This window comes from Bufo bufo, chromosome 7 (genome assembly GCF_905171765.1).
Source record: "Bufo bufo chromosome 7, aBufBuf1.1, whole genome shotgun sequence".
Lineage (NCBI taxonomy): Eukaryota > Metazoa > Chordata > Amphibia > Anura > Bufonidae > Bufo > Bufo bufo.
Genome location: NC_053395.1, coordinates 28,712,536 through 28,784,624, shown reverse-complemented (window position 1 = coordinate 28,784,624; position 72,089 = coordinate 28,712,536). Strand labels below are relative to the sequence as shown.

General features: G+C 45.6%; 1 protein-coding gene across 2 annotated transcripts; it reads left to right on the top strand.

Annotated features, from left to right (window-relative positions):
* Positions 1–50,402: 50,402 nt before the first annotated feature.
* Positions 50,403–71,734, top strand: CCNF (cyclin F). Of its 2 annotated transcripts, none has more exons than XM_040439961.1 (17): positions 50,403–50,522; positions 56,182–56,336; positions 56,465–56,571; positions 57,510–57,577; positions 59,128–59,342; positions 59,838–59,891; positions 60,880–60,984; positions 61,126–61,203; positions 61,302–61,450; positions 62,130–62,294; positions 62,388–62,511; positions 63,954–64,134; positions 64,664–64,751; positions 64,956–65,055; positions 68,389–68,519; positions 69,987–70,159; positions 71,311–71,734. In XM_040439961.1, the coding sequence occupies exons 1-17, from the start codon at positions 50,510–50,512 to the stop codon at positions 71,676–71,678; spliced, it is 2,274 nt and encodes a 757-aa protein (XP_040295895.1). In that variant the 5' UTR covers positions 50,403–50,509; the 3' UTR covers positions 71,679–71,734. The 2 variants fall into 2 exon arrangements, with proteins under 2 accessions (XP_040295895.1, XP_040295894.1); XM_040439960.1 differs by having other exon boundaries at positions 68,386–68,519.
* Positions 71,735–72,089: the final 355 nt, after the last annotated feature.

Here is a 72,089-nt window from a genome sequence, read left to right as displayed (position 1 = left end):
TGAAGTTGCGCGCTCCTTCAGATGACATTTGGCCATCTTTTGCTAACTTGCCCCTGCTTTTAACAGGAGCAAGTTTGCCCAGGGAAAAAAGCTTGCAAGCTTCCAGCGCAAGATGCGCATCACACGCGCATGTTTCTGAATCATCGGCAGTACCTAATTTGCATATTCGCTGAGGGAATTCCATGAAGGCACAACTTACACCCCGCGCAAAATTGCACGAAAATTGCGCAGGAACAGCTAGGCTGCGTGCGCGGGAAAATGGCCGCATTTCAGGCTTAACTGGTTTACAGAATCAGCCGCAAATTTGCATAGGAGCAAATCAGTACTTGCGCGGCGCAAATCACACTTGTTCCCGCGCAAGTGCTTCTTGAATCTGGGCCATTGACTTCTATGGGAGAGTTTTCTAGACATGCTCTGTGACCTTTGCAGAGATCATTGTGCAGGGAAGAGGAGTAGATAAGCTGTGACATGACTTATGGTGAACGGTGGATCTTGTCTTACCTATACAGAGGTGATATCTGCCATTGAAATCCTGTCTGTGATGATAAGGAGATAGGCTGCTAAAATTTTACCTGTACAATTTTAGGATAAAAATAAAATAAAAAAATATATATATATATATACATGGAAAAGGTCAGGCAGCACTCCTTCAGATACAGCTGTAATTGTATGGGTGCCCGCGGTGGTCCCTCGATATAGGACGGAATCAGTAGACAAAGAGAATCCGCAGCACTCCTTCAAGTAAAAAATGTGCAATTTATTCACACATGTCAGCAAAGACAACGTTTCGGTCCTCTCACAGGACCTTTCTCACTTGACTTGAGAAAGGTCCTGTGAGAGGACCGAAACGTTGTCTTTGCTGACATGTGTGAATAAATTGCACATTTTTTACTTGAAGGAGTGCTGCGGATTTTCTTTGTCTATATATATATATATATATATATATATATATATATATTTATATATATATATATATATATATATATAGATAGTGTGGAGACTCGCTCTGGTAGTTAGGATTAGCGGGTGCAGCACATAGGCAAAGTACAAGTTCTTGGTTCAAAAAAATCTGTGTTTACTCACAAGTGAAAGCAAAACAAAAACGCAAGTTGCTTGGTGATTGTTCACACACATGAAAAGTTCATATACAAAACAGTCACCTTTTCTCCTGGGTGTTACTTCACACCCTGTTGGAAGTTCTGCTTTGTCAAGTCCACAGGCAGGCGTTAGGCGGCCTGTTCGCCCTCACAGGGGTCTGAGCCCTCCAGCCCGGCTCAAGCCGCGGATCCCAACACAGCCCTGAGATCACAGCACACAGACCTCCTGAGCTCCACTGTCAGACGGAGGTAATTCTCCCCACCTGGCAGTGCTGGCTGGTTTTTATGCCTGGCAAAACCCGGCCTGGAACATGGGGAGTAGTCACCCACCCAGCACTTTGACTACTCCCAGTAACAGCCGTCCTGGATAAGCTATTACAGCCATACTAAGTATCAAGGTGTCAAACAGCAACTGCTGCTGACACATAAAAACCGGCTCTTATTCCACCGAGGCCAGGAACCTCGGTGACACGTACCTATCATCCGCGATGATTCCTTGTACCTTCTTACAATAGTTATGTGAAAAATGTAAAAAAAAAAAAAATACTCATCAAAAAATTAACAATTTCAGATTTTTGCAATAGTTCATTTTCTATTGACACGTTCCCTTTAAGAGGAGCATGGGGCATATGGACAATGTTTTCTTATGATCTACGACTTTAAGCTAACCTGTAACATTTACACAACTGGCCGAGCACAGGATGAAAAGCGCTTACTCTCTCAACCATGCCTTAGGTTTTCATTTTTCATTCATGGTGTTAAACTCATCCAAGTCAGCAGGTCTGCAGAGCAGCAAAAGCATACCTTGCAAGGACGACTGCGGATGACTCACACATGTATACATGTTTATATATGTTTATTTATATGGCGTCACGCCGTCTATAAAGTGCTTTACCGTACTGAAAAAGAAAAACGAGGGAAAACAGTGGCCCCGTCCCTGAGCACTTATGAAACCTCAAGTAGCAAGCGCTAAGATTAGGAAATAAGATTTAATAGCTGGTAAGGAAATCCTGACATACAGTCAGGTCCATAAATATTGGGACATAAACACAATTTTAACATTTTTGTCTCTATACACCACCACAATGGATTTGAAATGAAACGAAGATGATGTGCTTTAACTGCAGATTGTCAGCTTTAATTTGAGGGAATTTACATCCAAATCAGGTGAACGGTGTAGGAATTACAACAGTTTGCATATGTGCCTCCCACTTGTTAAGGAACCAAAAGTAATGGGACAATTGGCTTCTCAGCTGTTCCATGGCCAGGTGTGTGTTATTCCCTCATTATCCCAATTACCATGAGCAGATAAAAGGTCCAGAGGTCATTTCCAGTCTGCTATTTGCATTTGGAATCTGTTGCTGTCAACTCTCAAGATGAGATCCAAAGAGCTGTCACTATCAGTGAAGCAAGCCATCATTAGGCTGAAAAAACACCACAAACCCATCAGAGAGATAGCAAAAACATTAGGCCTGGCCAAAACAACTGTTTGGAACATTCTTAAAAAGAAGGAACGCACCGGTGAGCTCAGCAACACCAAAAGACCCGGAAGCCCACGGAAAACAACTGTGGTGGATGACCGAAGAATTCTTTCCCTGGTGAAGAAAACACCCTTCACAACAGTTGGCCAGATCAAGAACACTCTCCAGGAGGTAGGTGTATGTGTGTCAAAGTCAACAATCAGGAGAAGACTTTACCAGAGTGAATACAGAGGGTTCACCACAAGATGTAAACCATTGGTGAGCCTCAAAAACAGGAAGGCCAGATTAGAGTTTGCCAAACGACATCTAAAAAAGCCTTCACAGTTCTGGAACAACATCCTATGGACAGATGAGACCAAGATCAACTTGTACCAGAGTGATGGGAAGAGAAGAGTATGGAGAAGGAAAGGATCTGCTCATGATCCTAAGCATACCACCTCATCAGTGAAGCATGGTGGTGGTAGTGTCATGGCGTGGGCATGTATGGCTGCCAATGGAACTGCTCCTCTTGTATTTACGATGATGTGACTGCTGACAAAAGCAGCAGGATGAATTCTGAAGTGTTTCGGGCAACATTATCTGCTCATATTCAGCCAAATGCTTCAGAACTCATTAGACGGCGCTTCACAGTGCAGCTGGACAATGACCCAAAGCATACTGCAAAAGCAACCAAAGAGTTTTTTAAGGGAAAGAAGTGGAATGTTATGCAATGTCCAAGTCAATCATCGGACCTGAATCCGATTGAGCATGCATTTCACTTGCTGAAGACAAAACTGAAGGGAAAATGCCCCAAGAACAAGCAGGAACTGAAGACAGTTGCAGTAGAGGCCTGGCAGAGCATCACCAGGGATGAAACCCAGCGTCTGGTGATGTCTATGCGTTCCAGACTTCAGGCTGTAATTGACTGCAAAGGATTTGTAACAAAGTATTAAAAAGTGAAAGTTTGATTTATGATTATTATTCTGTCCCATTACTTTTGGTCCCTTAACAAATGGGAGGCACATATGCAAACTGTTGTAATTCCTGCACCGTTCACCTGATTTGGATGTAAATACCCTCAAATTAAAGCTGACAGTCTGCAGTTAAAGCACATCTTGTTCGTTTAATTTTATATCCATTGTGGTGGTGTATAGAGCCAAAAATGTTAGAATTGTGTCAATGTCCCAATATGTATGGACCTGACAGTATTTAGCAATATGTGCACTTAAAGGGACAATCTACAGCGGAGTCCACTCTCAATAGTCCCCTTTTTGAGAAGGGTCTCCCCAAAAGAATCTGGGCACATGGTGTCATAGTGCGGGAACTTCAGCGATCAGTTGAAATTTGCAGGTGAACCTGGTAGTAAGTGATCAATTTCCCTACAGTGCCACCAGAGGAGAGATTAAGTATTACATGGTGCTCATTGAAACCAATGTGATTTATGGACGTGATGGGTCCTCCAGAGTGACAGATGTTCACATCTTCATTTAATGGGGAATATCTTTCTATTAGTATATTTTAAATTGGCTATCTACATCACAATACCAGAAAGATTTCTCTTAGCCACTGAGAGGGCTTCAAGGAATTTGAGCAGTAAGATATTGATGACGTACCTTCAGGACAGACATGTTCTGCCTGCCAGCTAGATACATCTGTATTGCCATCAACAGGATGGCAATACAATTGAATCTAATGCGGTGGAAGAGCTGAAGGACCTGTGGTGACATCACAGGTCATGTGACCAGTAAAACAGTCAGTGGTTGAGAAGGACCCGCGATGATGTCACCATCATGTGACCAGTGCAGGAGAGGGCGGCAGTGAAGAGGGGAAGAAGCTGAGGTGATGTCTGCTACATCGAGAGAGGTAAGTGAAGGGAGAGGCAGAGCAATGCTGGGAATTGTGGTTATTTAACTGGGACTGTATGTTAAGGCTGAAGGGAGGGATGTTATTTACATGGAACTTTGTGTTGGAGGTGGCTGGGGAGGGGGGGTCATGTTATTTACATGGGACTGTATGTTGATAGTGGCTGTAGGAGGGAGTGATGTTATTTACATAGGGCTGTATGTTGGAGAGGGCTGGGTGATGTTATATACATGGGACTGTATGTTAAGGCTGAAGAGAGGGATGTTATTTACAGGGTACTGTATGTTGGAGGGGGCTGGGGCTGGGGGATGTTATTTACATGGGACTGTATGTTGGAGGCGGCTGTGGGAGGGAGTGATGTAATTTAAATGGGACTGTATGTCGGAGGGGGCTGGGGGAGGCAGTGATGTTATTTACCTGGGACTGTATGTTGATGGCGGCTGTGGGATGGAGTGATGTTATTTACATGGGACTGAATGTTACAGGGGTCTGAGGGAATGATGTTATTAACATGGGACTGAATGTTCAGGGGGCAATGTTATTTAGGTGGGACTGTATGTTGAAGGTGGCCGGTGGGGGGAATTATGTTATTTACATGGGACTGAATGTTGAGGGGTTGATGTTTACATGGGAATGCATGTTGGAGGCGTCTGGGGAGAGGTTGATATTATTTACTTTGGACTGTATGTTGAAGGTGGATGGGGAGGAGGTGATGTTATTTACATGGGACTGTATTTTGGAGGGGGCTGTAGATAGAGCGGGATGTTATTTACATGGGATTGTATATTGGAGTCGACTGGAGAGATGGTGTGATGTTATTTACATGGGACTGTATGGCGGAGAGAGGGAAATAGTGTTATTTACATGGGACTGTGTGTTGGAGGGGTGAAGGGAGGGGAGTGATGTTATTTACATAGGACTGTATTTTGGAGGGGCAGGAGAGATGGTGTGATGTTATTTACATGGGACTGTATGGTGGAGGCGGGAATATAACAACAGGGGACATTATAGGTGTTCTTATTACTACTGAGGGCTCTATAGGAGGGACTTATAGATATGCCTTATTTCTACTAAGAGCACTGTGGGGGTCTTATTACTACTGAGGGATCTGGAGAGAGCTGTATTACCACTGGGGGAACAATAGGGGGCCTTATTTCTACTGGGGGCTCTGTGAGGGTATTATTAATACTGGAGGGCTCTTCTACTAATGGAGGCACTCTTGGGGAGCATTATCACGGTTGGGGGCACTGTAGGGGTCAGTATTACTATGGGGGCATTAATTTTTCTTCAGGATAGTATCTGGGGGGCACAGCGAGCAGCAGGATAAGGCCTCATGCACACGACAGTGTTTTTTCACTGTCAGTGATTTGGCTTCAGTGGTCCGTGTCCGATTTTGCTTCAGTTGTGTTTCCTTGTGTCTTCCTTTTTTTTTGTCTGACAGGGGGGAAAAAAAGGAAGGTTAATGAAAAACACGGACGCGGACACGGATGACATACCAGTTGTGCATCCATTTTTTTTGACGGACCCATTGACTTGAATGGGTCCGTCCTCCGTTTTCCACTGACAAGAATAGGACAGGTTATATTTTTTTGACGAACTGGAATCCCGGATCACGGACGCGGAGAAAAAACGGAGGACTATCAGTTTTTTTTCACAGGTCCATAGAAATGAATGGGACCTCCGCTAAACTGTGAAAAATGACGGAACGGATGCGGATGCACACAACGGTCGTGTGCATGAGGCCTAACACTGTTGGGACATCAGGTTGGGGGATGATGATAGAAATGTGAGGAAGCTAAGATGTCCGTGTGTCACACTCTGCAGAGACGAGGCGGCTGAGAGAAGTTGTACGGACCGAATGGAGAAGATGACAGAGAAGATCTACATCCGAGGAGACGTCACCTGGAAGCCCTGGATGTGAGAGGTATGTGCTGCTGTATAGCAAAATCCGGTGTGTGGGGAGACGACTTAGAGAACTGGGCCATATTCATTGGGGCTTGGGCCCGGGATCTTTTGAGACCCTAGCAACGCCCCTGAGGCCAGGTCATCAATATCTCCTCAGTAGGGGTTCGATCCAATATCAGTTATTTGTAGAGGATGTGGCGGTATGGTGAGCGCTGTGGCGCCTTTCTAGGCCTTTCATCGGTCACATGGCCCTCAGTCCCATTCATGTGAATAATTCTGGGCTGCAATACCAAGCACGGCCACTATACAATGGACGGCGCTGTGCTTGGTGAGCTGTGAGGAGGCTGCAGCACTCAAACATTTGATCGGCAGGGGTGTCAGAAGTTGGACTCAATCAATGTTATACTCCCGGAAAACCGCTGTTCCATGTGGTTGTCACAAAGACCCCCCCGGATGGGCAGCAGGTTAGCGTAAACACTCCCATGCTTTAAAGGGACCACTCCCAAAAATAACACTAGTACATTTATGCTATTTGAAGCTCATGAGGCTTAAAAGCATCAAGTATGAAGGGTTAAAAGCAATAGCGTATGCCTAAAAGTACCAATATAAATTGTTGAACTTGAAGGGCAGAACGCCGCATGTCTCTACAGGTCCTGTATGGTCGGATGGTTAAATAACAATCCAGGAGGCATATTAACACGGGAGGCCAATAAATCCTGTAACCTGGATGCTATTATATTTAAAAAAATTATAGTTTTATACGTATGATCTACCCAATGTGCGGGGGAAGAATAATGAACATCTCATGAATACTATTGCCGTTCGACTGGTGGCATATTTAAGAAGTATAATGCCAAGCAATGGTAATGGCAAGCCTGGCATTAGTTAAAGGGGTTGTCCATGATAACAAAAATAGAACTGCATTATTCCAAGAACAGCGCCACATGTGTCCATTGTGATATTGCGTAATAGAAGAACTTTACCCAGTGGCAAAGCTAAGCAGAGAAGCAGGGCATGTGGCTAAATAGCTTTCCCTGCTTGATATGATTATGTGATGACTACCTGCAGCCTCCACTAGAGGGAGCTCACTGCATACAGATTTATGTGTCACCTCTCCGGACATGCCTCCTTTACATTCTCCATGATATAAAAAAAATTCTAGAGCTTCTTTTCCTAGAGCATGGCATTGTGCCGATCCTCTGTTATTCCTCTTGAAAATGAAAAAAGCGACAATTGTGTGTTACAATTTCCCGCGTCAATAGCGTGTGCCCCTGCGCGGTCTGCCACTGTCGTCGTGATTGGAGATTGTGTTTAGGGAAACACAGAGGGAATGATAATGCCCAGCTGTTCATACATTTCCAGGAGGGATAAAAGAGGAATGCCACACAGTTTTAAGAGAAGATACTTGAAAAATGTTATTTTCTGAGGACTACATCCTGAGAGATATCATGAATGTCTGGGAGGGGGACTATCACCACTCCATGTCTGTTTTAGTAACTACTTCCATTCTCTATGTAATAACCATTCTAGATTCTATTCTTATCACTCTATGTTGTGCCATTCCTTTATTATTCCTGCTAGAAGTTTTGAATGTATTGCTAGCAGTTTGCCATGAAGGTCTGGAAGGGTGTTACTAGTGGGAGGCCTGTCCCTGCACAGTCTGACGCTATTCAATCAGTGCTGCCAGTGTCAGACACCTCCAACTGGTAACACCCAGCGGACAATTCTTTCATAAACTTCTTGCAGAAATAATAGAGGAATAACACAATATAGAATCATAAGAATTAATGATCCAGAATGGTTATTACATTATTATTACATGGGGAATATAAGTGATTACGATAGCATGCGTCACTTTAAATTTGAGACTAGCTTTATCACTCCGCCAGCAGAGAGCTCCCCCTAGTGGTAGTTGTGTGCTGAAAGAATTAGTCAGAAGAACAGAGCTCCAGTTCCCCATATGTAATATAACAACACACGGTTATGCAGCCCTTTGTTTTAGGCCTCTTGCACACGTCCGTGTGTCCCCCGTGGCCGTATTGAATGGGTCCGCAAATCCGGACATAACGGAAGCACTACGGAGTGCTTTCGTAGAGTTTCGTTCCGCAAAAAGATAGAACTTGTCCTATCTTTTTGCGGAATGGTCGGATCGCGGACCCCATTCAAGTGAATGGGTCCGCGATCCGCATGTGGATGGCCCACGGTCGGTGCCCATGCATTGCGGACCGCAGCACGGGCGCGCCTATCGCACGTTTGTGTCAAAGAGGCCTTACTCTAATTACTGTTAGTATTATGTAGGTTTTTTTTATACCTTTTTTTTTTTATTAGTGCCACTGACAACTATGAATGGCATCATTAGAAAACGTCATGCCGAAACCGTATATGACCTTCTCCTCATGAGGTGCCATGTGGTGGCCAGAGTTTAGTCCCTAAGCCGGTCCCTGATCCCCAGCAGGTGTAAAGGATAGATGGCTTTAGTAAAAGGTGATTGCCGGGAATAGTGTCATTGTGGAGTTTGTTGCTGGTTGCTTCCCAGCTAATCTGTACAGGTCAATGTAGATTTGGGAAACTTGATTACTCCCACAGAGAGATGTTGCTCGTAATTCACATGAGGATACAACCTGATGGCCGATAATGATCTTCAGGTTCTCAATATAACCGCCTTCCAGCCACACAAACAGGGGCAGACAATGGAGCAAACATAAGCCTTGTGTGGCCTCTGCTGTTCTGCTTACCTGCCTCCTGCTCAGCGCCGTCCATTGTATAGTGGTTGTGCTTGGTATTGCAGCTCAGCCCCATTCACTTCAAAGGGGTTGAACTGCGCCTAGGTCATGTGACCGATGAATGTGATGTCACTGGCCTAGGAAAAGCTGTGAGAAGGCCGCAGTGCTACTGAGAGCACTGGTGCCTTCTCAAACATCTGATCAGAGGGGGTCCTGGGTGTCAGACCCCCATCGATCAGATACTGATGACCTGTCCTGAGGTAGTAAATCATCAGTAGTAAAGTCTTTGAAAACATCTTTAAGGCACCTTTCCCTTTTGGAAGGTGCCTGAGCAATAGGTTCCTAGTCCGTTAGTAACTTGCTAGTTATTTTGTTCGTCTGCACGTGTACCGACTTCTGCCGGTTCTCTTGATAATGCCACTGCCTGACCCGACCTGTATTGATCCTATGCTGCCCACCCGGACTTTGGACTGCTTACTCTACAGCTCGTACTCTGCCTACCCTCCCCTCACCCTGTCTCTGACTACGGATTTGCCTGATCCCTCAGTACCCTGCAACAACGCCTGACCCCCATGGGTCAGCTATCAATCATAAAGAGACTACTCCAGGAGGTAGCAGCCTGGTGTTCTCCCTGCAGCAAAGTCCAGATCCCTGTACAGGGGTTAAAGGGTGAATAGCAGGGGACTGCCCAAAAAATTCCCTAAGGAGTGACTCCAAGTCAAATAAGTTGGCTGATACAGTGGTTCCAGACCCACTGTGTAAAAACTTGTATGACCAATAGTGAGGACTGATTTGCCACTTGGTGCTTAGCCCACCTGTGACCACTATATAGTGAATATCCCCCTTGAAAACAATTTTTTTTCTATCTAAATTGGTTTTTACTTCATACATTCCTGATGCACAGCTCCAAATCCCCTGCATAGTCAAGAAAGAAAGAAAAGCTGGCAGCCACCACTAGAGGGAGCACAGGAGCTTACTGCATACCATTTATACATTGAATTCAATAATAACACTGTCTACAGTACACTCCTGACCTCCCTCTAGTGGTGGCTGTATATATCTTAGGAACACAAAAGCAACTCACAGCACTTTTCACATTCACTTGTACTCTACAATCTATCCCACTACAGCTAAACGTTGCATCCATTCTCCCCAGTAGTGAGTTATACTGGATATCACGTCTCGCAATTCTTTAGAATTATGGCGGCACAAAAATCCCTGTGGCTCTGCATTACAGAGGTGTAGGTACCTCATACGGTATGGAGAATGCATGCCTCTGTAATATGGCATCCAGTTGATCATGCTACATATGAAATCGGATATTATACATTTCAATGGCTGCCCTTTTACAGATTTGCATAACATGATCTGTAATACAGAGCACTTAAAGGGGTTGTCCAGCCTTTACTATGTGAAGGCCTATTCATCAGTGGCGATCCAACACCCCGCACCCCTGCCGATCAGCTGTTGGGAAGGCGCATCAGATCCGTCTCTTCTCCAATATCTGTTGGAAGAGAGTTGGGTCCTTCCCATGCACATTATATCGTCAGATGGCCCCACCGAAAAACGGCGGGTTTGGCTGGCAATAGTCTAATGTGTATTGGTTCCTTTAGAGCCATAGATTGCTGCAAAGCTTGTCATGAACATTTCAGGCCTCACGGGTCACAGTAACCCCTCGACTAATCTGAGGAATGGCGCAGTGCCGGCTTAATTATCCCTGGTGCTAATGCAACCGCGCCACCGTGCCTAACCTTGTTAATGCACATCAGTAAGTGCCACGTGCGGTGATTTTTACGCCCGAGTCTGATGTTTGTGCAGTGAAGTAATCTTGAGAGGATAATTGAGAGAGGTACGGTATGTCAGAATAGATGGTGAGGCAACTAGCTAGCCCCTGGGCTCTCAAATTATTTGGCTGCTGGGGGCCGAATCCATTCGCAGTGTTACCAAGGGGACACGCAGAAAGGACACTGTGTTCCTCTCAGGGCCGACGAGGGGAACATTCAGGAAAAGCAGCCTTTGTGCACAGATAAAAGCTCTGTGAGGCCCGGCCAGGCAGAAGAAATAGAGAGCGAGGAGATTATGAGGGGGCTCGCCGGAGTGGGTGCACGGAGGATGAATAACAAGTACGGGCCTCACCTTGTCTTCCCACGGCAGAGGAAGGGGTTAAATCTGCCTGCATAGCCCATACAGGCAGGTGGGAAGCAAACACAGGGTATGCGGAGAGATTGGCTTTGGACCCTATTGTAAATATATTCATAGGTGACGTATTCAATCATCACCAGCTGTAGCAAAGCTACAACTCCCAGCCTGCTGGGAGTGGTAGTTTTGCAACAGTGGAGACCCACTGGTTGGAATTTACTGCAATATATATTCATTCAAGGGGTTCTGAATCATTGTCTACGTCCCGCTTCTGCTGTCCTGCATCCTGATCCCTGGCTTGTTTACCTCCAGTTGGGGTATGGACACGGCCACATGCAGCGCTGCAGCCAATGTCTGGCTTCAGTGGTGATGTATCTCTCCCAACCCATCCATAAAGCATGCATGTCTAGGCCAAGCATGCATGTCTCCTGAAGGGGGAGAGGGGATAAAACTTCTCCACCAGTAGCAGTACAACATGTTTGACCACTAACCTTGCACAGGGAGGAGAACCAGTCTGCATTTTTGATAACAGTGGAAATTGGTGCTGAGTTTCACTGGGATTCTCTATATAGTTCAATAGGTCATTGGACAGAAAACCCATAATATGTGGTGTGTGTGCATAACCTGGATATGATTAGATTACATTGTTTATACAATACATATCACAAAAGTGGCAAGGAACGATGGGCATTGTACTCCCACAACTATGAGAACCTCCTATCAACCCTACCAATCGAACATTTATGTCATACTGGTTTGATATGTCATAAATATTTATGTTTGGAATTATCCCTTTAAGGGAGCCTTAAAGGGTCTGTCCACATTCAGGGGCAAAGTTGTTGGGACCTGGCTCTTTCAGTCTCTTGTTGCCAGTGGCTCACTGCAGTCTCATGTGACAACATCCCGTTTGACAGGCGTCACGTCAATGACAGCCAATGATAGGCTGCAGTGGTGATGTACCCTCGATACATCGCGTCAATGGGTCACGTGACACATGGGGGAGCAGAGTCCTTCCATTAATTAGCCAGAGTGGTAAGCAGCTACAAATAGTATCTGGAAGACCAGCCACAACTCTGCATTACAAGGACAGGCCATTGATTTCAATGAGCGCTGTGCAATGCTTCATTTCTCCTGCGTTGGCGCTGCAGGGAAACTGAACGGTTGCTGCTAGGTTTTCTTGTACATTATAGTTTAAGGCAGGGATGCTCAACCTGCGGCCCTCCAGCTGTTGCAAAACTACAACTCCCAGCATGCCCAAATAGATGTAGGCTGTCCAGGCATGCTGGGAGTTGTAGTTTTGCAACAGCTGGAGGGCCGCAGGTTGGGCATCCTTGGTTTATAGGACTGTCCAAAAGAGATAACTTTAAAGGGCAGTTCCCATCGCTAGAATATGCCATCACTTGGTGACAGACTGACCCCTGGGACCCCCTCAGAATGAAGGGGCCACATTGTTGATTCAGCACCTTTATTATTTTTTTCTGCACAGCAGCGTCCAGCCCTCCACCTGCTGCAGCCGGCCCCACTGACTTGAATGGAGCAGCGCTGCAGTTTTCCCTGCGTTGTCATGATTAGTCGGAATCCCAGAGGTCAGACCCCCATGACCACTGATCCTAAAATAATGGACATCATGTTTAAACAGGTTATGCCAAGTTTTCACAGGATAGGGGATAACTAATTTATCGTTGGGGGTCTGTATGCAGGGACCCCCACTGTTCTCGAGAACGGGGGTGCTGTTTCGCAGTCTGGGGGAGCAGCCGGTCAAGCATGTGCCCTGCTACTCCATTCATTCTCTATGGCGCTGTCAGAGTATAGTGCTCAGCTGTCTCTGGAGGTGCCATAGAGAATGAATGGTAGGTCAAGTATGCTACCTGCCGCTCCATCAGACCGGGAAAACAGCACCCCCGTTCTCAGAGTCGGTGGAGGTCCCAGCGGTCAATTACCAAACGTTATCCCCTAACCTGTGGATAGGGGATAACCTGTAAACCCGGCAAGGAATGAGGATAAAAGCATTTGACACGTGTGATCATTCAGGAACCCCTTCTGGACCCATCCATTGCCAACATTTTTTAATACCTTTTTTTCTTTCACAATAAGAAAAGATCAGAATCAGAGCGGTCGCCTGGAGATTTCTCTACAGTGAAAAACAACCTCTGTTATTCCTCCTAGTATAAAGAATAGCTTCTATAGAAATTGTGTATACATTGGATTTACGTCCTGCAGCACTGCTTCTCTGTACAGCTGTGTTCATACAGAAGTGTCTTCGCTGTGTTATTCGCAGCACCATCATACTATACTGTAAATCAAGATGTAATTACATAAATGACCTGGCTTTACACAAGCTGTCTGACATTTAGGGGGTTATTTACTAACCAGAAATACTTTCTACCGCAATCTGCGACTTTTCCCCGCTCACGCCCAGTCTAAAAAAGTGGGAGTGACGTGGCGGGAAGGCCCATCTCATTTACCATTTTCTACACCTGGTCTTACATTTAGAAGTGGTGGTGGATCCGCCAAGGCCCCATTCTTGTGATCGGTAGGAACAGCTAGCAAAAGCCCCTGTTCTCATGATCGGTAGGGACATCGAGCACAGGCCCCTGTTCCGTGATCAGTAGGGACATCGAGCACAAGCCCCCGTTCCGTGATCAGTACGGACAGCTAGCAAAACCCCCTGTTCTCATGATCGGTAGGGCCATCAAGCACAAGCCCCCGTTCTGTGATCAGTAGGGACAGCTAGCACAAGCAAGGAAGCCGTCTTACATTTAGAAGTGGTGGTGGATCCGCCAAAGCCCCATTCTTGTGATCGGTAGGAACAGCTAGCACATGGTCCCATTCTCGTGATCAGTAGGGACAGCTAGCAAAACCCTCTGTTCTCATGATGGGTAGGGGCATTGAGCACAAGCCACCGTTCCGTGATCAGTAGGGACATCGAGCACAAGCCCCCGTTCTGTGATCAGTAGGGACATCAAGCACAAGCCCCCGTTCCGTGATCAGTAGGGACATCGAGCACAAGCCCCCGTTCTGTGATCAGTAGGGACATCGAGCACAAGGCCCCGTTCTGTGATCAGTAGGGACATCAAGCACAAGCCCCCGTTCCGTGATCAGTAGGGACAGCTAGCAAAACCCCCTGTTCTCATGATCGGTAGGGACATCAAGCAAAAGCCCCCGTTCTGTGATCAGTAGGGACAGCTAGCACAAGGCCCCATTCTCATGATCGGTAGGGATATCACACACAAGCCCCCATTCCGTGATCAGAAGGGACAGCTAGTACAAAAACCCATTGCGTGATCAATAGGGACAGCTAGCACAAGCCCCTGTTCTCGTGAGCAGTAGGGACAACGAGCACAAGCCCCCGTTCTGTGATCAGTAGGGACAGCTAGCACAAGCCCCCATTCTCGTGATCGGTAGGGACACCTAGCACAAGCCCCCATGCTCGTGATCAGTAGGGACAGATAGCAAAACCCCCTGTTCTCATGATCGGTAGGGACATCGAGCACAAGCCCCCGTTCTGTGATAAGTAGGGACAGCTAGCACAAGCCCCCGTTCTCATGATTTGTAGGGATATCGCACACAAGTCCCCGTTCCGTGATCAGAAGGGACAGCTAGCACAAACACCCATTCTGTGATCAGTAGGGACAGCTAGCACAAGCCCCTGTTCTCGTGAGCAGTAGGGACAACGAGCACAAGCCCCCGTTCTGTGATCAGTAGGGACAGCTAGCACAAGCCCCCATTCTCGTGATCGGTAGGGACAGCTAGCATAATCCCCTGTTCTCGTAAGCAGTAGGGATAGCTAGCACAAGCCCTCGCTCTCGTGATCAGTAGGGACACCTAGCACAAGCCCCCATGCTCGTGATCAGTAGGGACAGCTAGCACAAGCCCCTGTTCTCGTAAGCAGTAGGGATAGCTAGCACAATCACCTGTTCTCGTGTTCAGTAGGGACAACGAGCACAAGCCCCCGTTCTGTGATCAGTAGGGACAGCTAGCACAAGCTCCCATTCTCGTGATCGGTAGGGACAGCTAGCATAATCCCCTGTTCTCATGATCGGTAGGGACAGCTAGCACAAGCCCCCATTCTCGTGATCGGTAGGGACAGCTAGCATAATCCCCTGTTCTCATGATCGGTAGGGACAGCTAGCATAATCCACTGTTCTCGTGAGCAGTAGGGACAGCTAGCATAATCCACTGTTCTCGTGATCGGTAGGGACAGCTAGCACAAGCCCCTGTTCTCGTGAGCAGTAGGGATAGCTAGCACAATCACCTGTTCTCGTGTTCAGTAGGGACAACGAGCACAAACCCCCGTTCTGTGATCAGTAGGGACAGCTAGCATAATCCACTGTTCTCGTGATCGGTAGGGACAGCTAGCATAATCCACTGTTCTCGTGATCGGTAGGGACAGCTCGCATAATCCACTGTTCTCGTGATCGGTAGGGACAGCTCGCATAATCCACTGTTCTCGTGATCGGTAGGCGATGTCTTTATGGGACAACCCCTTTTAGTTCAATGGAGCCATGGGGGTCCAGGTGTTACATGCAGAATATGGGGTCCAGTATGGCCATCCGAATAAGGGAATATATTGGGGCCCATGTCATGTCACCCCACCACACATACTTGGGTGTACTGCCACGGCATGTGACCACGGCAGCACATCAAGGTAACCTGTTGTGCATAGTGACCATATGGTCCTCCATCTCTGAAGTCAATGTGGCCGTACTAAGGCAAAATATACATTGTGTGTGTTTCCCCAGGTTCTCATAGTTTCCAGCAGTCTTAAAAAATGGAAAAGGGGTGGGGCTGACCATGAAAGGACAGGAATTGGGTGGGGTTTATGCATATGTACCCAAAATCACTCCAAAAATGTACTGACATTGTGTGCAGCTCTGTAGAATATGATGGCGATATATAGCTATCATGGCGCCAACATAATACCTATTGGTGCCACTTTTAGGGACTTCCGTTCCCTAAAAGACTTATTGCTTAAAATGAAAACGCGGGGACTTACTGATACGGGAGCCGGTAGTACTATTTTCAATCCATGTCACTACCCACTCACACAATTAGGCAGCATTTGGCCTCAGGAGCTGCGAGTTTTTCAGACACATTAAAATGAACTGAAAAGCAATTTAGACGGAGACCTCCATTTGTCGCCCTTCTGTGGCGTATGACTCATAAGTAATCTCACAGCAGATCTGCTCTAAAAGGATAATTAATGTCTTAGAAATAAATACCACCTTGTGACTCTGAGGTGTTCACCATAATGTTTAGGTAGATGCGGAGATATTATTGGATACACGTGCAGGTGGAAAATAGGTGCAAAGATCAGCTCGGTCAATCAGCCGTTCGTAAAGCAGAGAGGCAATTTTCCTTAAAGGCGCTGTCCAGGATAAAAATTAGGGTCTGCTCATTTATTTTTCCAGCAACAGTGCCACTCTTGTCACAGTCACGTACCAGAGGTGTTGATCCTCTTGCTGCATTTGGTGCTAGTCTACCGTCTACCTAACTGTCTACAGGATCCCTTGGTCTTCACCCTTAACCCCTGCAAAGGGGAATAGATTTAGGCAGATCCACCGGTCGTGATCTGCAGAATAGTCACAGATTGAAGGCAGCAGCGCTGGTAGCGTAGTAGCGTTGTCGGGAACTAAGCAAAGGTTTATCACCAAAAGAGGAGTAAGGATATTACAGGCCAGAGAATGGGAAAGAAACAAAGTCAGGAATGGAGGCAAGGGTCAGAGCTAGGAGCAGATAGCAGGTAAACGGTGTGAGGGGAAAGGCTAGAGCATAGCCAAGAACAAGTCTGATTTCATATGGGTAGGATATGAATCTCCTACCCATTCGTCCACGGTCATTGTGCGATGTAGTATTTCATTTGATATATAATGTTGATCTCCTCTCCGACTACATGTGGTGTGTGTATACTAGTCACTATTTGATTTAACATTGATTATAATGACAAGGTATGGGAATGCTGGCAAGTTGCCCATATCTAAGATGGCGTTCGACCCCAGTAGTCAAATGTGAGGAGGGGGGTGTGACTTTCTGTCTCAGCTTGAGTGTGGGATTTAGTGCCGCTCCTTCATGCGCATACCAATAGGGTCTGTTCATATAGCGAGTTAGCGATATGACGCGAGACTTTAGTCACGTGCCTGAGATCCCGACTACGACCTCACGGGATATCGCAGGATTTTGCCGCCATCTTGAAAAACGCCACCTATGAGGATATATGATTCTCTCTCACTTCAATGAGAGGTTACAGGTGACTTATGGTGGTGATTATTAGGAGGGAGGGATTACCCATATGTTGCAGCAGGGTATATAAAGGATGAGAGGAGTGTAAACTGACACCCCCCAAGAAGAAGCGAGGCGAAACGTACGTCAGGGTTGTTGGCTCCCCCGGGCTCTGGGTCTGTATGTCATATGTCCAGTTTTCACCTGTGTATTTGACTCTCTCTTTGCACATTTTAGATTTTTTGTGTAGTTATTTCGTTTGTTTCTGCCTGGTCACATCTCGATGCTGATTTATTTGTAAAAGGTGTTGATACCTTCGATTTGAGTTATGTGTTGAGATCCGGCCATGACAGTTGTATTTATAAGGCATAGTGACAAGTGGAGTCCTCAATGAAATCATAATCTGGATAAATATTATCTCATTGTATTATTGCCCCATATATGAAAATAAGGGGAATCTGTAGAGGTAATTGTGCAGACCCCGGGTCCGGCAGGGCCATTATCGTCCATAGCGCTTAACAGTTTTGCATCTTGTAATTCGTCTTGTCCATTTATTGCTTGTCCAATTTTACATAATGCAATAAAGAATGTATTTGTACTTTAAGTGTGGTCTTGTTTGTTTGGTGAGGTATACATGGTTACCACACATAGTCATTTGTGTATCTATTTGGGTTTCTGAGAAGAGAACGCTGTAGCAAGGAGCAAGGGGTGCGGCTGCCTAAGGGAGACCACCACTGGAACCCAGTGAGGGGAGTAGTACCGTGGACGAGAGTGGCACTGAATTTGGAAGACAGCAGCCAGGGTTCTCCAGACGTAATAATTAGAGATGAGCGAATTTCATATTTTGAGATTCGTTCACGCTTCGTTTACTGGTAAAAGGTGAATTGCGTTATGGATTTCGTTACCACGGACCATAACGCAATGCATTCCGTTATTTATTCCGTCACAATAGAAGTCTATGGGCTGCAAAACGGATCCGTCCCATTTCCGTTATGCAGGGGAGTCCTCTCCTGCATAACGGAAACGAGATGGAACCGTTATGCAGCCCATAGACTTCTATTATGACGGAATAAATAACGGAATGCATCTAAAGGCATTCCGTGATGCATTCCGTCATAGAATTCCGTGGTAACGGAATCCATAACGCAATTCACCTTTTACCAGTAAACAAATCGCAAACTAATTTCATAACCAGAAATTCGCTCACCTCTAGTAATAATTCCCAAAGATAGGTCATCAATATCTGATCAGTGTCTTTTTTTTTGTTGTTGCCGGAATGAACCCCCCAAGGGCCGAATCTGATGATCAGGTGAGTGCGGATTCAGTCAGCGGTGCCAATGGTTGGAGGAGATTGTTAACATAGAGGCTGAATTATATAATAAGTACTAAAATAGCATACCTACAGGAATCCGCCAGCAAAGCATAAAAGAGCAAACGTAAGTAGAGCATCCATTAAAGGCCGTTTCTATGACTAAATGAAAAAACTTGCCAAGGCCGGACTGTTACTTCACCTCAGCCTAACGCGTTTCTATATGTCAGTCTTTGGATCCTACATAAAGACACTGGCAAAATGGAAGAAAAAATATATTTCCATTGACATTTTATCATCAGAGGACTGAACGGATAAAATCATAGCATTCAACGAGGAGAATGTAACCTAGCAGAGTGTCACCAAGAATGGAAGCCCAAGATTGTCTGAAAGTCCCTATACCAGTGATGGCTTACCTTCGGCACTCCAGCTGTGGTGAAACTACGACTCCCAGCATATTCCATTCATTTCTATGGAGTTCTGAGAACGGCCAAGCAAGTGTAGATCTTGGGAGTTGTAGTTTTATCACAGCTGGAGTGCCGGAGGTTAGCCATCATAGCTATAGACCAGGGAGCATTGTCTACATATTTAGATAAAGGGCAATCCAAGTCCAAGCCTGGATGGACCACAAAGCCTGAAGAGAAATGTCTGTTCATCCATGAACCCACCAAGAAGTGCCAGGATCTTCTGTCCGTCTTTTAAAGGGGTTGTGTCACAAAACATATTCTACATTTTTGAAACCTGGATCTGAATACTTTTGTAATTGCATGTAATTAAAAATTAAGTATAGCCAGTGAGTTATTCAATAAAATGTATCTGTATAGCGCCATCTGCTGCCTATTTGTTTTTCTTATTTCTTTGTCCGTCTCACTGGTCGAACGTGCTCAGTTCTTCAACCGCCACCAGCTATATGTTCTGTTAGAAGCTGGAGCAGTTACGAGGAGAGAGCTGCAGCAGAAAGGACATGCCCCCTGAGCAGCCAAGCTGAAGAGGATCTAACAATTGAAGCAATGAATGTGGATAGCTCTGGATCCATGTGAGGTACAGGGCTGGTTCTAGCTTTGTTAGAAAGGTATTGTCATATACTATATGATGTCTGATTTCCATTTTTAGATCAATCATTTGTAGAAATAATCAGTCGGCACTCTGGAAGAAGGTGGTGGTGCTCGTATCTTGGGTCGCAGGCCCATACATCCAAGTAGAAGAAGTGGATCAGCACTCAGCTAATAAATCTTCACTTTATTGCCGTAAACAAAATACAGGCAGATATGACGCGTTTCGGCTAAACGGCCTTATGCTAGTTTGAAAGAGGCCGTTTAGCCGAAACGCGTCCTGTTTGCCGATATTTTGATTATGCCAATAAAGTGAAGATTTATTAGCAACCAAGAGCGAGTGCTGATCCACTTCTTCTACTTTTATATCAATCATGACATAACCCTTTTATTTTTATTTATTTTCAAAACGTGTCCGTAGGTTGTGCCTGTGATAGCAGTATTTCTTTAAATGGGGCTGAGCAGACCTACCAGATTCAGACAGTGGTCAAGAGTGGCGCTGTTTCTAAAAAACAAACAGAAGATCCCTTTCTACAAAAAAAGGCAAATTTACAATGCAAATTGCAGACGTCATAGATTGCTATATTTCTTCTGAATGCCAGCAACACCTGCACTGGAGTCTTAACAGGGTTGTCCTCTTCCTGTAATTACTGCCCTATCTGTTTGGCAAGAGCGATCGCAGGAGTTGCCATGACAAAAGGAGGTTTAACCCTAACATTGCCGGTTTACGTATAGCCATGCAGCGCCAGACCCTCAAGCTGCTCTCTAGGTTGCATCCGGTGGTCTAAGGTCATAGTTGATTTGCGCGGTAAACAGACGTGAAAGCAAAGTTGGCTAAATAAGGGAATTCTCCAGAGAGATAACGTGACAGGCGGCGTGTTAGCTTTCAGCTTGTGATATTTTCTGCCGATCCAAAAACGAAGAGGGTATACGACACCGTGTAAAGGTTCGTACGTGATGAAGGAAGAACCTGCAGGCCAGCTCCCAGCGGATGACAACCCGTCAGCTCCTCTAGAAGCAGTGTCGAAAGGTTAGACTGGCACAGAAGATGAGGAGGCACGCAACGACTGGCAGCGCAGCGGGGCTGCCCATCACTGCGTGCGAGATGGCAGCATATGACACTGCAGATGGTGAATGCTATTTGTCTCAGATGCTAAGCTCACACTGCGTGGGCTGCAGTCTCCCCCAATCTTAAGTACAGGGGTCGCATCGGGAAGACATCGTATGCGTAGGAGAGACGAGCAGCTCACCCAAAAATTAGGACTATTTTTACCCTTATTGTTTGCCTTTCTAGGCAATGTATTTACGTTACTAGAGAGCCATTCACATGCCGTAGTAAAATAGACATCAGGCTGGTTGTGTGGTTTACAAAATCTATTGTCACTCATTTAGGATCCAGAACCAGGAGCAGCTACAAAGAGCATCTCCCTCTCTGGAGGACCCAGCATGTCCATGCATTACATGGTCAGCCCATTGGTTTAAATGAGAAGAGTGTAATGCTTCATTGACCCTGTGGTGGCGCTGCAGGGGAATAGAACATTTGCTGCCAGGTACCCCCTAAAGAGTACAGCTGAACGCTGGGGGTCTCAGCAACAAAACATCTTGTTATTACATATTGTCAGGACACCTCTTAAGACTTATGGGTGGCCTCAGATTTAGGCATGCTTTGTTAAAAATACATTGACAGGGCTAGACATCAGCATGCTGAGTGCAGAGCTTTGTCCTAGAGCAGGCATGCTCAACCTGCGGCCCTCCAGCTGTTGTAAAACTACAACTCCCACAATGCCCTGCTGTAGGCTGATAGCTGTAGGCTGTTCAGGCATGCTGGGAGTTGTAGTTTTGCAACAGCTGGAGGGCCGCAGGTTGAGCATGCCTGTCCTAGAGTGTGTCCTAGAATGTACATATCATATACCCTACTAACTAAAGCATAATATAGCACTCTACCATGTTAAGAATAGTGGTTTTCTATGCTTAGAAAGCTAATACACATTACTGGTTTATTCACAGGCACAAATTACGATAATAAAGAAACCAGTCATATGTATTAGCTTTCTAAGTATATAAAACTACTCTTTCCAATATGATTAGGCTGTAGACTGGTGGTAAGTAGTAAGCTTTGCATATAGATGTCCCCAAGTTAAAATTCCAGGAGAGACTTCTAGATTTTTTTCTTCAGCTGCTTTCCCCCCCCCCCCCCTTATTCGAACCATAATAAAAGGTTATTGTCACGGACGTCCCAGCGACAGTGAGTGGCAGGAGATCTGTGAGACTGGCAACACGTGGTTTGATCTGACAGGTTTTCCGGCCTGAGAACTAGGGAAGGAATATGGACACCTAGTGAAAACCCTAACCAAAATCCTGACTCACTACCAGTATGAACAGACCCCAAAGGTAGGTGAGTTCATACGCAGGAATACCTAAAGTCCTATCTAGCCCTATAGGACCCTGGTACTAATGGCAGGGACGAGACTATCTGTTTCTCCAAAAGGAAGAACGAACAAGAGTCTACTTCAGACCAAATACAAACAATAGGGAAATGCAACACACAGAACCCAAACAAAATACAAAAGGGAAAGGAAATACTTAACTTCAAAGAGGCTATGGAAGCACCAGGAACTCAGCCGAGATCCAACCACAAACAATCCACAGGCACAGAAGCTATAAACCGCACAGCATAGTGGGAGAGGCAACTATAAATAAGGAAGGTTAAATGACCACATAAGCAACACCTGGAGGCAAGGGGTGTGGCCATTACCAGAAACAACACAGACACCTATTGATCCACAAGAAAAACCAGATCAAATCACGTGTTGCCAGTCTCACAGATCTCCTGCCACTCACTGTCGCCGGGACATCCGTATGTCTCGGTACGTCCGTGGCAGTTATAGCCTCACTATATTGAGAATAGAGGGGGTTTTTTATAGTTAGAAAGCTAATACATATTACTGGTTTCTTTATAATCGTATATTGTGCCTGCGAATAAACCAGATATGTATTAGTTTCTAAGCATAGAAAACCTCTATTCTCAACATGGTAAGAATATAGTAAGTATATGATATGTACATGCTAGGACACAGCTTTGGCCTCAGCATGCTGATGTCTAGCTCTGTCAATCAAGAAGAGGGGGAGAGTGCAGAGCACAGGGGTATTACAAAAGCAGTGCTCCAAGGATTCAGACCCTCCCCTGGTGCTCCAGTGTGCTCATTTGCATTCGAATAAAAAAAAGCAGATATCTCTGCAGCTGTTCAACATAGATATAAAAGAAAGGCATCATTTTAATCAGCGTGATCAACCCCATCAGGCAGTATGCCTGGTTTAACAGGGTTGATCATGCTGACAGAGACTCTTTAAGTAGTGCATTCCTAGAAGGCAGTCGGTAGGAGCCATGTCATACCATTTCTGATCCCAGCTTTATTTAATCAGATTTTCCTGAAAGTATCTTTAGATGAAGACCTCAGGCTTGGTGCACACTGTGTTGGAGCCTTTTGCACAGGATTAATTCCCAATGTATATACCTACAACTGAAGGCTCTAATGTAAGTCAATATATAGGCATTGCCCATTGTAAAAAAATTATATATATTGTGCGGAATAAGTTTTTTTCTGGCTGCCCACTATATGGGAGAGCATAGTCTGATGCCCTTTCCTATACTGTAGGAGAAAGGTATACCAACATATGTCTCCCTGGCATGGATGAAGCCCTATGGATATGTTTGACGCATATGTTGTGAGCTTTTCCCAACGTATAAGGCAGACATAGGGTGCACAGACTCTTTCTGAAAGAATTAGCAAATTTTCTACATTTTAATAAAATGGTGGCCAATAGGTGGCGCTGTTCTCCATAGTCATATCCATTAGAAGGCACCAACCTCAAGATCCGCTTGTATGGACGTTCATTCCTGCTGGTTATTAAAAACACAGGGGGAACAGCTGTGCTAGCCCAAACTATAGCGGAAGCATTGCACTAGGTTCCTAGGTCATTATTAATACCGTCCCTGTCCCTGCCTGGTGACAACATGACAGTGTAATTACATGGGATGAGACAGCCAATTTCAGCTTCAGTAACAAGGACAGATTATGTTATTATCTCAGCCTGACTCATCCTGCTCATCACCTGCACAAACATCTCCCCGTCTCTGCTCCCCTGACCTTCTCTCGTCCAGCGCTGCCTCCCTGCTTCTTCCCCCTCCGCCGCTGGAATCACCATTAGGCGCTGTGCTTTCATTACACCCCAAGGTCTTTCTCGGCGCTATACAAATTGACTACAAAGAACATGATGTCATAAAAATGCCAAGGGCCTCATCTGCTAAACGCTGCCGGTACGCGGTGTTCTGGATCCCACATCAATTAGCGGATACATGTAACCTCTTCTATTCTGCGGCGCCACCCAACACTTCACGCGGCGCTGGTATTGTACAGTGTGAATGGTTTGTCCTTGTAGGATTTGTTAGTTCTCCCGCAAGAATGTTATAAAGGACCAGTGTACAAAAGAGCCTATCTATTTTCTAAAACCTTGAATTTTTTTTAAGTGATTTATCCAAAGCCTGGCGGTCCTGGCTATGACATCATCGTTCTACCCTGCGTCGGGATGCAGAACGCAGAAGCAGAGGCCTGTGGCTTGAGCTTCGAGACATGACGCAGTCATGTCAGTACAGACCAGGACTAAAGACAAGCAAGTTTAAAAAGAACCTGTCACTTCTCCTGCTAAGGGTACTTTCACACTAGCGTTTTTCTTTTCCGGCATAGAGTTCCGTCACAGGGGCTCTATACCGGAAAAGAACAGATCAGGCATATCCCCATGCATTCTGAATGGAGAGTAATCCGTTCAGGATGCATCAGGATGTCTTCAGTTCAGTCATTTTGACTGATCAGGACGGAGATAATACCGCAGCATGCTACTGTTTTATCTCCGGCGAAAAAAAACTGAAGACTTGCCGGAATGCCGGATTTGGCATTTTTTCCCATAGGAATGTATTAGTGCCGGATAAGGCAATCAAAATACCGGAATGCCGGATCCGTCCTTCCGGTCTGCACATAAAAATGTGAAAAAAAGATACAATACGGATCCGTCTGTCCGCATGACAAGCGGAGAGACGGATCAGTTCTTGCATTGCATTTGTGAGACAGATCCGCATCCGGATGCGTCTCACAAATGCTTTCAGTCACATGCAGATCGGCGGATCTGGCGGGCAGGTTCTGTTTTTTTTTACGGTGCGGACAGATCACGGACCCATTCAAGTTGAATGAGTCTCGATCCGTCCTGGCCGCCGCACGGATTGTTGCCCGTGCATTCGGGACTGCAAATTGGGGTCCCCAATGCACAGAACGGCTGCCGTGTGAATGAGGCCTTGGTGGGTCTCCCTGTTAACACGCCCCCACTGGTCAACAATTTCTAACAGTCGAGGGTTGTCTGATACCTATCAGGAAGGGGGCCGCCCTCTATGTGTCGGAACCAAGAGGTGCTAATATGCAGGGGTTATGAATTCAGCAGACCCATTTGCTGATGGCACTCACCCCCAGCAAAATCAGATATTGGTCAGGTGTCCAGAGAGTGGTGTGAAGAGAAAACCCCTTTAATATCTGTGACTACTACCCAATATGGCTGTGGAAAGATTACAATATTTCGGCTATTGCTCTAACGTCTGATTGTCTTATTATACTTGGAAATATGTAATTTTTGGGTGAAAACATTATTTTAAATTTGAAATGAGCGGACGGCTTGCTAAGTCGACTGCCCGGCTTACAAAGACCCTGATGTAAACCACATTAAGAAGTCCATTTTACGCTCTAGAACTGTCTGATTTGACACCACGGAACAAATGGGACACATGCTGTGATGGCGTTCAGTCATTTTCTGGTGGCATTAGAGACCTATTGTTCTGTAGGTTCCTATGTGAGGTCTCCTCCTCCCTGCTAAAACGCAGAAAATAAACGAGATTCTTACTATATTCTTGTTACACCCTCCACCGATAAACCATGTCACAGATAGTAGCTCTGAAATAAAATGTTATTTTTAGGTTAAAAAGGAAATGTAATTTGCAATATTTTTTTCATTAGTAACCATTTATGAGTATTCTTTGATTTAACGCATCTTTCAGGAATTTTAATGAGTGGCAGCAGCAACAGTGACCCCTGCAGGCTGTAGGAGAAAATGAGCCCAAATACCAGCATTTATTGTTAAAAGGTTATTTTTATTACTGATGACCCTATTCAGACGATATCTGAAAACCGGGACCCCTGCCGATCAGCTGTTTTGAGAAGGCAGCGGCAATCCTGTAAGCGCCGCTACATTCTCACAGCTTACCCTACTACAGAGGGATCTGGATAGATTGGAGGCTTGGGCAGAGAAGTGGCAGATGAGGTTTAACACTGACAAATGTAAGGTTATGCACAATGGAAGGAATAATGCAAGTCACCCGTACATACTAAATGGTAAAACACTCAGTAACACTGACATGGAAAAGGATCTAGGAATTTTAATAAACTGCAAACTAAGCTGCAGAAACCAGTGTCAGGCAGCTGCTGCCAAGGCCAATAAGATAATGGGTTGTATCAAAAGAAGCATAGATGCCCCGCGGACGAAGTATGATATTCTAACTCAGCCCAAGGAGTCAGGGGGAGTAGGTCTGTCGGATTGTAGATTATACTATTACTCAACGGCGTACGCCAGACTTCTGGACTTGCTGAGAGTGGACTCAGCAAAGCAATGGGTGCATATGGCGCGGGGTTCTTCCCCTACCTCGCTCTTGGTTCTCCCTTGGGTTATTGGGTCATCTAGTGTCTCTGCCCCTAGCCCCACCTTCACGACTACCCACACCCTTGCAACACTTGCCTCCATACACAGCAGCCTTTCTCTTATTGACGTCAAGGGCCCTTTAACCCCAATTACAGATCATCCTAATTTTCCACCTGGCAGCTCTGCCCGTCCTTTCCTGACAGGCACGAGCTTGCGCCCTCTCCGATTCTGTCATGTCCTACATGGGTCCTCGTTGAAACCTCTTAATCAGCTAATAGAGCCCTCTACTACTCGCCCCGGTCACACTTTTCAATATCTCCAGCTCCAACACTTTTACTCGTCTAGATCCCTAACGTCATTCGAACAAATGTGTCTGGCCCCTTGGGCAGTGTTCAGGGATATTTCCACCATCTACAACCTACTCACCCTCCAACACTCTACCCAACTCCCCCCTTTCTATTCAGCCTGGGAACGTGACTTGGATGTGCAGCTCACCCCTTCTCAGTGGAGGAGAGCCTTCCTCCTGATTCACAAGGCGCTGATTCCCACAAGGGCGCAGGAGACAAATTATAAGGTCCTGTCTAGATGGTACAGAGTCCCTGCTCTCCTACATAAATGGTTCCCGACTGTTTCCAATAACTGTTGGAGATGTTTGTCGGAAGAAGGCACCATGCTTCATGTCTGGTGGCAATGCCCCCTCCTGCGACCTTTTTTGGGACTCAGTGCATAAAGTCACGCGGAGCGTGACAGGGATTCCTATTCCCAATACGCCTGAATCCCTCTTACTGTCCATATTTGACCTGACTATCCCAGCCTACATAGCCTCCCTCCTGAAATATATGCTTCAAGCCGCTAGAACGGTCATCCCTCGTCATTGGAAGTCATCTTCCCCCCCTGTACTCAAGGAGTGGTTTGAGGAAATTGCTCTCCACCAAAGAATGGAAGACCTGATCTGTGTTACCCCTCCAGATGTTGCTCGTTTTACTAAAGTATGGAGCCCCTGGGAGCTGTTTCGCACTTCTGACGAATTCCGGGTAGCGTGTCTGTAGCAAGTGTTCGTATAGGGTTCCCCCCTTTCCTCCCCTCCTTTCTCCCTTGTCGTTTCTCTCTCTCTTGTCCGTGTCTTGTTTTTTCGTCCCTTGTAATTGTTGAATTTTTATTTTTTTTATTTTTCCTATTTTTGGTACTATTCCTCTTTTGCGGTTATTACTGTTATTGGGATAGGCTCCCAATTGTATTGAAAAACTATTGTTGCCTTATGTATTCTACACTCACCAGTAAGAATCTTGTATTTACCTTGTAACCTTGTCAATACTTTTTCTGGAAAACAATAAACGTTTTGAATGAAAAAAAAAAAAAAAAGAAGCATAGATGCCGGCGATGAGAACATAGTCCTACCACTTTACACATCACTATTCAGACCACACATGGAGTACTGTGTACAGTTCTGGGCTCCTGTGAACAAGGCAGACATAGCAGAGCTGGAGAGGGTCCAGAGGAGGGCAACTAAAGTAATAACTGGAATGGGGCAACTACAGTACCCTGAAAGATTATCAAAATTAGGGTTATTCACTTTAGAAAAAAGACGACTGAGGGGAGATCTAATTACTATGTATAAATATATCAGGGGTCAGTACAGAGATCTCTCCCATCATCTATTTATCCCAGTGACTGTGACTGTGACGAGGGGACATCCTCTGCGTCTGGAGGAAAGAAGGTTTGTACACAAACATAGAAGAGGATTCTTTACGGTAAGAGCAGTGAGACTATGGAACTCTCTGCCTGAGGAGGTGGTGATGGTGAGTACAATAAAGGAATTCAAGAGGGGCCTGGATGTATTTCTGGAGCTTAATAATATTACAGGCTATAGCTACTAGAGAGGGGTCGTTGGTCCAGGGAGTTATTCTGATTGACTGATTGGAGTCTGGAAGGAATGTTTTGTTCCCCTAAAGTGGGGAAAATTGGCTTCTACCTCACAATATTTTTTTTGCCTTCCTCTGGATCAACTTGTAGGATGACAGGCCGAACTGGATGGACAAGTGTCTTTTTTCGGCCTTATGTACTATGTTACTATGTTACCAAGCACAGCGCCGTGCAGTGCTTGGTATCGCGCTCAGGCCCATTCACTTCTATGGGGCTGAGCTGCTCCTAGGCCATGTAAACAATGAATGCAACGTAATTGGCCTAGGAAAAGCAGAGAAAAGACCACGGCGCTCAGAATTTCCGCATGCAGCCGACACCCGGGACCCCCGCCGATCAGATACTGATTACCTATCCTGAGGATAGGTCATCAGTAAAAAAATAATCTCGGAAAACCCCTTTAAAGGGTTCATTCACACGTCCGTAGTGTATTGCGGATCCGCAATACACCCGGCCGGCACCCACCATAGAACTGCCTATTCTTGTCCGCAATTGCGGACAAGAATAGGACATGTTCTATTTTTTGCAGAAACGCGGCCCCGGAAGTTCAGGGTCGAAGCCCGGAAGTTTGGGGCCGCGGCACGGAAATGCGGATGCGGACAGCACACTGTGTGCTGTCCGCATCTTTTCTGTCCACATAGAGAATAAATGGGTCCTCACCCGCTCCGCAAAATTGCGGAACGGATGCGGACGTGTTAATGGAGCCAAAGTCAGAGTTTTTTTGCCATAGATTTAAGCGCAGATTCTGCTCCTAAAAAAACATGCCAAAAAAATGCATGCAGCTCTTCCCCATTGATTTCAATGGGGAATCCACATGTAAATTTATACTGAACTCTCCTCAAGCCGCCGGGTACGTAACGGTCTGACGCTCTGGGAACATCAGATACTTATATACCTGCTGGGTACCACAAGTGCCCTCCTGAATTCAACTGTATCACCATTATCAAGATGGTGATACTGTTGAATACTGTGGTGGGCACAGGAGCCCATGACTTCCTGGCCTGCACTGCAGATGGTATGGCTGACACTGCCTACTTGTGTGGCCCCCCGACTTCTGTCAATTTTGTTGGGCTACTTTCAGGCTTTTTCCAGGGCCACTTTAAGTTTCCAGTCTGCCCCCGGTTGTGGCAGCATGCTGATCGCAGGTGGTAGGATTTCTTGAAGAGGTGGGTTGTCACGTTATTTTTGAAGGTTTGGATGTTGGGGGAAGAGTCTAGTAGGCTGGGGTAGCGAGTTCCAGAGTATGGGAGAAGCACGAAATCTTGCAGGCGACTGTGCGAGGAACAGACAAGAGGAAAGCAAAGAAGGAGGTCCTGTGGGGATCAGAGATTAGGTGTGGGGATGTATCGGGAAAGCAGGTCAAAGATGTAAGGAGGGGACAGATTGTGCACGGCCTTACATACAGTACAGACCAAAAGTTTGGACACACCTTCTCATTCAAAGAGTTTTCTTTATTTTCATGACTATGAAGGCATCAAAACTATGAATTAACACATGTGGAATTATATACATAACAAACAAGTGTGAAACAACTGAAAATATGTCATATTCTAGGTTCTTCAAAGTAGCCACCTTTTGCTTTGATTACTGCTTTGCACACTCTTGGCATTCTCTTGATGAGCTTCAAGAGGTAGTCCCCTGAAATGGTTTTTACTTCACAGGTGTGCCCTGTCAGGTTTAATAAGTGGGATTTCTTGCCTTATAAATGGGGTTGGGACCATCAGTTGCGTTGAGGAGAAGTCAGGTGGATACACAGCTGATAGTCCTACTGAATAGACTGTTAGAATTTGTATTATGGCAAGAAAAAAGCAGCTAAGTAAAGAAAAACGAGTGGCCATCATTACTTTAAGAAATGAAGGTCAGTCAGTCAGCCGAAAAATTGGGAAAACTTTGAAAGTAAGGGCTATTTGACCATGAAGGAGTGTGATGGGGTGCTGCGCCAGATGACCTGGCCTCCACAGTCACCGGACCTGAACCCAATCGAGATGGTTTGGGGTGAGCTGGACCGCAGAGTGAAGGCAAAAGGGCCAACAAGTGCTAAGCATCTCTGGGAACTCCTTCAAGACTGTTGGAAGACCATTTCAGGGGACTACCTCTTGAAGCTCATCAAGAGAATGCCAAGAGTGTGCAAAGCAGTAATCAAAGCAAAAGGTGGCTACTTTGAAGAACCTAGAATATGACCTATTTTCAGTTGTTTCACACTTGTTTGTTATGTATATAATTCCACATGTGTTAATTCATAGTTTTGATGCCTTCATAGTCATGAAAATAAAGAAAACTCTTTGAATGAGAAGGTGTGTCCAAACTTTTGGTCTGTACTGTATAGCTGTTCGTATCTTGATCTGAATTCACATGGCAATGGGGAGCCAGTGACGGGAGAGACAGAGGAGAAACAAGCGGAGAGGTGGATTAACTGGGCAGCAGAGTTGAGGATAGATTGGAGGGGACCGAGAGTTCTAGGTGGGAGTCTGCAAAGTAGGATGTTGCAGTAGTCCAAGCGGGAGATGACGAGGGCATGCCTAGCATTTTTCTGGACACAGGGGTAAGGAAGGGGCGAATGCAATAGATGTTCTTAAGTTGAAAGCCGCAGGTGGAGGTGAGGGTTTGGATGTGTGGCTTGAAGGACAGGGCAGAATCCAATGTTACCCCAGACAGAGGAACTGTGTGAGTGGAGAAAGTGTGGTGCTGTTACCTGTAATGGATAGGTCGGGTAGGGGGGGGCTGAGTGCACTGGGGAGGAAAGATGATGAATTCTGTTTTCTCCATGCTGAGTTTTAAGAAACGGGAGGAGAAGAATGAAGATAGAGATGATACTTCAAGATTCTAGATAGAAGAGACATCTGGATGCCTTTATGCATAAACGATAGGCTCAGAGGGCGCAGCTCCCACACTCGGGGTGCACCACCAATGAGGCCAGGTGAGGCGATCTCCTCAGGCAGCACCAGGTAGGGGCAAGAGGGGGGCAGACGAAGGGTCATGGGCTGAAGGGAAGGGGTTAGGTGAAGAACTTGCCATTGGGAGGGGGGTGGGGTCGTTTCAGTTTTCGCCTCAGGCAGCAGAAAGGCTAGGTGCACCCCTGCCCACACTCTCACTTTTGAGAAAATAAAATATCAGATGGACGAGTCATAAAATGCTGAAAGGCGTAATTTCGCATTCTAGATACCGCTTACCCGAAGAAAATCATGCTACATAAAAAAGCAAAGGCTCGGGATTCTCATAGGAAAACCAATTACCTGACACCTGACTGAGCAATGCAGCTTGAACTGTGAAAGTGTGAGTGAACTGTACGGATCTCGGGGGAGATCTGCTGTTATAAGCCATTAGTGTCAGACCGTGTCATCCGCATCTCGAATAAAATAACACATACAGCTTCTGTGGTCTGATATATTCATCCTGCTCTGAGCAAATGATGTATACAGCACGTCCGGATTACCAACCGCTTATGTAAAGTTTCAGTACTAATTCTGTGTTGCGTTAAGTGTCTCCAGCTACATGACATGAATACATAAACTGACCAGCTTAAGTAAGGCCCCATGCCTGGATTTTATTCACCAGTGGTAACGGCAGACTGCAAGACTGGGAGCTGGATGTATATAAACCTGTGGTAATGGCAGGCTGCATGACCGGGGACTGGATATTATATACTTGTTGTAATGGCAGACTGTATTACTGGGGGGCTGGATGTTATACACCTGTGGTAATGGCAGACTGTATGACTAGGAGCTGGATGTTATACACCTGTGGTAATGGCAGACTGTATGACTGGGGGCTGGATGTTATACACCTGTGGTAATGGCAGACTGTATGACTTGGGGCTGGATGTTATACACCTGTGGTAATGGCAGACTGTATGACTGGGAGCTGGATGCTATACACCTGTGGTAATGGCAGACTGTATGACTGGGAGCTGGATGTTATACACCTCTGGTAATGGCAGACTGTATGACTGAGAGCTGGATGTTATACACCTGTGGTAATGGCAGACTGTATGACGGAGCTGGATGTTATACACCTCTGGTAATGGCAGACTGTATGACTAGGAGCTGGATGTTATACACCTGTGGTAATGGCAGACTGTATGACTGAGAGCTGGATGTTATACACCTGTGGTAATGGCAGGCTGCATGACCGGGGACTGGATATTATATACTTGTTGTAATGGCAGACTGTATTACTGGGGGGCTGGATGTTATACACCTGTGGTAATGGCAGACTGTATGACCGGGGACTGAATGTTATATACTTCTGGAAATGGCTGACTGCATGACCGGGGAGCTGGATGTTTTACACCTGTGGTAATGGCAGACTGTATGACCGGGGACTGAATGTTATATACTTCTGGAAATGGCTGACTGCATGACCGGGGAGCTGGATGTTTTACACCTGTGGTAATGGCAGACTGTATGACTGGGGGCTGGATGTTATACACCTGTGGTAATGGCAGACTGTATGACTGGGAGCTGGATGTTATACACCTGTGATAATGGCAGACTGTATGACGGAGCTGGATGTTATACACCTCTGGTAATGGCAGACTGTATGACTAGGAGCTGGATGTTATACACCTGTGGTAATGGCAGACTGTATGACTGAGAGCTGGATGTTATACACCTGTGGTAATGGCAGACTGTATGACCGAGGGCTGGATGTTATACACTTGTGGTAATGGCAGACTGCATAACTGGGGCTGGATGTTATACACCTGTGAATGAAACACCTGAATTCAATGATTAAGAGGTGTGCCTCAATATTTATGTCCATACGGCATATATGCTACTTGTGAGGGGTGAAAACCCTTGGTGCTGAGAGTTTCCTTCCCTCGCTAGAATCCCTTTAATTATTTCATGCGTACAGCACATGCCAAAGCTGAAAAAGACAAATGAGAGGCGCAGCGATGTGTCATTCCCGCAGAGTCATACACTGGGGGAGAGTGCGAAAGAAAACCTAATGAGGAGAGAGCACTTACGAAGAGAGAAGGAAACCTGAGATGAGACACAAGAAGAATGAAATTAGGGAGATTTGGAACCACTGTTTACGCCTCACTAGACGATGGGTGTGGCTTACCTGAAAAGGGGCGTGGCTTAAATGTGCCATGTTCCAAAATTGCACTAAAATGTTGGTGCTAAGTAAGCCAACCAATAGCGTCTAACCTGTCTAGCAAGATGCGCCAAACTTATCACGCTTCCTAAACCATGTGACCGTTTTGGGCCATCTTTAGACTGCCGGCTCGATGTGTACTCTGTCTAAATGTTAGAAAGGATTAGTAAATTAAATTAGTAATTAGTATTTTGTTTTTAGAGAACTTGACGTTTTTTTTAAAGGATTCAGACTCTCATGCATGTGTACGGTAAGACTGCAACGTAATGTTCTTGAATCTAAGATGCCTACTGAGCTGTAGGTACTTAGAGGGGTTGTCCGAATGTTTAATACTGATGATCAATCCTCAGGATAGGCCTTCAGTATCGGATCCGTGGGGGCCCGACTCCCGCCATCTCTGTCGATCAGCTGTTTGAAGAGACAAAAGCGCCGCAGCTTTTCCTAGGCCATGTGACGTTCCGTTCATCGGTCACATGACCTAGGTGCAGCTCAGCCTCATTCAAGTGAATGGGGCTGAGCCCAATACCAAGCATGGCCACTATACAATGGACGGCGCTGTGCTTGGTACGCTGTGAGGAGGCTGCAGTGCGCTGGTTCAAACAGCTGATTGGTAGAGGTCCCTGGTGTTAGACCCTCACCAATGACAGGATAGGTTATAAGTATTAAAGTGCATCTGTCAGCAGTTTTGTACCTATAACACTGGCTGACCTGTTACATGTGCGCTTGGCAGCTGAAGACATCTGTGTTGGTCCCATGTACATATGTGCCCGCATTGCTGAGGAAAATGATGTTTAAATATATGCAAATGAGCCTCTAGGAGCAACGGGGGCGTTGCCATTACACCTAGAGTCCTCTTCTTTCTCTCCAACTGCCGCGCCCTATGCACTTTGATTGACAGGGCAAGGCAGGCTTGATGAGGTTTTCACTGCCTGGCCCTGTCAATCAAAGTGGAGACGTTGTGGAAGTTGTAAAGAGCAGAGCCTCTAGGTGTAATGGTAACGCCCCCGTTGCTCCTAGAGGCTCTTTGCATATATTATAACATCATTTTTCTCAGCAATGCGGGCACATATGAATATGGGACCGACAAAGATGTCTTCAGCTGCCAAGCGCACAGGCCAATTTCATAGGTACAAATCTGCTGACAAATGCCCTTAAAGGGGTTGTCCATAAATAGAAAAACATGGCTGCGTTCGTCTACAAACAGCACCACGCCTGTTGTGTGTGGTATTGCTGCTTGCTCTCATTTACTTCAAGGAAGCTGAGCTGCCAGCTCAATGCAATTTCTATTTTATCCCATGGCAGTCAATGTATGTAGCACAAATAACAGGTGGCGCTTGGTACCAGCACCTGACAATAATGAGCAGTCATGTGCATTCACCACAAGAGGTCGCTGCTAAGCTCTGCTTTACTTGTTTCCCTACATCCCTACTAATCTTTCTACGTGCAGTCTTTATTCTGCAATGTGCGCCCTGACGGCTCTGCTCGGTAATAAAGCAGCTAAAGCGGGACACACTCTGTAATTACGAGCGTGCAAAGCCACTTTATCCTGAGTGGTTTTTTTGCACAACATGGATTTTAAAAAGAACACGTTCTCAGGTACCAATTATTATAGTTAAGAAATGAAGTACTGCAGAGGGTGGTAATTTAATGGGGCTTCTTACAGGAGAGGTTCCCATTCAATTGCTTATGCTCACAATATGGGGAACAAAAATAAGGCTTAACGAAGAAGCAAAGTGGCAGGAAGGGTTAAATTAAATCCTGCAACATGAAGGGCATTCATCCTGGTCTTACTCCATGTCCGCTGGGACCCGCACCTATCTCTAGAACGAAGCCCACAAGGTGAAGCAGAGTGGACCGCTCACGTGCGGCCGCCCTCTATTCATTCCTATGGGAGTGCCGAAAATAGCCAAGCGGCCTGCTTGACTATTTTCGGACGTCTAATAGAAATTAATGGGAAGCGCACCACGCACCATTCACTTGTATTGGGCTGACGAATATAGCTGAGACAGTGCTCTGCTATTTTCAGTGGTCCCATAGAAATGACTAGAGGGCAACCGCGCATGCGCAGTCCGCTCTTATTCGTTTTGCGGGCTCCGTTCTAGAGATAGGTGTGGGTCCCAGAATATGAGGTATTGGGGGCATATCCTAGCGATATGCCTCCAATGTGTGAGATGGGCCAACCCCTTTAACAAATAATATAGGGGCTCTTGTGTATAATGTACCTATAATGTACTCTCTAATTCCCATTATGCCTCTGGCTCTTCAGAGGGTCTGCATTTGCTCTGCTCCTACCTAACGACGGCGAGTGATAGATCAGTGACATAAAACTTCACTGCCCCTCACACTGCAGTCCATACGCCCTATGTGATGCAGCTTCAGCCTGTCTCTCCTGCCTCCTGCTTGTGATTGAGTTCTCTGTCCACTTTCAGAAGCAGTCATTTTATGGACTCTATTATCTCCTTAACGTATAATGCCGTACATGTACAGCATTATGCGCCTGGAATTGTATGGAGCGAGCTGCTGCGCTAAGCCCACTCCATACACGGCGGGTGCCGGCTGTATAATAGCCGGCCGTATAATACCATCCTCAATGAGCGATATTTAACCCCTCAGATGCTGCGTTCAACAGTGTTTGCGGCATCTGTGAGTTAAGGAAGAGGGATTTGGCTCCCTCTACCTTCTGATCGGAGACCCCCGCAATGAAATCGCAGGGCTCCGATCGGTTACCGCACAGCTCGCCAGGAAGTGTGTCAAAATCCCATTCAACCTACTAAATCACTATTAGGGTGAATGGGACAAGGGATCAAAAGATCCCAGGTTTTAGCCCCCTAGGCGGGTTAATAATTATTAAGTGAAAAGTAAAAAAAAGTTTAAAAAAACCCCCAAAAAAACACACACAAATAGTAAAAGTTTAAATCACTAGATTTCCAGTTTCGAGGCTACACTGAACAGCAGATCAGCGGGGTTTTGGACCTGAGGATAGACCATCACTTACAAAAGGCATACTTGCCAACATTTCAGTTGGTAAAAATCGGGACATATAAGCCCCGGCCTGGGAATGCTCTGAACCCTCCCAGAAACACCCACTCAAGGACAGGGTTTCTGTTAGCCCCTCCCATTTTCTGCCAGGGAAAATGAAGGACAGTCCTGACAAATTCGGGATAGTTGGCAAGTATGTAAAGGCTGGACGACCCCTTTAAAACAGACAAACGAGCAGTAATTGCATTTCTTTTTGAATTCTTACAAAACTTTTATTGTTCCAGAGGTTAACCCTCTAGTAAAGCGGAGGGACAGTCAGTGTCATATGTCATATATTGTCTTCTATCGTTGTCATATAAAACTACACACAAACTGTACCATTGTCGTTTCACTAACAAAGCTCCATGACAAGGGATCCATGAAGACAGTAATTTATTTCTACCTCCTCACTGATAACTTCAGGTAATTTTTGTAATATAGTTGAAAACATAATTCATTTAGGAAACCACATGATATTATTGCATTGTGGTTCTCAGGCCATTCAAAGCGGATATTCGGCAGCCAAAAATGAATAAGCACAAATTATGTTCTAACTTACTTAGGTTGTCCGGCCAATTACATTACAGAAAAAGGCTATAGGCGGTGTAAATACTGAAATAACCCATACTCCTAGTTGGCCCTAATTTTCAGAGACTGTCCCTGAAAATTTAGGCTGTCCTGGGTCGAAATGGGTGGGGGGCTATATAAGCCACACCCATAAGTGGGCAGACCAGCAAGTTTTGGGGGCGTTCCTGGGGAGGGCTTAGGTGCTCCCAATTTACCAGTTTAGAATATTGATAAGAATGCATACTCGCCTCACCGCTCTCCTGCTGCTCATGTTCTGATGTGTTTCCTGGCTTTCAGATGTACCTATAACCTTGTTTCCTGGACCTCATACACATGGGAGTATTTTGGATCCGTGTCCAATCCGCCTTTTTTGCAGATCGCACATGGACCCATTAATCCACATGGATGTCATCCGCGTGCTGTCCACATCTGTGTGCGCATCCCACAAATGATAGAACATGTCCTATTCTTGTCCATTTTGAGGACAAGAATAGTCATTTCTATTAACGGGACCGAGAAAAAAGCAGAGTGCACACGGACCACAAAACGGATATGGCTGTGTCCATGTAGCCTTGATCTCACATATGTCTCATCATTTTGGATTTTCTGTTTTGTTACAGGAGTGTCCTAGCTGCGCTATTTTTTACCTGCAAATACGATGGAATCTGCAGTGGAGGCTCTGATGCAAATGTGAACACAGCTTTAAAGGGCATCTGTCAGCAGTTTTGTACCTATGACACCGGCTGACCTGTTACATGTGCGCTTGGCAGCTGAAGGCATGTGTGTTGGTCCAATGTTCATATGTGCCCGCATTGCTGAGAAAAATGATGTTTTAATGTATGCAAATGAGCATTTAGGAGCAACGGGGCGTTGCCGTTACACCTAGAGGCTCTGCTCTCTCTGCAACTGCCGTGCCAGGCGTGATGACGTTTTCACCGCCTGGCTCTGTCAATCAAAGTGGAGAAGTTGTGGCAGTTGCAGAGAGAGCAGAGCCTCTAGGTGTAATGGTAACGCCCCCGTTGCTCCTAGATGCTCATTTGCATATAATAAAACATTTTTCTCAGCAATGCGGGCACATATGTACATGGGACCAACACAGATGCCTTCAGCTGCCAAGTGCACATGTAACAGGTCAGCCAGTGTCATAGGTACAAAACTGCTGACAGATGCCCTTCAATCGGCAGCACCCTGTAATGGCTCTATGATTGGCGCACTTGCACGCACTCTACCAATTGTGAGAAATCAGGCTGAACCCTTTAACCGAAAACTGTCTGCACCAATTGTTATCAATATGACCCCCAGTCTTTGTATGATATATAAGACTGCTGTAATGGTGCATCATCTCACTGTGTCTAGGGACCGCTGCGCTCCATTTTTGTTCATGGTTCCCGCACCTTTGATCACTATAGCGGGTTACAATGACAGCTCGGCTAGCTGAATCACTGACTGTAAATTTCCTAGGCGTCTCGGTGTCTTTCCTGCTCGCCTGCAGGGCTCACTGTCTGTCGTGACGGAGATTACCTTATTGTGTATGCGCAGCCCTGTCTGTCTTCATTTTCGGAGAAGCATTGCGCCAGTGAGTCATCCAGCCTGAAGGAGACACAGGACCCCCCCCCCCCCCTACAAAGCAATAGATACAGATAGATTAGCGCATGTCACTTGGGGTTCAGATGAAGGATTATTTCCATTCAGATAAGAGTCTAGTGGGAAAAAGCAATAACTAAAGCAGTGGTGCACAACCTTTTCTGGTTGGGGGCCACATTGTCAGCCTGAACCAATTCCAAGGGCCGAAAATAAAACTTAAAGGGGTATTACCAACTGAAATACTGTATTTTTGGCATATTGAACATACAGTATATTCTATAAAGGTTTAGTTCCAGTTCCAGGACTCCCATCTAATAGGAGAATACATGAAAGATACATGTAAGAAGCCATAAGACATAGACATACATGTCTTTTATTACCAGATGTTTGGGGGCCGCACAGAATGGTATCGAGGGCCGCATGTGACCCCTGGGCTGCAGGTTGTGCACCCCTGAACTAAAGCATGTACTTCAGACTTGGAAAAGGATATTTAGGCCACATGCACATGAGTGCAGGTGAACGCACATAAAATCCGCAAGAATTTCTGTCGTGATTTCTGTGCATCACTGTCTAACTGCGGATTTTGATACAGATTAGATGCGGTTTTGCTGCAGATCTCACCCTTCCATTGAAAAGGGTGAAATCTGCAGGTAACATTTGGAAATCCGCAATCCAGGTCAGTTTCTGCACGGAAAAAAATCTGCAAACTGAACGTGAGATTTGTGTAATGTCATACATTTTGTATTTCACAATGTGTGCAGGTGACCTTAGGGCAGTGATAGTGAACCTTTTGGAGACCGAGTGCCCAAACTGCAGCCCAAAACCCAATTATTCATCGCAAAGTGCCAACACGGCCATTCACCCTGAATACTACAGTCCAGTATAGTATATCTTCCATGTACTTTATCACTTAGCTATAATAGCTGCCTGCATTCAGTGCGCTGCCTGTGCCGTTCGTAGTGCGCCTGCGCTGATGCGTGGCAGGAAAAGTCTAAAGCATATTGGTACACCTTAGACTTTTTCCAGGGTGCGGGTGCCCACAGAGAGGGCTCTGAGTGCCGCCTCCGGCACCCGTGCCGTAGGTTCACCATCACTGCCTTAGGGTATGGACACACACGGAGAGGCCACAGCATGGTTGAGATGCGGTCATGATGTGGATGAAAACCTTTATGAAAAGAATTACACAGATGTTCCTGCAGTCATATATTTTTTTTGAACAAGCTGCCAGTGATGACATGCCACAATGACACGTCACTGCTGCAGCCAATCAGTGGCGTCAGCGGCCACGTGCTGTACGTATTGGAACTGCCAGCAGTATGGCAAGTGACAATTGATTTGTTGTAAAGGTGTAGAGGTCACTTGGCAGATGGGTGGCAGCTTGTAAACATACCTGCAGGTAATCTGCCGGAGCATCTGCGCTGGAGTGGCGAGTGATTGCAGAGGTGAGCAGTGTTTTTTGGGTTATTTATTGGCTTGATGTTCTTCTGCATTATTTTGTGCCGTGTCCGCCATGTGTGTCCATACCCTTAGGCCTTGCAGCATGCCACTCTTGTCCCTTTATAAAAGCTGTGAGAAAAAAATGAAAATCACTGCGGTTTAGGAGGAGTCTATAGAATATCATAGACGTCATAGTCAAGATCCGTACAACACAGGATTGGGTCCCTTGTTTAGGACCTTTCTCTGTTAGTCAGAGTGATGAGAGGATCGAAAGGGAGCTTCACTCTGGAGGACCTGGCATGTATATACATTACAATGACAGCACATTGATTTTAATGGAAACTTTGTAATTCTTCATTTCCCCTGAGGAGGTGCTGCAGGGGGAATAAACACCAGCGGATAGGTTCCCTCATAGATTACAACTGATCAGCTGGCAGCAGAAGGACATCCTGCAATCAGCATAGTTGGAGAACCCCTCTGAACAGAAGGGGTTGTACAAAGTGGACAACGCCTTTAAATGGATATTCCCATCTAGACATTTATGGCATATCCACAGGGTATGGGTACTGGGCCCCGTTTTGTGACCACACGTGAAGCGTTCTCCATTCCCTTCTCTGTGAATGCCGATCGCAGGCATTTAACCCTTTTACATGCCATGGTCAAGCGGGAGAAAAAAAACGGAAGGACCCACTGCCAGGTTAGGACCGGCTACCCTGTGCGGCGATCGGGGAAGCTTTTCCGTTCCTCATTCTAATGTGCTGAGTCTCTCTGAAAAGATCCAGCATATCACAGCTGCAGGTGGCAGGCCTCCACAGGATAACCGCAAATAGAGCTTAGACTATAGCTCTAAGGCACTACAGTCTAAGCAAAAATACATCTCAATACTGCATATTGTTGCCTCCTAGAGGGGCTAAAAAAAAGAATTAAAGCAAAATGGAGGTGAAATTTCATTTCATTTTATTTTGTGCAGATTTTCAATTTAAACCAATTCTTCCTGTAGCACAGCAAGGGTTAACAGCAAAACAAACCTCAATATTTATTACCCTGATTCTGCAGTTTACATAAACCCCCCATATGTGGTCGTAAATCTCTTCATGGCCACACAGTAGGGCTCAGAAGGAAAGGAGCGCAATATTGTTTTTGAAGGGCAGATTTTGCTGGAATGGTTTTCGGGTGCCATGTCACATTTGAAGAGACCCTGAGATACCCCTAAAAAGAAAATCCCACAAAGTTACCCCATTTTGGAAGCTGCACTCCTCAAGGAATTGATCAAGGGGTATAGTGATTGCTTTGACCCAACAAGCGTTTCATAGAATTTAGAAACACTTGTCTGTGAAAATGAAAAATTACATTTTAGTTCTAATAAAATGTCGCCTTAGCCCCAAATTTTTCATTTTTCAAATTGTTTTTAGGGGCCAAAACATAGTACATAAGGCTGAAAAAAGACATTTGTCCATCCAGTTCGGCCTGTTATCCGGCACGTTGATCCAGAGGAAGACAAAAAAAACTGTGAGGTAGAAGCCAATTTCCCCCACTTTAGGGGAATAAAAAATTCCTTAACAACTCCAATTAGAATAATTTTGTGGATCAACGACCCCTCTCTAGTAGCTATAGCCTGTAATATTATTAAGCTCCAGAAATACATCCAGGCCCCTCTTGAACTCCTTTATTGTACTCACCATCACCACCTCCTCAGGCAGAGAGCTCCATAGTCTCACTGCTCTTACCGTAAAGAATCCTCTTCTATGTTTGTGTACAAACCTTCTTTCCCCCAGACTGAGCTGTGTGAGGATTTGTTTGTTGCAGTAGAATCTGTAGTTGTTTTTTTGTACCATTTTGGAGTACAAATGACTCTTGATCATTTTTATACCATTTTTTAGGAGGTGAGGTGGGCAAAAATTACAATTCTCTCAGTGTTTTTTTTTTATGGGGTTCCTCATGCGGTATCTACGATATGGTAAGTTTATTCTGTGGGTTGATATGGTTATGGTGGTACCTATGTATATAGTTTATTTATGTTTTGCTACTTTTTTAGCATAAAATCGTTTTGTATGAAAAATAAATTATATGCCGACGGAGGGTGAGCTGAGACGTACAGACTTTGACCCACTTCTAAAAGGCACAAGCAAGGTATGGCTGTCACTCAAAGACTCCCTAACACCCTCCCCTTCCCCGTTCTTGCCCGCAAACCTAATTCCTAGGGCAGTTACAGGTATAGATTCACCATACCTAGAACTCTGGGAGAAACTCAAACATGTCACAATAGCTGAGCTCTTCCGTCTCAAAAAAGTCTGCTGGAGGTGTTACAGACCACCACCATAAACACTTTGCACTTTACACATTTTCAGAGAGTGGCGGAGAGATTCACCCAAGCGTTTACCTACAATAGACCGATGACTGCATTTGAAACTCTTATCAACCATCACAAAGGAGAGTGGGAAGGCTATATGCCCTTCTTACATCTCCCTCCACTCCTACTAGACCTACCTTCATCACCTCTTGGGAAAAAGAGATACATATTACTCTCAATGATGAGGAAGTGAAAGTAATTTTACAGACATCCCATGGTTTCTCCCTTGTGTGCGCCTCCAAGAAAACCACTATAAGCTGCTAACACACTGGTACAGAACTCCAGAATTTCTATACATGCACAACTTATCCCAACACAAAAACTGTTGGCGTTGTGAGTCGTGGGCTGGCTCTCTCTCCCACATCTGGTTTCACTGTCCACGAGTGGCCACCTTCTGGAGCCAGGTAGAACAGACCATTAAAGGGCTTCTGTCACCCCCCCCCCAAAGTCATTTTTCATTTTTTGGCTACTTAAAATCCTTATAGTGCGATTTATCAATATATAGTGCTCTTACTCTTTTTAGTTCAGTAGTTTCTTCAGAAAAAAAGACTTTTATAATATGTAAATTACCTCTCTACCAGCAAGCAGCCGCATCCTCCTTTCATAATGACGCCCCCCGCCTCATGTTGATTGACAGGGCCAGCGAGCGCTCTCGTCCTCTGGCTGACCCTGTCTGCGTTTTAAATCTCGCGCCTTCGCCGTACCGATCTTCAGTCGGCGCAGGCACACTGATAGGAGGACGCTCGCTCGGCCGCTCCTTCCTCAGTGCGACTGCACCGACGTCATCGGCGCAGGCGCATTGAGGAAGGAGCGGCCGAGCGAGCGTCCTCCTCTCAGTGCGCCTGCGCCGACTGAAGACCGGTACGGCGAAGGCGCGAGATTTAAAACGCAGACAGGGCCAGCCAGAGGACGAGAGCGCTCGCTGGCCCTGTCAATCAACATGAGGAGGGGGCGTCTTTATGAAAGGAGGATGCGGCTGCTACCAGCAAGTAGCCGCCATACTTGCTGGTAGCGAGGTAATTTACATATTATAAAAGTCCGTTTTTTGAAGAAACTACTGAACGAAAAAGAGTAAGAGCACTATATATTGATAAATCGCCAAATAAGTAACCAAAAAATGACTTTAGGGGGGGGGGGGGGGACAGAAGCCCTTTAAGACAATATGCTCCTCCTCCTTTTCTATTCAAATTGAACATATTGTCTTAGCAAGACCCAGCCTTACCTTCCAACCATCCAAGCACAACTTAACTACCCATCTTTTAGCAGCTGCAAAATCTCTTATCCCCTTGCATTGGATGAGTAAGGAGCCACCCACATTTAGTGAATGGGTGAACAAAGTGAATCAAATTTACCAATTTGAGGAGATAACTAGTCTAAACAACAGACTCAAGGATAAATTCCACAAGGTCTGGTCTCCCCGGCTCAGATATCGGGACCAAACTACCCAATCTGCGTAAACTAAAATGTGTATAAAGAACAGGAAGACTTACATGTGTACGACTGCATTTATGAGAATAGAAATGATGTCACCTTTTCATGTGAGAGAATCCCCCCCTCCTCCCCCCCTTCTTCCTCCCCCTCTTATACCTATATTCTTCTTTTTTTTTTTTTCTCTCCCTTATCTATATGTTTCTTTTCAACTTATTCCGCCTTCAACTTTTCTTTTCTAATGTAGACCTTATTAGTGCAGGCCGTTGAACTCATGTTCACTGAGATACTTGAACATTTTCTAGCACTATGTCAGAAGTAATACTATGGGATTGTTCCTGATCGCTGACCTTTTTGGTTGACATTATGTCTAGTAACTTATTCACTGTATTACTGTCATGTGACATTTGTTTTATACTACATTGGATGATATAAAATAAATAAAATAAAGAATTAAAAAAATATATATAAATAATTATATTTTGCAACGCCATATACTTGCAAACATCCATAACATTTTTTATTTTTTCACCAATGTAGCTATCTGAGGGCTGTAGTTTTTATTGGTATCATTTTGGGATACATATGACTTTTTGATTACTTTTTATTCAATTTTTTGGGGAGGTAAGGTGAAAAAAACCAGCAAATCCACCATTGTTTTTTATTTATTATTTTTACGACGTTCAACATGCGGGTTTAGTACCATAATCCAGATCAGGTTGTTACAGACGCGGCAATACCAATTATGTGTAGTTTATTAAATTTTTTCATATTTTAATCACCTATAAATGGGCAGATATGGGAAAAGGAAATTTAGTTAATTTGTATGTCATTTATTTTTGTCACTTTTTTTTTTTTTTTTTTTTTTTTCAAGTCCCACTTGAATCTTGAAGATCCGGTGGGCCTGATGGCTATACAGTGCGAGCCTCATTCACACGTCCGTGCTTTGGTGAGTGATTTCCATCAGTTATTGTGAGCCAAAACCAGGTGCAGATCTTTTCCTTATACCTTATGTCTGTGGAGGCTCCAATCCTGTTTTTGGCTCACAATCACTGATGGAAATCACTGACCGAAACACTGACGTGTGAATGAGGCTTTAAGCCCATGGATGCCGCGGGTGGCTACTGACGGCGGCATCTAAAGGGTTAAACGGTCGAGATCGGTGCCAGCACCAATTTTGGTCGTTGCCTGCAGAGCGTCAGCTGTATGTCGCAGCTGATAGCGGCGGCTCCTCCATTCCTGAGCCGCTGCCATCAGATTAAATAAAGAAGCAGAGAGGAAGGAAGGCACAGAGGGCACAATTCGGGCGTCTGCAGCACAGGGGCACGGGAGCACAGAGGGGGTCTTGCTTGATTTCAGGCTCAGATCTCCAGAGTGGAGATTAGAGCCTGGAACCGGCATTTTCACACTGCCGCGCTCCGCTTGGTTAGTCTGTACAGAGTGGTCCCTTGCCAGCTTCTTTGCTCTTGGGGAGAGCGGACCCTCCGGGACTGTGATACTTTATAGTGTCACAGCCCCGGTTAGTAAATTGGACAGAGCTCTACGCTCAATTGCCTTAAATTACATGCAATCTGGACTTACAGTTACGTCGAAATGTGTGAAGGGATTAAATTACATATAGATATGGTATATCTGTAATTGTACTGACCCAGGAAATGAAAGGCACAGGTCAGTTTTACTGCATAGGGAACGCCGTAGGTACAAAACCCGTAAAACTGTGGCAGAATTGTGTTTTTTTTTTCTCCAATTCCACCCGATTTAGTATTTTTTCCCGCTTCCCACTACATTGTATGCCATATTAAATGGTGCCATTAGAAAGTACAACTTGTCCCGCAAAACACAAGCCCTCATACAGCTATGTGAACGGAAAAATAAAAAAGTTATGGCTTTGTGAAGACAAGGAAGAAAAATGAAAACGCAAAAAATGAAAACAAAAAAACTCATGATACTCAAGGGAGTATACACCGTCCACTGCGATCTTGTGGATTTCTACTCTTTGGACAATCCCCGAACTAAGGTACCTTCACACGCTGCAGATTTGTTGCAGAATTTTCCACGACTGAAAATCAGTTCCATTTATTTGAATGGAGCGGGAGGCACATGGATCTGTGCAAGCCCCTTTCAGGTGAGTGGAACTGATTTTCAGTTGCAGAAAATTCTGCAACGAAATCTGCGGCGTGTGAAGGCGTCCTTATTAGTAGGGTCCGTGACAATAAGTTGATCAGAAAGCTTTCCTCTGCTGGGACCTCCCGATCAGCTGTAATCTATGGGGAAATCTGTCAGTAAGGGCTCATGCACACGGCCATTGTTCAGTCGTGCCCATATTGCGGCCCGCAAACAGGGGGTCCCGTGTGCACCCCACATCACAGATGCAGACCCATTCACTTGATCCAGAAGGTCCGATGCGGAACGGAGGCACGGAACCCCACGAAAGCACTGCGGAGTGCTTCCGTGGGGTTTCTCTCCGTGCCTCCTTTTTTTGCGGTGCGGACGGATCACGGACCCATTCAACATGAATGGGTCTGGATCTATCTGCGGAATCCACACGGATGTTGCCCGTGCATTGGGGACCGCAGATTGTGGTCTCCAAAGCACGGAACGTCCGACCAACGGCCGTGTGCATGAGCCCTAAGTGTTACAGTTGCCCTCCAGCCCATCCCAGGAGTACCGGAGCCGGAATACGGATGGATTTTAATACACTAATAGGTCACTCTTTTGGCCTGCATCTGATGAATAAGGGCCTATGGCTATGTTTGACGTATCCGTCAGGATGTTTCCCAGCGCATATGACAAATGTCCTCTGCAAAAGCAGTGTGAAAGCCTTAGGCCTCCTGCACACGGCCGTTTTTTCCCCCCGTTTACTGGCCGTTTTTTTGCATTCCGTATACGGTCCGTATACGGAACCATTCATTTCAATGGTTCTGCAAAAAAAACAGAATGTACTCCATATGCATTCCGTTTACGTATTTCCGTTTTTCTGTTCCATTTAAAGATAGAACATGTCCTATTATTGCCCGCAAATCACGTTCCGTGGCCCCATTCAAGTGAATAGGTCCGCAAAAAAACTGAACACATACGGAAATGCATCCGTATGTCTTCCGTTTCCGTTCAGTTTTTTGCAGACCCATCTATTGAAAATGTTATGCCCAGCTCAATTTTATCTATGTAATTACTGTATACTGTATATGCCATACGGAAAAACGGAACGGAAAAACGGAACAGAAACGGAAACAAAAAACGGAACAACGGATCCGTGAAAAACGGACCGCAAAACACTGAAAAAGCCATACGGTCGTGTGCAGGAGGCCTTAGGCTCCACGACTTTGGCCATGCTTAGGATACAAGTGCACATACACACTGATGGGCCACTATACAATGTACGGCGCTGTGATTGGTGAGCTGTGAGAGGGCCTTCTCAAACAGCTGGTGTTCCCGGGTGTCGGACCCCCACCAATCAGTTATAAAGTGTCAGAAACCCCCTTTAATTACACAAAACACGCTTGTAGGAGAAAGTTTGTAATATACTTACCGTCTAGAACTTGCGTGGATCGGCCTCTCGGGACCCTGGTCATGCGATGCTCCTCCTCTGAAAATCCAGCATCCATGGTCGTCACGTCCTTTAACAGGTTTCTGACATGGGCTGAGGACACAGCGACAACTATTCCTCTCCCCTGCGCATGCGCAAACTCCTAAATCTGCCTCATCTTATCATGTGCCAGGGAAAGGACTAGTTCTGGCCCCATCCACCGAGGAAGTGTTTTCTTGTCGAATTCCCATGCCGGAAATCCGGTAAAGGACGTGACGTTGGCAGAAGCTGGATTTTCAGAAGACGAAATGGTTCCTAAGAGACCAATAGATGCAACTTCGAGACAGTAACTTTTATTGGAAACTTTCTTCTACAGGCGGGTTATGTAAAATTAAGGTGGTCCGTGAAAACCTTTTTAATGTCAGCCAAACGTGCCATTTTTCGTGGATCAGTTCACCGTCTAATGTTTATTGGGGCGTCTTATGGCAGATGTTGGAGGGATCAGGCTGTTGGCAGAGGCGTGCGTAAGTATCTGGATAGTGGCGCATGAACAGTAAGCAAAGCCTCTGCTCAGGCACAAGATAGCTAGGGTCAGGCAAAATGTCCGGCCCTGTCAATCAGGTGGCAGGGCGAGCGTCTTCAGCAGCAGGGACTTCCCCTTGCAGGTAAACTCTTGTTGATGAGGTGAATTGATTCGTATGACTCGATATACTACTCACATGCCTCCCAACCGTCCGAGATCCGGCGGGACAGTCCCGGATTTCAGTGGCTGTCCCACGGTCCCGGTACGGGGGAGGTATGTCCCACTTTCTGGCAGCTGTCCCTGATCCATAGGAAGCAGAGACCGCTGCCTGTAATGATGAAGCAAGAGCCGTAGGTCAGCTCTCTCAGTGAGCTCTGTGTGTCCTGCTGCTGCTGGGGAACAGGGTGAGTATGTGGAGTTTAATTTTTTTTTACTGCCTGTGAAGGGGGCACTTTACTGGGCATATTACTGTGAGGGGCACAACTGGGCATATTACTGTTAGGGGGCACAACTTGGGTATAAAACTGAGGGGATGCACATAACTGAGCATCGCTACTGTGAGGGGGAACATATCTGGGCATATTACTGTGAGGGGGCACATATCTGGGCATATTACTGTGAGGGTGCACATATCTGGGCATCGTTACTGTGAGGGACCACATATCTGGGCATTGTTGCTGTGAGGGACCACATATCTGGGCATTGTTACTGTGAGGGGTACATATCGGAGCATCGCTACTGTGAGGGGCATATATCTGGGCATATTACTGTGAGGGACCACATGTCTGGGCATATTACTGTGAGGGACCACATGTTTGGGCATATTACTGTGAGGGACCACATATCTGGGCATATTACTGTGAGGGGCATATACCTGAGCATGCCTACTATGAGGGGGAACATATCTAGGCATATTACTGTGAGGGGGAACATATCTGGGCATATTTCTGTGAGGGGGCACATATCTGGGCATCGCTACTGTGAGGGGCACATATCTGGGCATCACTACTGTGAGGGGCACATATCTGGGCATCGCTACTGTGAGGGGCACATATCTGGGCATCGCTACTGTGAGGGGCACATACCTGAGCATGCCTACTGTGAGGGGCCACATATCTGGGCATTGTTACTGTGAGGGGGAACATATCTGGGCATTGTTACTGTGAGGGGCACATATCTGGGCATCGCTACTGTGAGGGGCACATATCTGGGCATTGATACTGTGGGGGGCACATATCTGGGCATTGTTACTGTGAGGGGGACATATCTGGGCATATTACTGTGAGGGGGAACATATCTGGGCATATTTCTGTGAGGGGCATATATCTGGTCTGGCCCTCTTCTTTCTTTTCAAATGTTGGGAGATATGTACTCTCCTCTACACACAGAATATTATAAAACTGGACGCTTGCAGCCACCACTAGGGGGAGCTCAGTGTATAGGAATTTATAGTTTACCATTCAACTGAGTGGAAGCTGAAAAGATCTCTTTGCATTGAGTTAACCTAGTGATGGCTGCAGGAAAATACAGAGATTTAGGTTAGGGAGTAGGAGCTGGGCCACTTCTTACCATGGGCCACATAGCAGTGGCCTGGTCCGGCTCCATGGTAAGTGCGCTACTGTTATAAGCATCCTAAGGAAGCAATTCCTGCTACATGTGTATTGAGGACAATCCTTTTCCCAATAAGCCCTGATATCGCCATATTGGGAAATTAGATGTTGTCATGGCAACACAGAACATGGAGGCATCTGGAGGAGTATGACCATGCGGCTTAAAGAGCTGGCCACGCCCCCTACCCAATCACAAACCAGGCGTGTTTCGAATTCTACAGGCGCGCCTCCAGCTATGCGCTCGCCTCAGCATGCCACAGACCTCAAGTAACCTCGGCAGCTTCCTGCTTTGTTTTGATTGGCCAAATCGCCGTGACGTAACGACTGGGAACGCCCACTGGTGCAAGCCGATACTATCACTTTCGGCTCGGTTTAAAAAAAAATGAATCGCGCTGATCTCTGGGAACAAAAGAGGCGGTGTTGTTCAGTCACGTGATAAAAGGCTCGTTCCTTACTGGTCAATCAGGGAAAGGAAATCGAATCGGTAAAGGACATGACTAGTAAGGGCAGGAGGCGGTCAGTTGGATGTAACCGCTTCAAAATGAGAACGGAAGGGTTGCTAATAAATAGACCTATATTTCTATGTTTACCCTGAGATAAATGTCAAAAAAACCGAAGAATCTCCGAACTCGCCAGAGGGACTGTTTTTATGGTAACAAAAGTCGACGCTAATTGGTTGGATTTGATATGGATTCCTGAAAACGTATTGGCTGTAGGGGGAGGTGTGGGCGTGGTTATCTGGGTCCCTCTTTACCATAGGGTGGGCGGGATCTCGATACTCTAGTGGGCGGGGATGGTGGCGTGAAGTGAATGGGAAGAAGTTGGAGGGCGTGGTTTTAGGAATGGGGGAAGCGCGGCCCAGCTTCTAACCCACACCGAAGTTTGACTGCTGCGCCTGGCGGCTGTCCTGTACCCCTGCTCGGCCATCTACCTCATTCACTGCCGGAATGAAGGGAGGCGGTAAGTGCATCCTGGTACTCAAAGCCTCACACATGGACTAACCCTTGAAATCTGCCATGCATCAGGCTGAAGCAACCTGTTGCTGTGGCACTACAAGTCCCAGCCTGGCCTATAGATAGCCGCAGCCTTTATGATGCCAGTTTATCCCTAGCGGCTGAGGAGCAACCGCTTCCCTAGACTTTGATTCATCCAAAGCTCTATTTGTAGACTACCATGGTCAGGATGAGGGTATACCTCTCATTGTACAGAAATATAGTCCTGTAATCAATCGGTTACACGTAGGATTCGAACACTTGTTGTGGTCATCCGCTGGGAATCCACCGCGATCGTACTGGTTAGGGGTCACCTGTTTGGGCCCTTGGGCACGGCGGTGATCCTTTCAGGTCACTTTTGTAAGCAATTCAGTGCTGGAATTCTTGTATGTCGGTGTAAAGTCTGGTGATCCCTGCCCCAATGAGCTGCTACTTCCTGCTCTCTGGATTTTAAATCTCCCTCCAAAGTTAGTTGAGAGTTTAGGAGGGGGAGCCCCCCACCCCCCTGGTGTGTGAAATACCTCCGTATTACTTACACTCGACTTGTGTGGATCTGGGTTGGGGGTTCATGTATGGTTTTTTTTTTTTATGTATTCATTTTGTTTTTATCTTTTGATTTGTTACATTTTTTATTTAATTTTTTTGAATAGGCTACTTAATTATTTTTTTTTTAAATTAAATTGTCTCCAAATGGCCCCTAAATTATGTTTACAATTCTTGTCCAGCCTGACTTTTACCTATTACTTTTATGAAATATTCAATATATTTATGTAGTCTTTTATATTGGTTTGTATTGTGTGTCTACTATGTATTGATATAGCCGTCATGTATGATTATTATTAATTTTTTATCTATTTGTACACTTGTATATACAATTTAAGAGAGTTTACAGGCAATGCTGAGAGTTGTACTTTAAAAAGCAGATGCTGTAGACAGTAGTTGTATTATACGTTAATTAGTATTTTGATATATAATTGCATTTGTGCCTCTTTCTGTGCCTTTAGCATACAGTGATATATAGACCCTCTCATGCTATCAATATCCCCCCTCCCTCCAATGGTGCAGGCTTTCATCAGATTGTCTTACAGTATGTGGATTTAAACCAGGGCTGTGTCATTGCCATTTCAATAGTGTTGTGAATTCCCCCAATTATCATGTGTATTTGATGGGTAGACTAATTGTTTGTGTGACTGGTGGGACGGGCGGGTGAGGGTTTGAAAATCAACTTCCAGCAGCAGCAGCCGGCCATGCCTATAGGGGGAGGGAGCTCTGCTCATTGATCAGGGCTGGTTTCCTGCAAGGGGTTAAGTTCCTGTAATAATGTCACCGCTTTTGCAGCTTTTATTTTAACCCTCTCATACATTCTTTAGAGAGGATGATTGGTATTGTAGTAGTGCACTATGGAGTATGTATCCTTGAGTCTCCCTGCAGGACTTACAATATCACAATTCCCATCATCTCCTCTAAATAAGGTTCTTATGTTACTGCATCCTATATAAGGCGTAACAACTCTGTATACGTAGAGCGTAGGGGAACCATGGCCTAGTCGGCCCTGACCAATGAGCTGAGCTCGGTCCGTACGGTTGTCACCTAGCTATCCCGAATGGCGAATTACTCCACAAACCAAGAACGTTGGTGTTTAAAGGGGTTTTCCGAGATTTTGATATTGATGGCCTGTCCTCGGGATAGGTCGTCCAATATCGGATTGGCGGGGGTCAACACCCGATCAGCTGTTTGAAAAGGCCGCAGCGCTCACTCTTCCTAGGTCATGTGATGCCACGTTCATCGGTCACGTGGCCTAGGCGCAGCTCAGTCCCGTTCAAGTGAATGGGGTTGAGCTGCAACACCAAGCACAGCCACTATACAATGGACGGCGCTGTGCTTGGCAAGCTCAACAGCGGAGGTGTAGGGTGTGTGGCCTCTGTCAAACTGATATTGACAATCTATGTCCAAATCTTGGAAAACCCCCTTTAAACGTTACATAAATGGCCACTAAGCCTATAAAGATGTAATCATTGTTGCATGCTTTGCTGAGTAATTTGCCCTTCAGGATCCTAGGAAAGCTGGGTGACAACCCTACTGACTGAGCCGAATTGTTGTCGACTTGGCAGAAAAGAACTCGGGCCCCCGAGACTGACATTGATGCATGTCACATTCCAGTAGTGGACGGCACAGATTCCAGTGTGGAGATGCATCAAAACTGGTGCAAAGACGTGGGGCAGTTGCTCACAGCAATCTGGTTGGGTGCTATGGGCTTCTGCGTTGCTCTTTGCACCAGATCGCCTCCCAAATGTCTTCTGCGGCCACCGATTTGTGCTTGGCTGCCATATTTTAAAGGGTTTTTTGGGTATTAAAGTGGTTTTCCGAGAGGGCCATTTTATTTTTTTACTGATGACCTGTACTCTGGGTAGTTCATCAGTTTCTGATCAATGGGGGTTCAACACCTGATCAGTGGGGGTCCAGCTTCTCTCTGCTCGCCAAGCACAGTGCTGTACATTGTATAGGAGCAGAGAGCCCCATAGACGTGAGTGGGGCCATGTGACCGATGAACGTGACGTCACTGGCCTAGGGAAAGCTGCGAGAACCTGTGGCGCCACTGCCTTCTCAAACAGCTGGTCGGCGGGGGTCCCGGGTGTTGAACTCCCACCGATCAGATACTTATGACCTGTCCAGAGGATGGGGTTACAGTAAAAAAAAAAAAAACTCTTGGAAAAAACCTTTTAATGATGATGTATTCCTAGGATAGGCTATGAATATCGGATTGGAGGCCACCTGACTCCTGGCCCCTCTGCTGATCAGCCATTGGAATAACACTGCTGCTGCTTATTGGGCCTATGATGTCATGTCCATTGGTCGCACGGCTTTGGCGCAGCTCAATCCAAAAGTGAAAGGGATCGTGACGCATTACCGAGCACAACCACTACACAATGTAGGGCGCTGTGCTTGGTATACTATGACGAGGCCGCAGCTCTCATCGGAACGCCCCCGTTTCTTTCAGACAGCTGATTGTCAGGGGGGTGCTAGGAGTCTCCATCCGATCGGGTATTGATGACCTACCTTGTTTCATATGCCTTAGTAGGGACTCCTTAGGGCGTATAGAGATGGAGCTAAACAAACACCGCAATATCAGATGTAGCCCTCCCACTAATATATAGCAATACGCAGAACAGGAAGTTCTGCTTGGGAATCCCCTGCGACCTCCATATTATGTATCTCTATTCAAACCTGTTGTAATATGGCTGACAGATATAAGCGAGCTCCATAAGGCTTGCATTCTGACTGTGCATTTGAAAAATAAGCACGCACAAATGCAAACCTGTAAAGGCATCCAAAACCGCATGTGCTGCTTGTATGCCGCACTGTCTGAATATACATCAAGTACATTTTCATTGAATTTCCTTAATACGGATGCCTGTAACTGACAACATATGGTCCTGACAATAGATGCACTTGGCTCATTTCACTGTCAGCTCCCAACTGTCTTCTACAGCAGTGGTCTCCGGCTGATGCAAAACTACAACTCCCAGCATGCCAGGAGTTGTCATTTTGAAACAGATTAGTTGCCTAACAGACCCACAATCAGATTCCACCTTTCATTTTCCAGAGGAGCTCTGAAAAATGAAAGGCAGAATCTGATTGGTTGCTATGGGCAACTAAGTCAGCTTTCCTTTACACCAGTTTCGATAAATATCCACCATTGTCCTCGGCCGGTGACAGTTGCATTGGGGGAGCAGTTAAAGGGGTTGTCTCACTTCAGCAAATGACATTTATCATGTAGAGAAAGTTAATACAAGGCACTTACTAATGTATTGTGATTGTCCATATTGTCTCCTTTGCCGGCTGGATTCATTTTTCCATCACATTATACACTGCTCATTTCCTTGGTTGCGACCACCCTGCAATCCAGCAGCAGCAGTGGTCATGCGTGCACTCTATAGGAAAAAGAGGCCTGCGCCCCCCTTTTTGCTAATGCGATTGTCACAGGCTGAGAACTAAATGTGACAATGGCTCAAAGCAGCGATATTAACGTTTTCGAGGGACGTTGCCATTACATCTCTAACAGACGTGGTATTACTCGCTTGCTGAGTGGGAGGCAGGTTGTCAATTTTTTCCTGTCAAAATCCAGAGAAATAATGGAGATGACGCTTGGGGACTGAAGGGGAATCATTGCTACACGGTTTACTCATTAATAAGTGAAGCAGTTACCATAGAAACCAATTGGGTCTTCACTTCCATTTTCCAGGGGCCTGAACGGTGGGTGACTGGTTGCTCCGGCCATGGCACCATTTTATCGTTGCACCAGTTTCAATATGTCACCCAGAGATATTAGTACCTTTCATTTTTGTTACTAGAGCCTTTTTTTTGTAAAAGTCACCTCAGTTAGTGCAGCCATATTGGTTGTCGCCTCTGGTTTAGCTTCTATAAAACCTGTGGTAAATTTATAATCTCGTCAGCATGGTCGGTCAGCGACGACGTGGCGGTGTATGAGAAGCGGACTTAAAGGCGACGACTAGTTACAGTTACCCTTCCTCTTGTCAGGTTGTCAAAAAAAGAAAGGAACTGAAATAGTGAGAAGTAATAGGGTGTTTTTTTGCAAAATTGCCACACGCAAAATAAAAAGCGCTGTATGTTTGCAGTGTGGGAATATACTCTTAAGGCTCTACAGCAGGGATCAGCAACCTTCGGCACTCCAGATGTTCTGAAACTACAACTCCCAGAATGCTCCATTCACTTCTATGGGAGTTTTGAGAATAGCTGAGCATATTTGCATGCTGGGAGTTGTAGTTTCACAGCAGCTGGAGTGCCGAAGGTTGCTGATCCCTGCTCTACAGGTTTTATACCCTTTATGTGAATGAGGGGGGGGGGGGGGGGGAACGTTCACTGACAGCAAGCAGAGATCTTATAAATGAGATGGTATCCGGTATACCAGGGATCAGCAACCTTAGGCACTCCAGTTGTTGTGATGCTATAACTCCCAGTATGAACACTTTCATGGCTGTTCTCAGAAGTCCCGTAGAAGTGAATGGAGCATGATGGGAGTTGTAGTTTCGCCTACAGTAAAACATTGCCTTGGTGTTCACAACTGAAAAAGGCGAGATAACAGGTCAGGGCATTGTGTGGAGGCAGCGAGATCGCTGATGTGTAGAGACGGGCCCACAGGAAGGGTCACGTTATGGGGCAGCTGTAGGATTTCTGCTCTTGGCTTCAAATTACAATGGAGGGAGAAGGACGGAGGGAGGGCCAGGGACTTGTCAGAGCATGACAGTAGCAGATTAGGAATTTACCGTAATTCCCTTTCTTACTCATTTACTTATAGTGCTTATTGGACTTGGTGGCTGACCCTGTAAAATTTGGCGACCCCCAAAATCCTCTACTCGTTAATACAATGGGAGAGGTTTATTAAAACCTGTGCAAAGGAAAACTGGCTTAGTTGCCCATAGAAACCAATCAGAATCCACCTTTTCATTTCTCAGAGCTCCTTTGGAAAATGAAAGATGGAATTTGATTGGTTGCTATGGGCGACTAAGCCATTTTTCCTAGTTTGCACCATTTTTGTTAAGTACCCCCATGTTTGTACTTTATAAGCTCGGGGTCCTGGCTCATTATACTACTTTCCTTCTTTACAGTCCTGCATTGCCGCTGCTCAAAATGTTTTGCAGCTCCTCCCAAACGGCGAGTGAAACGACGTCCGCGGCTCCTGACGCTGCTTGGCCTCCCGGAGGATGTCCTTCTCTATATCCTCGAGTGCCTTCCTGTCGTGGACATACAATCCATTCGCGATGTAAGGATTTATCCAATGTCATTCAGTTCCTTGCACAGTCGAGGGAGGGGGTTTGAGGCAGTGGATATAGAACGGAGGGGGTCTAGGACAGTGGGGGTCACATGTACTTACTGTCTTATCTCTTGCAGGTTCATCCTCACCTGAGGTCCTTGGTGGACACTCATTGTAGTGTATGGGCTCGAGCGTGCTTCCAAGATATATGGCCATCTTCGGAAAATCTGCATCTGTTTGAACGGTAAGATGACTTGCTCTTTAAATGAGCTGTGATTTGTCTATAAAAAGCTTTTATGCATTATGAAAATGCCGTGAACACAAAAGTGAGGGGGAAAAAAGCCCCAAAAAATACGCTGTTTGTATTGCATTTGCCTATTGACTTACAGCTGTCACCTGGTGGCAGCCATTTTGTGGAAAAAACCTGTGTGAGAAACAACCCTTAAAGAGCATCTGTCAGCAGATTTGTACCTATGAAACTGGCTGCCCTGTTGCATGAGCCTGTAGGTGTAACAGCAACGCCCCCATTGCTCCTAGAGGCTCATTTGCATATATTAAAACATCATTTTTTTCGCTGCGGGCTCCACAGCATTAGGGCTCATTCACAGGAACGTAAGTGCACGTCTGCACTACGGACCCATCGACTTGAATGCGTCTGTGATCTGCAAGATACAGCAAAAGATAGGATATGTCCTATCTTTTGCGGTGTGGAGGCACGGACCCGAAAGCCCATGGGCTTCCAATCCGTGCCTCCGCTCCGCAAAAGACGAGGCATGTCCTGTGTTTTGCCTTATCTTGCGGATGGACAGTCCCGTTCAAGTCAATGGGTCCCAGCACACAGTGCCAGTATATTGCGGACCCGCCGTTTGCGTCCCGTATTACGGGCAGGGAGCCTTTACTTTCATGTGCATGAGGCCTAACTGGCACAAAACCAGATTTTGCTGTAGATTTGCCACAGATTGGTATTGGCAACATAAATTGACATTCTGCTGAATTGAAATCTGGACTGCATGTCAAGTTAGATTTACATCCTGTTGTAGAAAAGTTTTGTGGTGTGTGTGGATGGATTTGTTTTTTTTTTTTTGTTTTTTTTTGTGCTGCTACCGGGATAGGCTGTAGATTTTAACATGCAGATATCCATTCATGTCTTGTTTTTCAAAAACTATACTGTCTTCTTATTAGGGCCTCAGAATGTGGAAATTTCGAAGCCTGTGTGAAGTTGGGAATTGCCTACTTGTACAACGAAGGCCGTAAGTTGCATTTCTTGTAGTTTTAGCTATTCGGTTCTAACTCCATTAAACGACTCACTAGGCCTTGTCCTTGGCAACCAATCAGAGCTCAGCTTTAATTCCTTAAAGGGGTTGTCCGGGTTCAGGGCTGAACCCGGACATACCCATAATTTGAGCATTGGAACAGTTCGTGCTCCGAGGCTCTCCCTTGCCCTCCGCAGGATCGCCCACGGCAAGGGCTCTTTTATTTACAATAACACACTGTCGGGGGGGACGCTTCTGCCCAGCAGTGTGTTAGGTGACGTCACCGGTTTTGATGGGCTGGCTTTAGCTCTGCCCTAGCCGTTTTACAGGCTAGGTCAGCGCTAAAGCCTGCCCATCAGTGCCGGTGACATCACCGGGCTCACTGCTGGGCGGAAGTCTCCGCCTGGCAGCCCTAACATCACCGGAACTCATAAAATGCCTTTGCCCTGCGCGATTCAGCGCAGGGCAAAGGAGAGCATCGGAGCATGAGCTTCTCCAATGCTCAAGTTAAGGGGGGGGGGTGCTGCCTGGGTGAAAATGGGGATATGGCCTGGTTCATCTCTGAACCCAGACAACCCCTTTTAAACTGCTCTGGATAAATGAAAGCTGCCCTCTGATTGGATGGTATAGGCAACAAGGCTAACTTTGCTGTCAGGTAGCTCCTTAGATGGAAGCTATCTGGGTTTTTTTTTTGTTTTGTTTTTTTAACACCTTCCCCTAGGTCAACAAACCAAAGTACCATGTGTTGCCTTTATGTACGTACGCCTATGCAGCTTGTTTTACAGCCCGTGCTTACATTAGTGATGTATTACATTAGACACACATGCATGTCTGCCACTCCATTCGACTGTGCAAGACTGCCGGAGATAGCGGACTACAAGTGCTTGGCGCTCTGGCAGCCCCATAAAGCTGAATGGAGCCGCAGTGTATGTATGTGACTGCTACTTCATTCAAACTGGGGAGCCCAGGTAGTCAGGCACCCACTGATTAAACACTTACCCTCTGGTTATGATAAGTTGTCATAATTGGACAACCCCCTTAAATCAGGAATTCTGAGCTATAGTGTTTTTTACTCTGGATAGGTCATCAGTTTCTGATCGGTGGGGGTCCGACACTCAAGACCCCTGCTGATCAATAGCACAGCACCGTCCATTGTGTAGTGGCTGTGCTTGATATCGCAACTCTGCCCCATTCACTTCAATAGGGGCTGAGCTGCGCCTAGGCCATGTGACCGATGAACGTAGACACATGGCATAGGAAAAGCTGAAGGCCGCGGCGTCGCCGCGAGTGCTGGTGCCTTCTCAAACAGATGAACACAGGGATCCCGAGTGTTGGACCCCCACCGATCAAATACTGATCACCTATCCAGAGGATACGTCATCAGTAAGGGGGAAAAAAAAAAACATTGCCAGATTATGAGACTTTTTAGATTTTCTTCTATGGCAGATTAAAGGAATTTTGCTGTGTATTTCAGATTGCAAATTCAAGGCTGCAGTCTACAATAATAAAACTGGTTTGCAGTCATCCATTTTGATTTGTGGTTTCAGTGTCTATGTCCGATGACGGTCGGGCTGAAGTGAACGGATTAAAAGCCTCGCGTTTCTTCAGTTTGACGGAAAGGCTGAACTCTGGGGCAGGCCCCTTTGTTTGGTTGTTTATTCGCCCGCCTTGGTCTACCTCAGGAAGCTGCTGTAAGGCTGTGGTGTTTGACAGCTTGAAGGAGGAATGCCAGGGTGACTCCAAGGAAGAGGTTGTGATGGGGGTAAGCAGTCGGAGAATAAAATTGGGAAACCTTTGGAGCCCATGCCTACTTTTTATTATCAGGGGCCACATCTGAAGCCTTCCTACAAACTGTACATTGTGTTGTGTCATGGAGCATTTTATAATGTTGCCTAAGACTAGAGCTACATGGCAACTTCTGGTCGCCTTTAAATAATGGGGAAAATTATGACATCCTAGATCAGCAACCTTCGGCACTTCAGCTGTTGTGAAACTACAATTCCCAGCATGCGCCATTCATTTCTATGAGAGTTCTGAGAAAAGCAGAGCAAGTATGCATGCTGGGAGTTGTAGTTTCACAACAGCTGTAGTGCCAGAGGTTGCCTGCTCCTGTCCTAGATGATGGTTGGTAAGGTCAACCGTATTTCATTGCATGATCATAGCCTCATAGTTGCAAGAAATATTTGTCATTTCTATAGGCATTCCCTCTTATGTTAGTTTAATACTTGTTTTTTTCTTTTTTTCCCCCAATATTAAGCCTCTCCGAGGATCTTTACAGTATTGTTTGGCCAAGGTGCTAAGCTTGTTTGAGGTAAGTTCTCTACTGCATGTACAGAGCTGATAAATGGCGGAATATCCCATATATTAGATTATTGGCCATTTGTAAAAATAAAGAATTGACTTAGAGGAGGAATCCTCCAAAAGCACATTTTTAAGGCCTCATTTTGCAGATATGCCATCCGTGTTGCTTCCGCATACTTTGCAGACCCGTTCACTTCAATGGGTCCGTGGTCGCCAATTTGTGGCCAGGTATAGGACAAGTTCTACCTTTTTGTGCAACGGACATGAGGATGCAGAAAGAACACAGATCATCCGTCTGCTTTCCACATGTATTCTGTCTTTTTGCGCAAGTTGTCCGTGGACCACGGACCCATTGAAGTCAATGGGTGCACAAAAAAAATCAGATTTTTGCCTCCGTAATTTGCAGATAGTTGTGTGCCACTCTGGGGCTGCTAGGTTCATGTAATGTATCAGGGACGATTTACAATTTCGCTCTTTTTCTGCAAATGTACAGACTATATGTTCTCCCTGACCGCGCTCTGCAGATTATGTTATTAAAGGGGTTATCCAGAAATTAAGATTGATTGCCCTATCATCAGGATAGGTGCTTGGAAAGCTGCCGGGAGTGCCACAGGTTCCTGAAATAGCTAATAGGCAAGGGTGCTGGGACTCGAACCCCTGCCGATGTGACAGTGATGACCTGTCCTGCAGATGGGTCATTTTTATTTCCTGGCTAACCCCTTTAAGGCCACCATACACATTGGTGTATTGTAGGCCCGAACCTCTGTAAGGGGAGCTCCTGAGCATGTCGGGGGAGAGAAAAATTGGGCAAAGTGAATATCTTCACCCGATTCTTGTTTTTGGGGAAGTCAGGAGAGCTGTCATACGATCATTCACTGACCGCTATTAATTATATAACGACCGCTTTAGTACAGAGCACTTTTATGTAAAATGCTTATTACAAACCATTGAGTGTGGTCTTTGTAGTAAAACCGCTTTCGTTCTGTGCCCCCTTTCAGGATGAAGAGAAGAAGAGGGAAGCTTTAGGATTTCTAGAAGCTTCGGCCTCTCATGGCTGCCTGCACAGCTCCTTCCTCTTGTGGGAATCGAAGCAGAAATCTGCAGTGAGTTTAATTGGGTTTTTGCTTGATGTCACATGAAATTATATTATCCTGCCTTTGAGTCAGGACACTGGCACCATCTCTGGCAGCATCAAATGTGTGTTAGATGTATTCGCTGGTAATCCACTTATTTTGCATTCTTAGTTATCTGACCCCGGAAGATACCTACAGAGCCTGCGGCAGTTGCGAGATTATGCGGCGCGGGGTTGCTGGGATGCACAGGTGAGAGTATGTCTGATGATTTAGGTTAATGTGGATTTCGTGCCATGTATCTTAAGATTTTTGCTAAGCCCAAGTATCAACGTTCTTTCCTTCCATAGATTTCTCTGGCTAAATCCTGTGGGCAAAAAAGTCAGTTTGGCCAGGAGCGGACAACCTCTGACCTTGTATCTCAAGTCTTTCAGTCATCTTTCCCCATCAACAAAGCTAGCATCTTCACCAAGCAAAAGGGCATGAATGACACTATGCGGTAAGTACTAGATGCCACCCAGTTTCCAAAACTGGTCAGTGAGGGGCAGACTTCTGGCACCCCCACCCATCAGCTGTGATGCTACATCCATCGGCAACATGGCCTTTCTGCACCTCTCTCTCTCTTAGGCTACATTCACATAACTGTAAGTGTTTTGCGGTCCGAAAAATTGCGGATATGCAAAACACGGTTACCGGACTTGTGTGTTCCGCATTTTGTGGACCGCACATGGCCGGTGCTATATAGAAAACTGCTATTCTTGTACCCAATTGGGGACAAGAATAGGACATGCTTTATATTTGAACTACAGATGCGGACAGCACACGGTACATTAAAATGAATGGGTCCACACCTGTTCCGCAAAATTGTGGAACGGATGCGGACTCATTCATACGGTCTTGTAAATGTACCCTTATTCAAGTGAATGGGATTTTGCTGAGAGTTTAAACTCGCCCCATCCATCATATTGATGACCTAGTTTCACCCTGTATGATACAGCAGAACTGAATTCATATTTCCGCTTTTTGGTACTAGAAACGGTCAACAAGCTTGTCAACAGACCCCCCCCCCCCCCCAGCAGCTTAGCGGAGCTCTCGCAATGCAATGGGTCAGTTGTTGTTTTTTTATCATCGGATTACTATCCACTCCCTTATGGACTACTGTTACACATCTCTTCCAGGTACATCCTAATAGACTGGCTGGTAGAAGTGGCTACAATGAAAGACTTCTCCAGTCTCTGCTTGCACATGACTGTAGGTCTGGTAGATCGATACTTGAAGCTACGTACAGTTCCGCGCGCTCGTCTCCAACTTGTGGGCATTGCCTGTATGGTGATCTGCACCCGGTAAGGGCTCCTGGCCAAAAATTCATGTTGGACTAGTTATATGATCTACTGTATATCATTACCCCGATTCTAATGTCTTATCTCCTTTCCCAGATTTATTAGCAAGGAGATCCTGACAATCCGTGAAGCCGTATGGCTTACCGATAACACTTATAAATATGAGGATCTGGTACGGATGATGGGAGAGATTATATCTGCGTTGGAAGGAAAAATAAGGGTAGGTTACTTACACAGTTTATTTAAAAATGTTACACCATCAATCTTGCTTTCCTTCTCGTGGTCATTCTCACTCAGGCTTGCTTACGCTCTCTTAGGCCTAGTTCACACTTCATTGATTTGGTCAGTGATTGTGAGCCAAAAGCAGTAATAAAAACCTACTCAGGCCTTGTATATCATGTTATTGTGTGCAAGGTTTATCAATGTAATCTTATCATATATAAGTTGATTTAATTAACTGGGGCTTAGGCCTCATGCACACGACAGTTGTTTTTTGCGTCCCCAAATTGTGCATCCGCAAAAAAATGGATGCGGCATCCGTTTTTTTTCCACTGATCCCTTGTAATAAATGCCTATCCTTGTCCGCAAATATGAAAAAAGTAGGACATGCACTATTTTTTTTTTTTTTTTTTTTTTTTGCTGAAGGGAAACACTGACGCGGAACACAAACGGATGAACTATCAGCATTTTTTTCCCTGACCCATAGAAATGATTGTGTCCCCATCCTATCTGCAAAAAAAAAAAAAACGGAACGGAGGCCGAGAAAAACAACTGTCGTGTGCATGAGGCCTTAAAACATTATCTCCCTCCATTCTCTGTGTGGCACTAGGCACAACTACCAAAGGCGAATTTACCCTGCCCGACTGAGCAGGCAATTATTGGGAAGGGACCATTTCTTCCTGATAATTGCCTGCTTGCCAGTGGAGGTAAAGAGCTGCATTTACATGGAGCGATTACCTCTGCTCTATGGCGACACATGATGGTTACTACAGTCGCTCATCCTTTGTTTCTGGGCTGCAGATCCCTATTTACACAGCACAATGTGTTGCCCAGAAATGATGATTTAATCTGCTGCATGAACAATTATTTCACCCGATGAACGAGCGTTTGCCCATTCTTCGGGTGATCGACAGCACATTTACACAGGCCTGTTATCTGGAACAAGCGCTCGTACTAATGTTCGTTCCCAATAATCGACCAGACAGTTGTGCAGTGTAAATCTTCCTTAAAGGGATTGTCTCATCAGATAATGGGGGCATATCACTAGGATATGCTCCCATTGTCTTATAGTTGCAGGTCCCACCTCTGCGACCTGAACCTATGTCAAAAACAGAGCCCAAAAAGTGGTGATGGGGGGGCTCTGTGCATGCGCAGCAGCCTTCTATTCATTTTCATTGACACTGGTTAGGCTATTTCCGTCGGGCCCATAGAAGTGAATGGGAGTGGTGGGCGGTCATGTGCGGTGTGCTCCCTATAATTTCTATGGGAGAGATGGGGCACTTAGCACACAGTGACATGTGTTTTGTGCGACAAAAAGGGTACGACTACACTGCCTCCAGACATTTTATTTTATTTTTGTAATGATAGTCAATCAGTGTGCCGCTTTGTTCTTTGTCTGTGCCTCTACATGCAAATCCATCTTCTCTGTTTCACACTTTGCAGATGCCCACGGTTATCGACTACAAGGACGTCCTTTCCCACCACATCTCATTAGACCGAGGCACCCTGCACCTTTGCAGCTACATTTCCGAGCTGTCACTGCTGTTCACAGAACTTTCTGTGTATTCTCCAGCCCAGCTAGCTGCCGGCGCGCTGCTGCTAGCGAGGATCCTGCACAAACAAGGTGGGTCCATCGCTGTAATAGATTCAGTCAGAGTCTGAGATTATTAAAAGAGCAATTCCAGCTTTGTGTGACGCAAGTTATGAAGGGACCATTAAAATGCAATAAAAATCAATTTTCATAAGTTCATGGTAAATTATAACTTTAGTTCTACATATATACTTTACAGCCAGGCCATAGATGCAGACTTGATCACGGTGTAAATCCTTGCTAGATCCTGTGGCTAGTAAGAAAAATATCTGAATCTTGCAAGCCAAGGTGCAATGCGGCACTGCAATTACTTTCCATAGATTCCAATGGAATTGATCAAAGTGTGATCAGACCATACAGTAACTTCGAATGTCATAGAAATGGGCAAAAAAATATGAATAACATACGGGTTTCTTATTAAACCATAATATGTAGATTTTGGTAAATTGATCAGACTTTAGCCATGTTTGGTATTTCTATATAGAAATGTTGACTATATTATAATGTCCTATATCATTGCATAGGTTTCTGATTTACATTACATAATTCCTCTTTTCTACAGCACTTCCATGGCCAGCTCAGCTGGTAGAGTGTACGGGTTTCACCCTGGAACATTTGACCCCCTGTGTGCTGCTTCTGCATAAGAAATGGTAAGCAAGCCCTTTAAACCTCTCTGGAGAATGTTTGTTTGCTAACTGAGGCGTGAGTCACTTCTTGGCTCGCCTCCCATACACTACACTACTAAGGCTGATCTGTAGAATGACTAATCCCTGGGCTGCTGGTGTTGAATACAAACCAGACAGTGGAGATGTACAGCACACCGTTTCACACCTTTTTTTTTTTTTTTTTTGCAGTTTCCACGATGATGCACCAAAAGATTACCGGCAAGTGTCTCTGACTGCTGTGAAGCAGAGGTTTCAGAATGACCTCTATGGCAATATTAGTGAAGAAAAGGTGAGACCTTATATTTTGACAGTTGTAATGAAAACTTTCCTGTGCGCTGCAGTCTTAGGGCTCATGCACACGAACGTATTTTCTTTGCATGTCCGTTCCCTTTCTTTTTTTTCGGACTGTATGTGGAACCATTCACTTCAATGGGTCGGCAAAAAAAAAAACGGAAGTTACTCCGTGTGCATTCTGTTTCCGTATTTCCGTTCCGCAAAAATATAGAACATGTCCTATTATTGTCCGCATTACGGACCAGGATAGTACTGTTCTATGAAGCGCCAGCTGTTCCGTTCCGCAAAATACGGAATGCACACCGGCGTTATCTGTATTTTTTGCGGACCACAAAATACATACGGTTGTGTGCATTAGCCCTTACATTCATGTGTCATGCGTGAGCCTTCCTTTATTTGTCTTCCTGTGAAGGCCATCTTCACTGTTTTGTGTATACAACCCCTATGCAGACTTGGCTGCAGATTACAAGACTAGTCTAAAGGCTGTATTGGACATTGTGATCCTGTAGGTGATTGTTGGGAGGCAATCACCTGCTCGCTAGAGGAGGAGGCTGCTGCTACTACATGCAGCGGTCTCCTTCTCAGCATGGGGACGAGCGAACGCTAATGCCATCGCTCGCCCCCATACTGAATCATTGTTTGCCGGCAGCAGATTGTGATTAGACAGCACGATTTGCTGCCAGCAAACAATGATTTTTAAACCTGTTGAAAGATTCCAATTGCTCGTTCATCAGATACTTAGTAGCAGTATTGGGGTACTTTCACACTTGCGGCAGAGGATTCCGGCAGGCATTTGTCAGACTGATGCGGATCCGTCTGACAAATGCATTGAAATACTGGATCCGTCTCTCCTGGTGTCATCCGGAAGAAACTGATCCGGTATTTATTTTTATTTTTTGCATTTTTAAAGGTCTGCGCAGACCGGAAAACACTTAATGCAGGATCCCGCACTAATACAGTTCAATGGAATTTAATGCCGGATCCAGCAAGTGTTGATGATTTTTGGCCGGAGAGAAAACTGCAGCATTCTGCGGTGTTTTCTCCGGCCAAAAAACATGAGGGACTGAACTGATGCATCCTGAACGGATCGCTCTCCATTCAGAATGCATTAGTATAAAACTGATCAGTTTTTTTCCGGTATTGAGCTCCTGTGACGAAACTCAATGCTGGAAAAGAAAAATGCTAGTGTGAAAGTACCCTTAGGGTAAATGCACACGTTCAGGATTTATGTGCAGTCACTCTGCATCAATTGGTGCGGATTTTACTCTCCCCATTGAAGTGAATGAAAAAATCCGGTCAGGAAAAATAAAATAAAATTGACATGCTGTGGATTTTAAAATCCGCAGTGTATTAAAAAAAAATCTGCATTGTGTGCTTGAGAATTTCAAAATTCTCATCGAATACAACATACATAACCTGCGGTGCAGATCTTCCGCATGCAATTCTTAGCTTTACACTGCCACATTATCTCTAACAAGTGTTCCTGCGAACGCTCGGGAACTGCCTGATAATCGCCCAGTGTAATACAGGCTTAACGCTGCAGTGTTACTGCACTCCCTTTGCCTCCTGTTTATGCTCACCTACAGACAGAAGAGGAGGAAGGGAGTAACAGCAGCAAATCCAACTACACAGGGTTTATTTCCAGTCTGTAACTGCAAAATTAGGTCTGCTTACTAGCTGTATACAAAAAAATATGGTACAATTATAATCAAGGCTTTTTGCTCAATTTTGAGTGGATCATTTATTCCAATGGCTAAGCGCCATGGCTGGTCATGCACATTTGTACAACCACTGCATTTAAAGGGGTTCACCAATCAGACCATCCATATTAAAGGGAGTCTGTCACCTCCATATGGCCATATACAGCGCTTACATGGCTCTGTAGCACACCTACACAGGATTGTAACGGTACCTTTGTTCTTTTCTTTAGACTTGCATCAGCAGGAAAAACTAAGTTTAATTCATATGCAAATGAGCACTGGCAAGTGCCCAGGGGCGGCGTTCAGTGTGTAGGTGCCCAGGGGCGGCGTTCAGTGTGTAGGTGCCCAGGCTGCTCTGCCTTCTTTTCACTTTACTCCTCCCCAGCCTCTTCCTTTGCCCGCCCTCTGTCTCTTGCCTCATTGATAGGGCAAAGGCAGAGGGTGGGGAGGAGTAAAGTGAAAAGAAGGCAGAGCAGCCTGGGCACCTACACACTGAACGCCGCCCCTGGGCACCTACACACTGAACGCCGACCCTGGACACCTACACACTGAACGCCGCCCCTGGGCACTTGCCAGGGCTCATTTGCATATGAATTAAACTTCGTTTTTCCTGCTGATGCAAGTCTAAAGAAAAGAACAAAGGTACCGTTACAATCCTGTGTAGGTGTGCTACAGAGCCATGTAAGCACTGTATATGGCCATATGGAGGTGACAGACTCCCTTTAAGTTTAGGGGCGGGGGGGCTTGCGACTCTTGGCGCACGCTCAAGTGAGTGCTGCAGCCTCTTGAATAATTACATCAGTCTGTACGATGTTCGAATTTGGAACGCCGTATTTTTCATGGCAGCTGTCCTACGTATTGCAGCATATTGTCCCATTCAAGTGTAAAAGTGCTTTAAATAAAAAAAAAAGTATGTATGTATATATACAATGTCACAGTGACGTATCAAAGGTTTTGATCTGTGGGGTCTCAGTGCTGAGATCACAGCCAAGAATTAAAACGAGAGAAACGAAGCGCTCACACAGAACGCAGTCTCTCCTGGCTGCTGGAGACGGGCTCATAGACTTTCTCGAACTGGTCTTTAGCATTGAAGAGATCCACCACTCATGGCTTCTTTCTCCTGGGGTCTCAGGACTCGGACCCCACTGATCAAATCCTTTGGTACGTCACTCTGACTTATCAAGTTTTTTTTATTTTTAAAGTACTGGTACACTTCAAGTGGCATTCTAAGTCTGAACATCATCATACAGAGCTGATCGTTGCGGGTTCAGAGAGTTGGATCCCCCCCTGATCTAATATGGATGACGTGTTCATCAATATTAGAAAGTTGGGTAAGTCCTATACATTCTAATGCTCTGGTTAATGCAAAACTACAGTCGCACAGGTCACGGCGCACAATACCTGTGTAGTTCTCCAAGTAAAATTTGAATTCAACCAGAATAGCTCTGCAGAACTCGTCAGAACAAACTTATGGGCTATGCTTTTTGTAGTGGACAATTTCAGAAAGTTTTTGCAGTGGCCCAGCTGACAGGCTGTGTGTTTAGCAGGTGCTGGATCACTGGCTGCTGGTCACTCTTCTGGGAGTGGGTGCTTGGCTCAGATAACAATCTGATTGCTGTTCTCAGCAGGTGATGGACTACAGCCAGCTGTGTGCCTTGCTTGGGGTGTCCCTCCAAGATGTAGAAAGCCCGGCATCCTCTCCTAGTTGCGCGGACATCCATCCCTTCCTGTGCTCACCTGCTGGGAACAAAACGAAAAGGTAACTTTCTAGAACAATTGCTTTCTATGACATATATGCTTTATTGATCCATCCAGTGATGATCTACCTTTTACAGACGACCTGTCGCCTCTCCTGACATGTCTGTTTTAGTAACTACTTGCATTTCCCGTGTAATAACCATTCTGGAGCAATTTTTATTTTTTTTATTTTTTTTTATTATTTATTCTGTGTCGTGCAATTCCTCTATTATTCCTGCAAGAAGTTTATGAATGAATTGCCAGCAGTCTGCAAAAAAGGTCTAAATTTGCCGTGCACAAATCTGTTCATACTGCTCGTTACGAATCCAATTCATTCATTACAGTAGTTTTACCCGTGGTAGAGGGGCTGTCCCTCAAACGCCGGTAAGTTGCGTTTTTCCCTATGCAATCAGAATAAAATGGCCTCGCTATAAAATCTTAATTTTGCGCATACGTCCTTACTGTGCGTAGCAGACTATATACTCATTAATGAATCCACACCCTGATTCTTAAGTGGTTGTGGCGCGCGACACAATCTCTGCTTTGGGCTCATTATTCGTGCATACGTCGCTACTCAATTACCACACGTGCACGAGATTAAGATTAACATTATTTTTTTCACGAGACGCATGCCCATTTTATTCTGATCACATAGGGAAAAATACATTTACTGGCGGTAGAAGGACAGTTCCTCCACCACAGGTAAGCTACTGTAATGAATTGAATCAGATTCGTACGTAGCTACACAAACCGATTGGCTCATCACTAGTCCAAATCTATACTGACTGTTTAGAAGTAGCCATGCCTGGTTGTATGAGATGTCTTGTTTTTTTTATTTATTATTCTTATGCGAAAATAAACTAATTAAACATTTAAAGGGGTTTTCCTCTAATACCCGCAGCCTGCCTCCTGAAACAGAAGATTCATACTTGCCTGCTCCCTGCCGTTCCTGTCCTCCTCTCTGCCTCTGTCCGTGTTCCAGTCCCCAAAATTTACATTCAGTGGTGCATGCGCATGGTCACGGAGTTCAGCCAGTTATTGGAAAACCCCTTTAAATATAAAAATGGCTTTAAAGGGAATCTGTCACCTAGTTTTACCCTATAGAGCTGCGGACCAGCACCGCCTGCATCCAGGAATCTCCTCCTTGCTCACAAAGTTACAGTGCCGTAATCTCACGATGCGCGAGCTAGTGCATGCACAGTGCCGGCAAAGTGTTTGTTCCCTTTGCTGGCATCAGCCTCAGTGAACGAACTGGACAAAGAAGTAAAAAACAAACAGCAGGTGGCGCTATACAGATACATTTTATTAAATAACTCTGAGGTTATACAAAATTTTTAATTACATGCAATTACATAAGTATTCAGATCCAGGTGCTGGTTTGAAAACTGTAGAATATTATTTGTAAACTCTTGGAGAACTCAAGTTTTCATCTTGTCTGCAAAAACACTAATTTCGTGCATTAATGTTTGACAATGCTTTTATTTCACAGACGCAGAGAAGATGGCTTACAAGAAGATCGGGGCAGTTTTGTGACCACTCCCACCGCTGAGCTGTCCAATCAAGAGGAAGCACTGCTCGGCGACTTCTTGGATTGGAGTCTCGATACTTCGTGTTCAGGCTATGAAGGTGACCGGGAGAGCGAAGGTGACCGGGAAGGAGACAGTGAGTGTATTAGATCTCCCTGTCAGCTTGTGTCTTATTTCATGGTCATCTATGTGTTGTCTCGGAAGACACAGCGCAGACACGAGATGACAGTTCTCGGCGTTTGTTCAGTTTGAATATGCGCTGCTTGGAGCCCAGCAGGAAAAATAATGAGCAAGCGCCGAGGCCTGAAGATACAGCGTAGACTGGAGAATACAGGTCTCTGCCTTAGGAGAGCCACAGGTACTAGGAGACTAGCCCTGTCATCAGGGGAAGGAACTGAAACTGAAGAGCATGTAACAAACTGGTGCTCCGAGGGCTCTGGCCGTAATCCAGTTAGGTCATTTGCATGTAAATAAAAATGCAGTTTTCCCAGAAATGCAGTTTTCCCAGTAATTGAGCCATGGATAGTCCTAATAAGGGTATCTGTTTTATCAGCATGATCTTCCCTACCAGGTTGCATGTTTGGTTTGATAGGGTTAATCATGCTGACTGATGCTCTTTAACAATGAGTAGATGATAACATGTCCCTTTTGTTAGGACCCCCCCCAGCTGCTTCTATAGGGAAACTTAGCAGTAAGTGTTCAGTCTCACTGCAGCGCCACCACAGGATAAATGAAGCATTACAGGGTGTGTATTCAAATCAGTGGGTTATCTGTGTAATGCAAGACAGGACAGGTCCTCCAGAGAGAGACATTCTTTCTAAGGGCTCATGCACACATGTGCCCGTATTGCAGACCACAAACAGTGGGTCCGCAATATACGGGCATTGGCCCTTTGCACTCTGTATCACGGATGCAGACCTATTGACTTGAATGGATCTGCAATTCTCAAAATATGGAGCACTTCTCTTGTGGATCACGAACACGTTCAAGTCAATGGGTCCACATACGCAAACGGCGTTCCCATGCATTGAGGACTATTTGCAGTCCGAAGCATGGAGCCCTCGTGTGCGGTAGCCCTAACCGCTCTTCACTCTAGCCAAGAGATGAGGATACTCAGAATCCCCTCTATTAACTCTGAATTGCCCAACTGGATCTATAAAATGTTTCCCCAAAAAAAAAAAAAAATCTCTTTGATCAGTTGTCAAATACAAACCTTATGAATAGAAGGACAAAATGATAAGGAGATCTCTGAATGTTTAGTAACAGTCCGTCTCTTCTTTCCTGTAGTCACTGCGCCCAGTGGAATTCTGGATCTCTCCCTCATCCATGCAGATCACACGCACTGCCATGACTCCAGCGATGAGGACACGACCAACGTCCCAGCAGTGCCAACAACCAAATCAAACCTCACCAGCCCTTTCTTAAAAATGGGCGCAGACAATAGTTCCGGCTACTCCTCAGTAAGCAGTGCGGGGAGCCCTACCTCATCTCCCAATGGTCCTCCCTGCACCCCGACACCAGGACTGTCCAGCAGCAAACTGGTTCCTATCCCTTTTCCCCAGCCAAGTCCATCAGATTTCAAAGCGGTCCGAAGACAAGTGAAAAGAAAGAACCAAGCGCAGCATAGCGATGAAAATGTGACAGATGCCTTGTAAATAGACCCCTCCTCACCCCCTGTACAAAGAAATATAGAAATATATATATTTTTGTCATTTAAAAGAGATGTTGTGGTGCAAGTCTTTTTTTTTTTTTCCTGTGCATGGGACTGAGCCGTAGACATCTAACACGTTTCCCCTTTTATTCTATGGTGCCTGTCTCCATCTGGGAATACTATATACCCATATGCCATACACACATTAGGGCCAGTTTTCTAGAAAGCCATTTAAAGGGATTTACCAGAGTACAAAACACATGGCTTCTTGCTTCCATCACAGCGCCACACCTGTCCATTGATGGAATTCGGCATTGCAGCTTCTCTGACATGAGTGAGGCTGAGCTGCAATACCATACACAACCTGTGGACAGGGGTGGTGCTGCTCATACCCAGCAAAGCCAGACACTGCCAG

Bases quoted from the DNA above. Each gene is read 5' to 3' on its own strand.
- CCNF (XM_040439960.1), top strand. The intron at 56,572-57,509 runs GTAAGATGACTT...TCTTCTTATTAG, and splicing joins AATCTGCATCTGTTTGAACG to GGCCTCAGAATGTGGAAATT. The intron at 70,160-71,310 runs GTGAGTGTATTA...TCTTTCCTGTAG, and splicing joins AGGTGACCGGGAAGGAGACA to TCACTGCGCCCAGTGGAATT.